The sequence below is a fragment of the Pinus tabuliformis genome, chromosome 6 (assembly GCF_031772625.1).
Source record: "Pinus tabuliformis cultivar Carrire ecotype Pingquan chromosome 6, CPIR1, whole genome shotgun sequence".
Classification (NCBI taxonomy): Eukaryota; Viridiplantae; Streptophyta; class Pinopsida; order Pinales; family Pinaceae; genus Pinus; species Pinus tabuliformis.
In genome coordinates this window covers 1,569,491,493-1,569,563,581 of record NC_142292.1, presented here as the reverse complement: position 1 = coordinate 1,569,563,581, position 72,089 = coordinate 1,569,491,493, and the positions used below count along the sequence as shown (strand labels likewise).

The following is a 72,089-nucleotide window of genomic DNA, read 5'->3' as shown; positions in this document are numbered from 1 at the left end:
ACTTAAGAAGGATAAGAAGTCATTAGAAAACAAGGTACAACAACTTATCGAGAAAGAAGAATCAAATGTAGTAATTCAAGTTGATGATAAAACAACAAATACCGATCGAGTGATTATGATAACTCAAGAAGACAAGTCAGTTAAAGAAACGACACACTTAGATGTTGCAGTTCAGACAATGGACATCCCAAGTGAATGTTCCATAAACAACATCTTCGCCAGAAGAAAATCTAAAAACTCCATATCGACATCCGAATCACAAGAGTAGACCAATCAACCATGCTACGTATCGGTACTATTCAGACCAGAAACAACAAATTGATGTTCCATATAATAGTGATGTAACCTCAATCTAGTCTTATGCTCACAGATTGTTACAAAATTCCAGTGATCAGAATACTATTCAGAAGATTAATTTGGGATAGTCTGATCCCTTCTCAGTGCGACAATTCTGTTTGTCACCAAGAAGATCATATCATCTTGTATCGACGAAGATGAATTTTCCAAGACAGAAAAATGTTCGAAGCCGAAAAAGAGATCAAGCCTTTTTTCATCGACAAGCTTTGAGGACAAAGCTTTTTGAGGAAGGAGGCAATGTAACGAATAAAATATATATAAATAATGTAAAATAATGTAAATGATAATAAGCATAAATAATTATTAGTTAATTAGTAATTAGGTTGAAGAGGCATGTCTAAATGAGACATGACTCTTCATGAAGAGACACTTGCCTGGTATATAAGCAAGCCTATCGTTCTCATTGTAAATCAGTCATCTTATTATCATTCTTATTCATATATTTAATATAATATTTGTATTATCATGGATATCTTGATATTCCAAGTCTTTTGGAGTAATTAATTTGTAGAAGGAACTTTGTTCGCTTCAAAGTCTCCCATGTCGACCAAAACATGACTCTTCTCAACAAATGTAGAATACCCAAGATTTCACTAGAATTCCATGAACCATAGTCCCACAAAAGTTGAGAGAACTGGGAACTCCCATACCACAGGTGAGAAAACCCCAATACCCACAAAGTCCCTCCCCCAAGGAGAGAACCATATTGCCAAATGAAGTGCGAGCTAGTCGTAAGTCCAGTGGTCTGCATCTCCTTGCACATGCTAGACTACCAAAACATAAGAGAAAATAGGGGGTAACACACATAGAGGGGTAACATGCATAGAGCACAATGTCTATAAACCCCAAGACACCCAATACAACCAGAAAGGGGACAAAATTCATAACTAAACTAGCTAAACTCCACAATTTAGAATGGAAGCCAGACCAAGTATATGTACTGAGTTACCTTATACATGAACAAAGAAACAAGAAATGTGCTTAATTGTATGTCTTCTACCCAAATATAATCCATTGGTCTCGTCCCTTCTGCACTTTATTGTTGTTGATGGTTCAAGAAGTCCCTTATATATGGGTCCTAAATTGCACACTCATGTGCCTTTCCTCTTCCAAATTGATTAAGAGCATGCCCCTGAGAAAAATATTGTCTCATTGAACCATCAACCACTAGGTTTACAGGGCCACAAGAATTCCTAGACTCATTATATAGGAACACACTTGCATAGTTCCAACCCACACCAATAAAAATGGACCGAGACAACCAATATATAGATAACATGATACATGACCCACATGTCGACCAAATTATGGAGCCAATTAATAAGAAACTAAGAACAAACACGAAATCAAGGCCAATCAAATTTATGCGAATACTTGGATTCAACAATAAATAAGGAACATGAGTGAAAACTCCCTCTTTCGTCCATAATTATAGTTGTACTCATCATCATGCTTCCACTTGAATTCATTATCATCCAAAACCAACCATCACTTGGAGATAAATTTAGAGAGTTTACACCTCAAGAGATTTGATCTCTTTGATCCCTAAAATCACTCACAATCCACATAAATTAGAATAAACAATTAACAAACTTAATCAAATATGAGGATTTTTTTTTCTCTTTCCCACCTATACCTTTTGGAATGTCTGGAAAGTCAAATTTGATTTAGGGTGGGTTGATGATCTTGCATCATGCAAGAAAGGATTTGAAAAAAAATAAAAGAGAAATGGTTTCAAGTTTAATGGTATGTATTTCGGTCCAGGTAGCTCAATTGGTTAATCTGAGAAATGTGATATCATTGAAACTTGAAAGACCCCGTTTCAAATCCCCCTTGCTGCGACCTGAGCTAGGGGGAGGAGGACATATCATAGCCCCCATAGGTTTACTGGTAGTTACATTTCAGGTGGGCTGCTAGGTTCCTCTAGGTTACAAAAAAAAATGGTATACATTTCGAATTTGGTATGTGACATTTTGAGGATTTTCATATTTTTGATGAGAGATTGTATTTTATTGCATTGAGAGGCTTTCTGCATCCTAGTATGTAAGAGATGTTGTAATGTCTGTCATTTCTTGTAAATATTTTGGCTTGGTCAAATTACATTAAAAAATAAATAAATAAAATAAAATTTAGGTAAAATTGTCAATTTATCATTGATGGTTTTTCGGCTCTAGAAAACACATGGTTTTTTCCAATGGTGTGTATATATATATTACCATCCTAGAGCCATATTAACTCTGAATCTACCAAAGGTTAAGAGATATCAAATCTCTTGAGGTGAATACTCTCTAAATTTATAATATTTTAAGTTTTATTATATTTATCTTAGCCAAGGTATATTATAATCAGCATAGATCTATTTTAACTCTGGATTTACTAAGCACCAAGAGGGATCAAATCTCTTAGTTTGCAAACATATTTTTGAGTGAAATTCTGAAAGATTTTCACCTCAAGATATTTGATTTATCTTGGCTCTTGATAGATTCAGAGTTAAGATAGATTTATAATGGTTTTGAGAAACACAATAATAAAATGTTTAAACTATAACAATATTTTTATTTTCACTCGTTATTATATATATATATCTATCTATATATATATATATATATATATATATATATATATATATATATATATATATATATATATATATATATATATATATATATATATATATATATATATATATATATATATTATTTTGAGAACCTTACATATCAATTCCATATAAAATATTGAAAGAATTACTAATCTCCTCATATCTTGAATTAGAAAGAACCTATTAATAAAATAAGAAATCTTTTCTTTTTCTCTCTCTTTAAATTATTACTTTATTTTTAGTTCATATAAAATTATGTTGTTTAATATGGACATTGAAATATTATATTTATTGTTAACACAAAGGACAAACAAATATATTGTTACCAGGGTGCTTAGAGAACAGAGGCCCTCCATGGCTCTTTCAAAATGATTATATTGTCTCTTAATTATTAGGGGGGTGGGGGGATCCTCCAAAGTCATTTCCCTCAAACGACGGGTGCATAAATACAAAACCCATATTATCCCACTTCAAGAGATAATCATTCTAGGGGCGAAGGCTAGAGAAGCCATTTGGTACTTGTGCTCGGGGTGTTTTTCCTAAACAGTGGAATTTCTTGGCCTGTCAAGAGGGTTACTCTCCATATGGAACCTGAAATTTGCATTGTTTCAAGCCTTCTTCTCATCGATTGGTATCATCCTAGAAGGGTTTATAAGAGGTTTCCCTCTTCTGATCAAGTTAGTAAATTGTTATGTCCCTATTGTGAAAAGAGAAACTTTTGGGATCAAGTCCAATCTAGTGGACTTCTATCAGACCTCTCTCTCCTCTTAACACAAGATTTAAACTTCACTACCTTAGCAGGGGAGTCTTGGGGGTCCCAAGCTCGCTCATATCCTTTCACAACTTATTTTTCAGAGATGCTGCAACATTATAGGCTTTGTGATGTTTCTCTTATTCCATTAGCTTGAATGATAACTCTCAAACAAAAGTGTTCAGTTGGGGAGCACATTGAAGACTTCCAAAGATTGAATATTAAGGTAACTGATATTCCATAGGGGCATCTGATTGATGTCTTCTTAGGGGAATTCGTCTTTGGGAACCTAAGTCATTGGAGAATGCATTCAGGGTGGAAAGAAAAGTTGAAAGAAAAATTATGGAAACAAGGAGGTCTACCACTCACAACTATAAACATGGAAGTATTGTTTCTCCTACCTTCCCACAACCTACAAGGTTAACACCACAATAAATGGAGGAGAAAAAAAGAAAAAGGGTTGTGTTACAGTTGTGATAACAAATATGCTAAAGGTAATGAGTGTGCTGAGAAGAAATTATTTCACATATATTGTGAAGAGGAGGATGAAACATAACAAGAAACATTGAAAGAAGAAGATATACACCAAAATTCAACCTTAGGGATGAAAAAGAAGAAATGAATCTGACCATATCTTGTATTGCATTGGTGAGAATTACCACTCCTCGAACTCTCAAGATAAAAGGATATATCAAGAAGAAAAAGGTAATAGCATTGATTGATTCAAGTAATACTCATAATTTTATTCATTGTAAGATGGCCAAGGAGTTGAATTTCTTTCTATATCTAGCACCAAAGTGTCAACTGATGGTTGCAAATGGAGGAGATATAAATTGCTTAGGGAAGTGCCATAATATCAATCTAACCATGTATGAATATGCATTTAATAGTCCAATGCTTGTCATTCAAATGTGTGGTGTGGATTTTGTATTAGGAGTCTAATGGTTACAAACTTTGGGGACGATAATTTTTAATTTTCAAGAACTTTTCTTGAAATTGTTATTGGAAGGAAAGGAAATTAAATTAATGAGTATCACAGGAAAAACTTGGAAGATAACAAGCTCTAATGGCATGATTTTTTTTTCAAAAGGGAACAATGATGGGTAATTGCACAATTATCGTTGCTATATGTCCAAACATCTAAGTTATCTATTTCTCCAGATCTCCAAAGACTCCTTGACAATCATTCCAAGGTATTTGAGACCCCCAAAGGTCTCCCATATATTCATGATCATGATCATGCTATTCACTTGATTCCAATAAGTGTTCCTCCAAACTATAGACCTTATAGATATCCTATGCTCAGAAGAGTGAAATTGAACACATGGTTGTAGAAATGCTAGAGGTAGGTATAATTCAACCTAACTAAAGTTATTTTGCTTCTCCAATAGTATTGGTGCACAAGAAGGATGAATCATGGTGTATGTGTCTAGATCATAGAGAGCTCAACAAGATCATTATTAAAGATAATTTTCCCATTCCTGTCATTGATGAATTCTTGGATGAACTACATGGAGTAGTTTACTTCATCGAGATGGATCTTTGTTCCAGATATCATAAATCAAAATGAATATAGAATATATTTTGAAAACAACATTCAAAACTCATGAAGGCCATTATTATTTTTTGGTGATGCCTTTTGGCATTACTAATGCACCTTCCACATTTCAAGGTTTGACAAATTCCACTTTCAAACTCTTTGGTAGAAAATTTGTGTTACTATTTTTTGATGATATACTAATCTATAGCAAGTCTTGGAAAGACCATGTTCAACATGTTGACAGGGTGCTCAAACTATTGGAGGATAAACAAATGTATGCAACACTCTCCAAATGTTTCTTTGGGGTACAAGAAGTGGAATATTTGGGTCATATTATATCCCATGATGGTGTTAAGGAACACTCTTGCAAAATTAAAGCCATCAAGGAATGGAAAATTCCCGCAAACTTAAGGTGTCTTCGAGGATTTCTCGGGTTGAGAGGGTATTAGTGCAAGTTTGTTAAGAGTTATGGGAAGATAACAACATGTATAACAACATTATTTAAGAAAGATGCATTTTTTTGGACTTCGGAAGCAAGACCTTTGAACATCTCAAAGGGGCAATTTTTCGAGCTCTGGTATTAGCTACATCAGACTTTACAAAAAACTTTATTGTGGAATGTGATGCCTCAGACGGGATTGGTGTTGTTTTAATGCAAGAAGGAAGACCCTTTTATTTTTAAATTCTTCCAATCAAGGGAAAGTATTTACAAAAACCTATTTATGAGAAGGAAATGTTGGATATCCTACATGAACTAAAGGAATGGTTCCCTCAGCTAATGGTAATACACTTCAAGGTAAAAACATATCATGTTAGTCTTAAATACTTCTTGGACAAAGATTATCTTTAGAAAAGCAGCAAAAGAGGGTCACAAAGATGTTGGGTTATGACTTTGAAAAAATCATCTACAAAAAAGTGAAGCAAAATGTTGTTGCAGATGCACTCTTAAGAAGGGATGAGGATGTGAAAACATTACTCTATGTCATTTCTATTATCCAACCTGATTGGATAACTAAAGTAAGGGAGGAATGGAAGAATGATGATGAGGTATGGACACTCATTCAGAAGTTACAACAATATCCTAGTGCATCTTATTCATTTTTTTGGAAAAATGATTCATTGTGGTACAAAGATCGCTTTTATCTACGTAAATTTGAGAGGACATTTTGGGGATAAGATATGGATATATAATTTGGTAATTAATTGGAGAGGAACATATCTTCTTCCAAGTAAATTTGAGAGGACATTTTGAGGATAAGATATGGATATATAATTTGGTAATTAATTGGAGAGGACCATATCTTCTCCCAAGTAAATTTGAGAGGACATTTTGGGGATAAGATATGGATATTTAATTTGGTAATTAATTGGGGAGGACCATATCTTCTTCCAAGTAAGTTTGAGAGGACATTTTGGGGATAAGATATTGATAGATAATTTGGTAATTAATTGGGAAGGACCATATCTTCTCCCAAGTAAATTTGAGAGGACATTTTGGGGATAAGATATGGATATATAATTTGGTAATTAATTAGAGATGACTATATCTTCTCCCAAGTAAATTTGAGAGGACATTTTGGGAATTGAATAATAACAATAATAAAATTTATATCAGTAATAAATTTACAGTTTCACCAATGTAGGTATGTACCAATATTTCTTGATAATTATAAGTCAATATTTTCAGGTAATTTAAACATTAATAAAATTTGCATGATAAGATTAAGGAGGACATTACATACATCCCTCCTTCAGAAAACTTCATCCCGAAGTTAGAGTGAAAAAGATACAAGGAGTTCAAAGGAGTTTGAAAATAAGGCATAACAAAATAGAGAGAGAGTTACAGTAGTAAAATTTGATAAGTCAGACAATGACATCACATCCCATCAAGAGTCTCCAACTAATCTATATCCGCATATCCTTCCTAAGCTACTTTTGTTCCCACCCTATCCATCCTCTGCTGCTATATACTATGGCATCAGATATACCAATATAACCAATGATAAAACCAATATGGCGGAAGCATTGACTACATCGACCTAACTTCCCCAGTAGGAAACTAAAACTCATTATCACACGTGTAGGGGGTGCGTGTCCATCACTACCCTCCCATGATTCCAGGTTCGAAGGTTACACGGTGGGAAATACCTCCACCCCTCCTTACAACTAGGGTCAACACCCTAATATGGACCACACTACAACGCTGGTTGGGTACTTATCATCGAATAATCCAGTCAGGTAGTCTTGTCACCTGCCATTTACATTTTACCCATGTCATAAGAGTGCATATCAAGTAGATACATAATGTAATAGAACAATGTACATCATACCTTTCCTCATTAGATGTCTCGACCTTCCCCAATGGAAGAGTAGATCTTGGCTATCATATAGTTCTTTCCAATTTGCAGGTTAGTTCTCATTCATGCATACATATAAGAACAAAATATATATAGATAAGTGATCTAAAACATCATGCTATTAAGTCTAGCATCCACGCGTCAATTTTGTAGTTTATATTGGAAATAAATCTTACATTAGATAAATCATAATTTCGTTAAGTTATTCATTAGATAAATCATATCCACTTAAGCCATACATGAAACAACAATAACGCTAATAAGTCATGCACTGGATAAATCATCACCAAGTAAGTCATACATTAGGTCATACATCAAAAATTTCCATCCTCAGTACCTAATCCATTTAATGATTTATATAAGTAGTTTCACATGTCCAACTAAATGCATCAATATTACATAGCATTCATAAATAAATAACATGGAACTGCAAAATAGAGCCTTAACATAGGTAGCTATCTAAGTCAAAATGGGCATCATAGATGCTCAAAAAGTGAGTGGTAGTCACGACGTATAGTCTCTGCATCCTCCCAGGTAGCAGATTCTGGGCTATACTTGTCCCAGTGGACCTTAACCTGGTCCGCCATGTGATGTCTGAGCTGTCAAACCCTACGATCCAATATGTGTAATGGTTCAACCACTATGGTTCCCATGTCCGAGACCCGCAATTCCCTCCAATCCAGTTTGTGAGATTCATCAAAGACATAATGTCGTAAAATAGATACATGAAAAACATCATGAGTTTTATGCAAATGGGGTGGCAGTACAAGACGATATGCAACTGGTCCAATCTTATCCTTGATCCTAAAAGGTCCTACAAACCGAGGTGACAACTTCGTCCCCTTCCCAAACCAAATAGTGCTTTTGTTGGGTCGGATACAAATAAAAACTTGGTCCCCTACTTCATAACTGTGATCAATCCTATGTGAAGCAGCATAACTCTTCTATCTATCTTGTGCTTCCTTTAACCTTTGTCGAATCTGTCTTACCTATTCCTCCATTTCTTAAATTAATTTTGGCCCAACTATTACTCGGTCCTCCAACTTTTCCTAACTCATTGGCGTCCTACATGGCCTTCCATATAGAGCTTGATAAGGAGGCATCCCGATTGAACTATGGTAACTGTTATTATAGGAAAACTCTACCAATGGTAAGTACCTTTCCCACTGAGTGATTATCCATGACGTACATTCGAAGCATGCCTTCCATAACCTGATTACTCTTTCGGTCTGCCCATCTATTTCTGGATGATATGTAGTGCTCAGGTTCAACTGAGTCCCTAGTGCTGACTGCAAACTTTTCCGAAACCTAGATGTAAATCAAGAGTCTCTATTAGAAATGATCTTTGTGGGTAACCCATGTAGTCGAATAACTTCACTTATAAAAACTCGTGCCACATCAGTAACATCGTAAGTGTCTCTTAATGGAATGAAATGGGAACTTTTGGTCAATTTATTTACTATAACCAATATAGCATTGTGCCTTTGTGACGTGAGTGGCAAACCCACAACAAAATCCATAGAAATTACCTCCTATTTAGACATAGGGATGTCATGTGGTTGTAGGAGTCCTGCTGGATGGCAATGATCATCCTTCGCTCGTTGACATTCAAGACATTTGGCGACAAACTGGACTATGTCGTGCTTCATGCCTACCCAAAAGAAGGGTTTCTTCGTGTCCGCATAGATCTTCTTCGCTCCAGGATGTGCACAATAGAGTGCTCTATGTGACTCTTTAATGATGGTACTTCTTATACCTCCTTCCTTAGGTATGTACATTCTCCCTTGAAATTTCAATAGTCCATCTGGTTCAAGGACATATCCCTCAAACTTTGGTTCTATCTGCTTCCCACTTTGGAGTGCTGATATAACCTTTAGATACCAACTATCTTCAAAGAGTTTCTCCAACACAAATTCCCTCAAATTTACCTTTAAGGCTACTAGGGAGAAGGTTCGTGGTCTCCTGCTTAGTGCATCGACCACCACATTCTCCTTTTCCTTAATGTGTGAGATCTAAAAATCATACTCACTCATGAATTCGCTCCACCACCTTTGTCTAACATTCAAATCCCTTTGAGAGAAGAGATGCTTTAGGCTTTGATGATTTTTTCTTAACTCAAATCTTCTCCCAACGAGGTAGTGTCTCCATAGTTTCAAAGCTAACATCACTGCTGCTAACTCTAAGTGATGGGTAGCACACAACTCTTCATGTTTCTTCAATTTTCTAGACGCGTAAGCTATTACTCTGCCTTCTTGCATCAATAATTCTCCCAATCCTTACTTTGAAGCATCGGTGTAGACAATGAAGTCTTTTCCCATGTTCGGTACTCGAAGGATCGGTGCACTAGTTAGTAACCTCTTTAGTTCTGTGAATGCAGTGTCACATTCATATGCCCATTCATACCTGACCCCCCTTTCATTATAATGTGGTGATGGATTTTGCAATCCTCGAAAACCCTTCCACAAACCTGCGATAATACCCTGCTAGCCCCATAAAACTACGCACCTCATGAGCATTTTTTGGTACTGGCCAATCCATTATGGCCTTTGCCTTTTCTGGGTCAACTGAAATCCCTTCTCTTGAAATGATGTGCCCAAGGTAATGAAATTTCTTCTGAAAGAAGGAACATTTTGACAATTTTCCATACAATTTATTTTCCCTTAAGCAAGTCAATACAACCCTTAGGTGCTTTTCATGCTCCTTTTCATTCTTGGAATACACAAGACTGTCTTCCAGAAATAATTGCACAAATTGGTCCAAATACTTCCTGAAAACACCATTCATGAGGCTCATGAATACTGCTAGTGCATTGGTCAAACCAAATGGAACAAATACAAACTCGTAGTGCCCAAACCGAGTTTGTAATGCAGTTCTTGAGATGTCCCCTTCCTTAATCCTCAATTGGTGGTATCCAAATCGTAGATCGATCTTTGAGAAAACCGCTGCTCCCTTCCTTTGATCAAATATGTCATCTATTCTAGGTATTAGGTACCTATTCTTTATTGTGGCTCTATTCAAGTCCCTATAATCTATGCATAGACTTAAGGAACCATCCTTCTTCTTGACAAAAATCACTGGTGCACCCCAAGGTGAAATACTAGGTTTGATAAATCCCAAGTCTAAGAGCTCTTTTAACTGCATCTGCAACTCACAAAGTTCTGGAGTTGTCATCCTATAGGGTGTCTTAGATATTAGTTCTGCACTAGGTTTTAGGTCGATTGTGAAATCAATCTCCCTTACAGGAGGTAATCAAGGCAATTCCTTAGGGAAAACATCCTTGAATTTTGAAAAAATTGGTGTTGATCTAGGGAGGGTCCTTTCTGGTCACTTACAACCTCGACCACATATAGCTTACAACCTTGTCAGAGACAACATTTTACCTTCATCATGGATATGAATCATAGCGACACTCCTCTCTTGATTCCACAAATCTCAGTTGGCCTACCTTCATCATCTAAACAAATCACCTTCTTCTTGAAACAGTCTACCAAATCTCGATGAGCTTCTAGCGAGTCCATTCCAATAATTACATCATACGTCCCCAAAGTTGTGACGTACACCTTCAACTTAGTTATACACACTCTGATGTTTACCTGACATTGGTCAACACTAGGTCCTACTGCTTGTTTTATCCAAGAAGCCATCTCAACTTGCTTAAAGTCATCGTGCTCATAGGTTTCCAACCCACATTTTTCTAATGCAACTGGTGAAATGAAACTATTTGTAGCACTTGAATAAAACAAAATTTTAAATTTTACTTTGTTTATCATACCTGAGGTTTCTACCATGACAAACTGGTGTTCAACTTGTTGGTTATCTACTGCTGCATATATTCGATGGTGGAAACTTGCTCCCCCCATTGGTGCTTTTCCTTCTCTACATTTGTTACCAGTTTGTAACTCAGGACAGTCATGCTGGTAATGAGGTCCCCTACATCCCCAACAAGTGATGCGTGGTAGACCTTGAACTGAATGTTGTGGAGTTATTTGGGAAGAGTTCCTTCCCTTGGGACTCCTGCCCCTACTTGTTGCTCCTCGTGCATGACCTTGATTTGCACGCGCCCTTGAACCTGCACCAGTAACCATTGAAATCCCCACTATCGGTGCTCTAGGTACAACCCTGTTTCCATATGGCGGTGGCCTCAAAATTCCTCCCTTGGGGAAAGTACGAGGGGCCTTCCCCATAAACCTTGGTTGGTGTGGAAAAATGGTTTTGTTTCCACCCTTTAAGTCTAAGTGTTCTTCAACATAATGAGCCTGTTCCACAACTTTTGTAACTGAGGATGGTTTCCACATTCACACCATTTCCCTAATCTTAGGGTTCAATCCATAAATGAAATGATTCACTTGGCGCTGGTCAGTATCTATGTAGGAGACATACTTGACCAATTCCATGAATCTAATTTCATATTCTTCTATTGTACAATTTCCCTGTACCAAGGCATAGAAGGATCCTACCTGTTGTTCTTCATAATATGCTGGTAGGTACTTTTTCCTGAATCTCTCCTCAAATAACTCCCAAGTAACTGTGTCAGGAGTGAGGTGTAGTTGACTCTCTAAGTTACCCCACCAATTCAGAGCACTATCTCTGAGTTGGAATATTGCTATTTTAGCTTTTGAATTGGAATTATAATCCCTTAGTGCGAAGCACCTTCTCATTCCTTCTAACTAGGCTTCTGCACGTTCGCTGGCACGACCTCTTGCAAACTCCAGGAGCTTAATCTTTTGGAGCTCCCTAGTAATATCCTCGATTGAAGGTCCTCTATCAGAGTCTCTTGATCGCTCGAGATTTCCTAACCCTGATGGAGGGTGCTCCACTTCCACTTCATTTGTATGGCACCCTTTTAAAGTCTCATTAATTGTTTCTAGGGAATGCAAGATGAGAGTCAACTCCAGTGAAGGTAATGGGTTATTTGTAGGAGGTCCTTGTGATGACCCTCCTTGACCTTGATTTCTTCGCGTCCTCACCATTTTGAATTGTTCAAATATCTGTATGATACGCAAGACTCATTAATCCATCTTAGGACTTGTCCCTCTTAGCTGACTCACATACATGTGTATAACGATAGTCATAAGTTTTTCTTTTACTATGCTCGTAAACAAGCATTATTAGTACTGAGAAGATTCCCAAGGATCTACCAAATCCTCTCATGTGTGAGTTCTACATAACTTTTGTAAGTCATGCTCTAACACAAAATTGTTTTCTTTAGTACCATAGCTATAATTTAATATTAAGCTAATTAATAACTTGGTTTAATATATTCAAATCATAAGTTAAATACTAATGTGAATAATACCCATTTTAGTCATGTCTTCCTTCTATGGCCATTAGTTGTTCCTTCCCACCCTTTATATTATGTTTTAAAATCATTTATGTCCATTTTATGAATCTTGGGATCTTCTATAGGACATATAAACAATTGGTCTCACCTCTTGAAGAGGCATTGTCCTTGAAGCAAGGTTCCTAAACAATTATCCACATATACATATACATATACATACATATATATATATATATATATATATATATATATATATATATATATATATATATATATTATATATATATATATATATATATATATATATTTTCAATAATTATATTAAAGAAGAAAAATAACATTGCTAAAATAAATGTGAATTCTAACGAGCTTCATAGACAAAATCTAAAATATTGTGGGATGAAAGAATGCCATTTTGTGATATTAATAGAATGGAGAATGAAAATTAGTATCACTTATATACTTGAAAAACACATAAATCTTAATTTCAAAATGTATTTAACATATAATTTTCATAACTTCTTAACTCATCGAAACTAATGGAATTGAGAGAAGCTTTTAGGTCAATATTTATGACTTAATTTCGATAGTTTTGTTTTTGTTTGTTTGTTTGTTTGTTTTTTTTTTTTTTTTTTTTTTTTTTTTTTTTGTTTCTGTTTTGTTTTTTTGTTTTTTTAAACGCAGGGTTTAAATTGATTTTATTTCTAAATCTAGATTGGTTCTTCAAGTCTTCCAACCTAATGTTTAGAAAGAGTATTTCATTTGCAAATCATTTCATTTCCCATGCTTGAATCACTTAAACATTTTGCATATCTCTTAGATCTATAATGGTTTAACTTCAAAAACTTTTGTCGATCTAAACAATAGATTGACTAAGCAGACTAAAGCAATGCTATAATTAACCAAACAATCTTGTGGTTTTAAGTTTATTTCATAGCTTCATTAGTTTAGCTTCATTATTGATTAGGGGTTTGACAAACTTGACATTGTATCTTGAAAATTCTATATAATTCATGATCTCGTGACCCACATGCATTAAATCGATATCCAGGAATGCTTAATGAATTTCCTCTTTCTGGTTTGTCAACTTTTGAGGGTTCAAGAACTGGTTTGACATATTTGGCACCTATTCTCTTTAACGTTCACTTGTTTTCATTTTCAAAAATTGGTGTTGAGAATTCATTTTCAGTACCTTGAGTATTGGTGCATTTCAGAAGCCTTCACCATATTGGAACAGGTTTCTAGAAGGTTGAGTTGAGTGTCTAAATTGTTGTATACTACCATTCATGCAACAGTTGGAAATGGCAACCCCTCTAGAATCTGTGCAGGAATAAAAGACATAATTGGAATGCCTAGAAATGCTAATCCTAGTTAGAAAAGGGGAAGAGAAGAAGATATGGGAACTGGAACAGGTGGTGATAAAAAGTGGCCCGGATGGCCTGGATAGAATTTTTTTCGATTGCTTGTTCCAAGTCAGAAGGTTGGTGGCCTAATAGGTCGCAAGGGTGAGTTTGTCAAGAAAATGCACGAGGAGACCAGATCTCGTATTAATATTCTCAATGGATTTTCAGGCACCCCTGAGCGCGTTGTCATGGAGTTTGCAAAGGAAGAATCTGATTCAAATATTTCTCCAGTAATGGATGGTATCCTTAAAGTTCATAAGTGAATTATTGAAGGTATATATGAAGTAGGTTGAACTCAACAAGCTAGGGGTGCACCAATAATAACTCACTTGCTACTAGCAGGCATACAGTGTGAAAGTTTAATTGGTAAGAAAGGTGCAACAATAAAGAGTTTTCATGAAAAATCAAGTGCTTTTGCTCGAGTAGTTGGTGCTGAGGATATCCCATATTGGAAGGGTGTTGCTAATCACCCGGAATGTATAACTCATCCTCGCATTTCTAATTATTGCAATCTACATTCAACCCATTTCCGCTCATTTTTAGACCATCCGAATGTTGGATGCAACAATGGCTCCATTACGATGGGCACATATTTAAGTTCATTTGATACACAAAAGTGACTGAAGGATATTCTAGCACAAGGTATTTGGGTGGAGCGTAATACCCATATTCATTTCTTGCAGTTCTGCACTGATTCGAGAGCGCTAATAGAAGGAAAGATGGTCCATGCCCACTTGGTGAGTACTGGAAGTGAGCTCGATGTTTTCCTCCAAAATAGATTTGTGCACAAGTATGCAAAGTGTGGGAGTTTGAAGGATGCACAACAAGTGTTTGACGATATGACCAAGCATGACCTGGTATCATGGACTGCGATAATTGCATCATACGCACAACAAGGGCATGGCAAGGAAGCCTATTTTTTTTTTTGTGACATGCAAAGTTCTGGCATCAAACCTAATGATTTCACTTTTGTCTTCGTTTTGAGTTCATGTTCCAGTTTCATTAATATGGCTGATATTAGGACAATTGAGGTTTTAGACATACCATTTATACCCAATGAGCACTTTTGGTAGACTTTCTAGTGGAAATTGTGGAGAAGGGAGGTGTATGTGCCTGGAAATTGCCGACTAGTACTCCAAGCAGTTCTTTGCATGGTTAAGAGGCCAAATTGAGGGTTGTTGTTGAGTTTAAAAGTTCAAAACTAGCTTCGTATCTTCACAATATTGCAAAGGCTGGTCTTCTCATTTTTGTTTATTTGTTCCTCTTGCAGTCCGTCTTTTACAACAAAACATTCAGTTCAATCTAAAATCTGTACGTAACGACAGAGCATTGGTTGGGCCAAAATTGATGAAAAACTCAATTGCATCTCAGTCAAAATCTGAGGGGGAGACTATATCTCAACCAAAATCTATGAAGGACCATAATGTGCTGGAGCCGAAACCTATGAAGGAAGAAACCTGTGAAGGGAGCAATAGTGGTTAGAGTGTTTCTATTCTAAGGCATTCATCATCCATCACATTGGCATCTAGAGAAGCAGGACATATTCAAGGAAAGTATGGGACAAATGAACATGTTCAGGGAAATCCAGGCTTCAGAATAACTCAGAGTGTTGGGCAGCTGCAGGACAGATTATTTAGGGGAACTTCACCGGAGTGCTTGCTTGGCATGCTGGAGAGAGATGCAATGGACATAGAGTCAAGATGGCATGATGAGAGAAGGCTTTGTGATGCCTTAACAAGGTCGTCCTTACATCGTCAAGTCGAAATACCAGCAATTGTTGGGCAAAACCAGTTTCTCTGCTCCTCTAGATCAATGAATGGCAATAGAGTGCAGAGGGATGGGAGACATCTGAGGATTGTGTAAGTTGTTAGAAAGCTGGTTGAAAGAGATAATGTTCCCATTGTTTAAGGACACACGAGGTCTGAAATTCAAGCTTAGAGGTTACTATGATGATTCTGGTGTCTTAAGCTATTTGGAAAGGTTGGAAAGGGGTAGAGGCTCTCCATTGGCAGCAACTGCAGCTATTCTGAGAATTGGAGCTGGGGCAGGGGATACCCTTGATAATGTAAAAGCTAATACCATTAAGACACTAAAGAAAGTGTTAGAGTCGGTCTAGTAGCCCTCCACCAGAGATCAAAGCTCTTTGCATTTCATGATTAGGTGTCCCATCAGTGTGATCATGTTGCATTCCGTTAGGCATGCCATAATCCCGGTGGAGGGAGTTTGTGTTTTTTATTCCCCTCTTGTTTGGCACTACTGGTTCAGGTTTTTTTAAGTTAATAAAATCTTCAAAGGGTCATTCATCTTGCTTTAAGTTTTGAGGTCTTAGGTCTAGGGTTGAGTCCATTTTTGTCTTGAGAAGTCATAAAGGATCAGCAGGCCAGAGGGATGTTCTTCATAAAGCATCATTTCAACAATTCTCACTATTGTACAGCTAAATTTTCACCTTGTTTTCAAAACTCTGTTTTTGAAAAACAAAGGTTATTTTCTCATTTTTTGTAAAAATTCTCAAAATTTCAAACTCTCCAAATGTCGAATTGCAGCCTTGGTCTCCTTTGCCAAAGCACTTTGGAAGCTGTCCCTGCAAAATTTTTCAGAAGAAATCATCATTTCAACCAATTTTTCAAAGAAAAGAAACCAAAAGTCAGAGTTAATTAATTCAGAAAAGTGTCAACACTCAAAACATTACAAAGTGGGTTTTGGGCAAGTAAAAATCGAAAGGAAGCCTATAAAAGCACATCACTCTTCATTAGCAACTCATTTGCCTCTCACAAGCTAAGTGAATCCTTGCAAAGGCGATTTTAGGAGTTCTTGAGCAAGTTGAGCAGTTTCAGAGGCGCGCTACGCATCAGGAAGGGCGCGCTACGCGTCAGGGAGCTTTTCTCAGTGTTATTTTGCACGTGCGCTACGCGTCAGAGGGGCGCTACGCGTTGGGCAAGGCACGCTACGCGTTGGGTTTTCTGCTCAACAAACTGCCAGCAAGCCATCAAATCGATTTTTCTCTCAAGCACATTGCAGGTAGGCCTCTCCTTCATGGTTAGATTTGGTTTTGCAAGATGAAAGAGAAAATTAATATGTTCAAATGCTATGAAAATGATAAATCAAAACCCTACATTGTTGTGGAAAATTTAAAGTCTCAATGGTACTAGGGTTTCAAATTTCTCTTGCTGTCCAAGGTTGCCCATTTGTAATCCCTTTTTCCCTCATTTTCATCACCTTTCTCCTTCAAATTTTCCCATGAAATTTCATAATTCTCCTCTCTAAAATTCCTAAAACATACTTAAATTCCCAAACCCTACTTCACTTTAAAATCCCATAATTTTGTGATTTCCCATGCTTGCCTTCCCTAAATTCCTTCTTTATGTTTATTGTCCCTAATTCCCTCATGTTCCCCTTTCCCTAACAATCCCCTTGTATTTATGTCCCCTTGGTGACAGCATTTGAAAAAGTCAAACAACAGTTAATTGGGTGTAAAGTTAGCAATACATTTCAGCCATCTTGCCTTCAAAACCATGTCAGAAACCGAATCAGATTATGAGCAGAGTTATGACAGTGATTCAACACCAGAGGTAGAAGTGCCAAGGAGGCATCACAAAGGTGGTAAGGGTGGTCGGCATGTCAGGGAAGAGCCCACCTCTTTGGCTCAATTGCAAGCCTGTCCACTTGCAATGTCATGTTTTCAGTATCAATCATGCTTTGGATATTGTGAGAGGATCTCACAAATTCAACACCATAGAGAACTGGTCCGCTTGTTTGTCCTACATTTGCACAATGGCCATGTGAACCTTGCAGAAGTGGATTTCACCTTATCACCTGAAATTGTTGCTCAAGCCACCATGATACCAAATGTTGGGGAAGAGTGGACCAAGCGCAAGCTGCTAGACAAATTTCATTAGCAACCATACATCAAACGCGGATGCATGAGACACCTAACTGTTTTTTTTCCTTTCAGATTCCTAAGGGATGAGTATGCACCCTTGATGAGGCTCATTATGCGCTATTTCACTTGTGAGGGCAGATTTTCACGTTTATATTCGTACCATATCCGTTTGTTGATGCATTTCACCCGGGTACGAATGATGAACATTCCATTTTTCATGTGTCGAAATATAGAGAAGATGGTGCCCATAGTGCAAAGGAAGAACCCCACACAACAACTCAAAAGTATATATCATTATGCACTGATCGAGATCATAGTGATGCATCAGTTGGCACAACAGGGTATTGCTTGGGAGGATTTCATTTCTCGCGACTTCTTCATGGTGCCACAGCCACCTCCCGAGATTGTCCATGATGAGGGAGGGCCTTCACATCAGTTTGACATTCCTGAGCCAGAGCATGTCAGCGCTCCTCCATATGTTACATATCAGAGAGGCCACAGGGTCTTATTTGCATCTGCACGGCGAGTATTATCTCCACATCAGGTGGAAGGGGTCTCGCCTTCTTCATCAGCACAGTGAGTGTTATCTCCACATCAGGTGGAAGGGGCCTCGCTTTCGACAGTAGCACAGGTACAAGAGAGAGGCAAGCAGCCCAAGATTGATGAGGGGCCATCAGGTGATCCAGACATAGATATTGTTGACCTTGATATCAGTTCTCCTAGCTTAGAGCCAAAGGAGATCATTCAGAAACTAAGGGCTGAAAATGACTTGTTGCAGCAAAAGTTGGAAATGGAAAATTGGACAATCACATACTTAGAGCAGCGCAACAAGCAATTAGAGGATGAACACACTCTTGATGAGTTGCGGAGGATCCGAGAAGACCAGAACTTGGCTCGCAAGAGACCCGGTGATTTGACACCTATTGAGCAAGGTTCTATGCTCATTCGGGTGAACACTCATTTATAGAGGTTGATAGCCAAGGAAAACAGGGACAAATACATGCTCCGCCACATGAAGAATCATTATTGGGCCCGCATGCATGTGTGCAAAGCAAAAATGAAGGTACTCAAAGCACGCTTGGACAAGGCACTAAAACGGAGGAAAAGGCCCGATCCGCTTCAGATTTTGGCTGAAGCCACCTTGAGGGAGCATGGTGCTGAATGATACACCGCCAGCTCAAAATTCAGGAAATTTGGAGCAATTTTGGTCAATTTTGAATTTTTTGTGCCAAAAACAGGTTTTTGCCCTCAACGCGTAGCGCGCCGCGCGCTACCCTTAAGTTGGGGAGGTCCATTTCACAAAAACTCAGCATTTTTGGATTTTTCATGACAAAATACACTTGCTCAGCCACTGCCATGGAAAATTTTAGGGGCTAATGTTCGCCCAGTGGGCTAATTTTCCATGATTTTTCCACAAAAAAGATTCGCCAATTTCCAATTTTATAAAAGACGATTCGCCCAAATTTTAGAATATAAAATTATTTTACCTTAAAAATCGCCAACATTATAGAGAGACTATATGTAAAATAATTATAAATTTGATTAATTTTGCAAATATATCAATAAACATTTATAATTTGCATATTAGGGATTAGTGAGATTCGCCAAAGTTTTAAACTTCAAGAAAATTTTCCATCCTTAAAATTTTCCTTGGCCACTGCCAAGAAGTTTCATGGAGATTTGAGCCCCCAAAAGGTCAAAAAACAAGCAAAAAATGACCTTCTGCCACTTTTTGGACACACAGGAAGCAGTCTTGGGAGATTGCAATTTTGGAGGGGTAAATGGCCGCCAAATTGAGAAATTCTACTTGGGATGGAGAGCAGACATCCAGACCTTTCCAACAAGCCCACTTGTGCCTCATTTGGATTCTGGGAAGTGCCTCAAAAGTGGCCTGAAAGGCGCACTACGCGTTGGGAAAATCTGCCAGTTTTGCATCTTCAGCTTAGGAAAACGCAGCATTGATTAGTTTTGACTTTTTGGTGGGATTTTTCATCCTCTTTGATGTAATTGATGTAATTTTATGTTGACATGAAATTTTTTTACCTATTCTAGAAGATTCATTCATAAAATGGCAAAAAATTAATGAATGAATTGGTTTCCTAGCTTATAGAGGCAAGTTGTTTTGATTGCCTAGATTGTAGTGCTCAGTTTAGAATTGGTTGAAACAGCTCCTAGGATGATGAGCTCGACCCCTAGAGGCAAGGAAATGTGTTAGCTTGCCTATATTATGTACTTTCTTAGTCATTTTCAGGGTTGGACTCTTGATGGATAAGCTTAGACTGTATTACTCTTTGTATCTCTGCAATTTTGGCAAAGGAAAGACCAGGGTTTTGCAGCACTATTTCGGATTCCTGTGGTGATTTTTGTTGATGGTGTGTTTCTCTCATGTACTTGTAAGTTTGGTATGTGTATCATTTTCCTACTCTTCTCTTCTGCAAATTAAGTAAATGAAGTGTTAAGGTAGAATTCATGGTTTCTATGCTCTGCCTTTAAGTTTGCTTAATATCTATGTTTTCATCTGTTTAAGGAGAACTCTCGATGGTTTCTTGCTCTCCTTGACTCCTCACCAGTCATATCTATCCATTCAATTATTTCAAAGGCATCAAGACAATCTTCTACCTTGCCCCAAAAAGACCTCTGCAAAAACTGTGTCTCATCCCCGCACCCAAAATTGCCGTGCTCAGTTTTCCAACAAAACCCTAAAAATCTAAAATCAAACTTTTCCTATCAGTTTACTAGCCTAAAATCAGTGTTCTTTATTGGTCATCTCAGCCCTTTGAAGACCTTTTGCCGAGATAGACCCGGAGAGAGCCCTCTCCAGTCCCCGTAGGGCTAGCTACGAGGCTAAGTGGTTTGATGTTGCCTTGGATTTTGTCTTTTTCAGCCCGAGGCCAAATTCAAGCGCTAACATATTGGCGACCATACTGGGGAGAACAACTTGTTTGCGGATTGATGTGTTTGTTTCATAAGTCTTAGACGAAGCCTGAAGTTATGCCAGGTAGCCTTCGAAACGCTTTTGCTTTGCATAAGCGGAAGTAGATAAACGCTGCTTCAGTTCATCTCCGTGAGCTTGTGAATACAACACTTCATTTGCATTTTACCCCAGTACATTTGTAAACTCTGAAACTTTTGATGATAAGTTGAGAGTTTTCACAGGCTGATTGGCTATTTGTTCCTTGATATCCAAGCTGGCTTCAGATTCTAGTCATATATTCAAATCTCACTCATGTCTAGCTGTTTTTAAGTATCTTGAAGACATTAACTTTGACGAGAGTTTTGAGTTGTCCCTGTTCAAAACCAAATCAGAAAGTGCACTTGATTCTCTAGTTCTTAGCCCTGATTTTGCTGCTGCCCTTGAAATCGAGAGACACAATAAATTGGTTGAAAATTTCATCCTAAGACACCTTCAGACAGATATCCAAGTCACTAATCTTGCTGATTTCCTCGAAACTATATCTGTCAATATTGGATCTATTATCACGGCTTCAGTTCCGCATGAACAGACCAATCCTCCTTTTATTTCTATATCCCCTATAGTTACACATCCTGAATCCACAGTCAATTCTCCCTCTTCATCTCATATCGCTTCTCCTCTGCCTACACCTCCCTATACCCCTCATACTACAGCTACACCTACTCCACTCGCTACTCCTAGACCCAATTTACCTAAAGCAATGGCTGCCCGGTTTTCCCCACTTGCTCTTCCTCAAAATCTGCATGATATGCCAGTTGATTATCAGAGTAAAATTCCCATGTTTGATGGCACTCCTCAAGGTGTTTCCGCTCAGCAGCATATAGATAAAATGACAACATTCTTTGATCTATATGAGATAGATGAAGAAGATGTAACTATGCGTTTGTTTGTTCAAACATTCAAAGGAGAAGTAAGAAAATGGTTCAGAGGTTTGACAGCTAGAAGCATACCCACATTGGATGAACTTCAGAAGCAGTTTCTAGATCGATGGGAAATAAGAAAGGATCCACTTCAGATCAATGCCGAGTACAACAATCTCAAACGTAATCATGGTGAGTTTGTCCAAGATTACATTATCAGATTTAACACAGTTTACAATGCTATTCCAGATGATTTAAGACCATCTAGAAAATCAACACTTCTCAAATTCCCGGATGGCTTTGATCCGGAGATGGCTTATTAATTGCGAGATAGAGATCCGCCTACCTTGGAGGATATGCAGAAAATCATTGTGAGTGTTGAAGCGAATTTGAATGATAAAAGAGCAAGGATGAAAGTCGAAAAAGAGTGACAATCAAAGAAGAAGCTTCTACATCAGATCAACTCCTTCGCAAGGTAGGAAAACTACTTGAAAATGCTCATCTCAACAAGCCGGAACCGCAGATTCGCAATCCTAATTTCAGAGGTCCGCAACAGCCACAATATAGAATTAAGCAGCGTGAAACAAGGGCACAAGAGTTAGCAGCTCAGCAGCAAATAAAATCTCCTCTTCAGCAGAATTTTGTTAGTCAAGAATCCGAGGATGAAGGTGGTACTATCGGGGAGGAAAATCATTTTTTCACTCCTGATGATCTGCCTACCTATATTACAGAAGAAGAAGAATTTGTGAGAAACTCCATCATCCATCAGGATGAGAATTATATTTTATCAAATGATGCAGCACTTGAGGAGGAATCAGAGGAGTACCAAAGAGGATATCTCAATGCTTTATCCGCTCAGCAGAGACAATTAAGAAATCGAGCTGTTCCTATAAATCCCATTAAGAAGAGGAAAGATACTTCAGCAAAAAATGATTCAGCTTCCCCACAGAAAAAAGGAAAAGAGATAATTGATCCCCCAGCAAGTCAATCATCTTCAGCAGATAAAGTAAATCAGCCACCAAGCACAATGAAGGATAAAGTTGAAAGAAGAGAAGTTCCGGCCAAAGAAGGTGAAAAGGTTTCAGCATTTAGTTTGGAGAATGAAATTTCAAAGCTAAAAGTGTCTATTCCATTGACAGAAATCATTAAAAACACCAGCTACCGAGGTCAAATTTCCAAAATTCTGAATATTGATCCAATGCTCAACACGGTAAATGTAGAAGATGATCAGCCGGAATTAATTTTTGGACCTGCTTTGAATGGTGAGTCTCCTGAAAATGATGTTCCTCCCTTCTATATCAGTTTGAGGTTGCACGAGTATGTTTTACATAATGCTATGTTTGACTTGGGTGCTTCGCACAATTTGATGCCGAAAGCAATCATGGAAAGGCTGGGATTGGACATCACAAGAAGATATCATGATTTGTATTCATTTGATTCCAGCCGGGTAAAGTGTATCGGATTGATCAAGGACTTGGTGGTAAGCCTAGATCAAATTCCAGCTAAGAATGTCTTGATGGATGTGGTTGTGGCGGATATTCCTCTGCGTTTTGGTATGTTGCTTTCAAGATCTTGGGGAGCTAAGTTGAAAGGTACACTTCAGCTAGATTTTTCTTATGCTACAATTCCAGTCTTCGGTCAAATGAGAAAGTTATATCGGGAGCAAAAGATGAAATACATGATAACTAGCAAAGAAAAGCCAATAAATCATCCTGTAAATTATGTACATACAGATTTGGAGTCGTTTGTTTTGTTTGCTGATAATTTTAATGAGATAGATAGTCAGTTAGTTCAGGCAGAGGATATACCAGAGATTACTGAAAATTTTAGAGAAGTTCTGCAAAAGGAAAGAGAAGAAAAGCCAGCTGCCATGAAGCAAACAGTTGAAGCTAAGGGGCAGCAAACAGAAAAAACAGAGGCAACACAATTTCAGCAGTTGGAAGAAGATGAAGATGGTCTTTGGACCATGGATTTTGATGGCGCTGTGGGCAGCGATGGTGCTGGTATTGGTGTGTGGATTCGAAGTCCCTTTTCTGCCCGAGACAAAGTCCCAAGCAAGGTGAGAGTGTGTTCTTATAAACTAGCATTCGATTGTTCAAATAATGAGGCAGAATATGAGGCTCTCATTGCTGGCCTTAAAATTCTTCGCAAGCTGAAAGCAAAAATGATTGCAGTTTATGGTGACTATGAATTGGTGATAAAGCAAGTTAAAGGTGAGTTTCAGGCCAAGCATCCTCGCATGAGGGCATATCGAAATGTTGTCCTAGATATTTTGAAATTATTTTCTGAACATACTTTGACATGTGTGCCCCGCATACAAAATGGTGTTGCTGATGCATTGGCCAAGGCAGCAAGTAACTTAAAAATTCCAATGAATTCCAGCAATAAATTTGAGATTTATGTGAAACACTGCCCCACAGTTCCGGATAATCAACAATGTTGGCAAGTCTTCCAGGATGATGAAGAAATCAAATATTTTCTACAGATTGAAGGTGAGTTTAAAGACATTTCCATAGATACAGAACCAGATGAAGTAAATCAAATGGATGTGCTGCAACTTAAGGACAATTTTATTCCTAAAGGATTGATTCCTTTGGAAGATTTGTTTGATCAAGATGATGTGGCCCGCAAACCGACATTGAGACCAACTGAAGAAGGTGTTGAAGAGGTAAACATTGGAGCAGCTGAGAATCCCAAGATGGTAAAGCTATCAAAATCATTGTCACCAAAGGTAAAGAAGGAGTATGACAGATTGTTATCTTCGTTTTCTAATGTCTTTGCATGGGATTATTCAGATCTGAAGACATATGACACTAATATCATTCAGCATACTATTCCTATAAAGCCAAATTAGAAACCTTCCCGTCAAAAGTTGAGGAAAATCAATCCTAAATTGCTGCCATTGATAGAAAAAGAAGTGAATAGGTTGTACAAGTCTGGAATCATAGTACCTATCAGATTTTCCGATTGGATATCTAATTTGGTACCCGTAAGAAAGAAGACCGGTGAGATCCGTTTATGCATTGACTTCAGAAATTTGAATAAGGTGTCTTTAAAAGACAATTATCCATTGCCCAAGATGGATCATATATTGCAGCGAGTAGTTGGAGCATCAAGGATGTCGCTACTCGATGGCTATTCCGGGTACAATCAGATTTTGGTAAATGAGGATGATCGTGACAAAACTGCATTCACTACTCCATGGGGAACATTTCATTATGCAAAGATGCCGTTTGGTTTGAAAAATGCAGGTGCCACTTTTTAGCGTGCAATGGACATGGCCTTTGCCAACGAGAAATATGTATTTTTAGTTGTTTACCTTGATGATTTGACTGTGTTTTCAAAATCTGATGAAGAACATTTATATCACTTGAAAATTGAATCCAAAGAAGAGTCTTTTCGCCATGAGTGAAAGCAAGCTCTTGGGCCACATTATTTCCAAAGACGGCATCCGTATAGATCCTGCACGTGTTGAAGCTATTCAACAACTTGAGCAGCCTCAGAACAAAAAAGAAATACATTCCTTTAATGGTAAGCTGAATTTTCTGCGTCGCTTCATTTCGAATCTTGTTGAGCATCTTAGAGAAATCACAAACATGCTGAAAAAGGACAACCAGCTAAAGTGGACCGAAGAGGCGGTAAAATCTTTCAATTTGGTAAAGTTGGTTCTATCTTCAGCCCCTACTCTAATCAGTCTGGATTACACACAAGATTTTATTTTATTTTCATTTGCTTCTGAGCACACATTGGCAGCTGTACTAATGCAAAAAAGAGATGGAGTTGAGAAGCCTATTGCTTTTTTCAGCCGTATTATAAGAGACAGAGCATTAAAGTATAACATCATTGAAAAACAAGCACTTGAGCTTGTGAAGGCCTTGAAGGATTTCCGTGTGTATATATTGCATTCTCACATTATAACATATGTTCCTAACACAGCAGTAAAGGATGTTTTAGTACAGGCATAGCCGGAAGGAAGGCGGGGTAGATGGATCGCTGCATTATTAGAGTATGATGTGGAAATTAAAACCACTAAGCTGATTAAAGGTCAAGGTCTTGCCAAATTGATGGCTGAAACTAATCTCCACGTCCTAGATATCAATTTGATAGCTGCCATGTCCGATGAAGACAAGGAGAATTCAGCACAACAGGTATATGACATCTTTATTTCTTCTCCTTGGTATGCTGATATTATATATGTACTTCAAAATTTGTCTTCACCTCCCAGGATGCCTCGAAATAAAAGTAGGACATTGAAGTTGAAAGCAGCCAAGTTTTGCATCCTCAAATCTGCACTATATTGGAAAGACCCCGGTGGCATATTGCTGAATTGTTTGGTTGAGGAGGAAGCCAAAACAGTGGTGGAAGATTTTCATAAAGGTGACTGCGGGGGCCATTTGTTTTGGAAAACTACAGCGAATAAGATCCTAAGGGCAGGTTTTTATTGGCCTTCATTGTTTTCAGATGTATATAAAGCTGTCAAGAATTGTCACGAGTGCCAAATTTTTCAAGGGAAACAGAAATTACAGCCATTGCCTCTCAAACCAATTGAAGTCAGTGCACCATTTCAGCAGTGGGGTTTGGATTTTATTGGCGAGATTCATCCGGCATCATCACGACAGCATAGATGGATATTGACAGCTACAGATTACTTCACAAAATGGATTGAAGCCATTCCCACCCGGCAGGCCACGGATGCGGTAATTGTTTCTTTCCTTGAAAATAATATACTGTCACGATTTGGCTGTCCAAGTAAGTTAATTACAGATAATGCAGCAGCATTTAAATCAAAGAGAATGGTTGACTTTTGCTATAAATACAATATCAGCTTGGGGCATTCTACCGCCTACCATCCGCAAGGAAATGGGTTGGCAGAATCTTCAAATAAGTCCTTGGTAAATATCATTAAAAAGTTGCTGGAAATCAATAAGAAGAACTGGCATAAAAAGTTAGTGAATGCACTGTGGGCTGATAGGGTAAGTTAGAAAAAGTCAATTGGCATGTCTCCTTTTGAGCTGGTGTACAGGACAGATGCAGTGTTTCCTACTTCGCTCTCTATTCCCGTGGTCAAATTGCTTCAAGAAGCTGATAGTGAGGAAGATCCCATGCAGAGGCGGATTAATCAAATGATTCATTTACAGCAGACACGGGAGGAAGTTCTTCACAATACTCTCAAGTTGCAAGAGCACATAAAGAAGATTTATGACAGGAAAGCAAAACCCGATGACTTCCAAATAGATGATGTGGTTTTAAAGTGGGATGCTCAGAATGAAGACAAAGGGAAGCACGACAAATTTGACAATTTATGGAAGGGTCCCTATAAGATCGCAGCATATTGTGGCCAAAATGCTTTTCTTCTCAAGGAAATGAACAGAGATGATTATCCCGGAGGGTCGATCAATGGTTGGCTGCTAAAAAGGTACCATGTCTGAGCATTTTCTGTTCTTGTCACCATCATTGTACATACCATTTTACTCTTATTTTCTCGCATGTGTGTACTAATCTTTCATCCTCAGTCTGGGGCCCGCAGTGAAGGCTATAATTCTGAAGATGAAGATTGGTTGGTTTGAGGTTTGTCAAAGTGTTTTTATCAGTCCATTTTCTGTCCACAATTGAGTTAGTTTGGGTCAAAGTTGTGTCCAATTTTCAGTCAAATCTGCAGTCACTAAAGCTGTCAGAGTTTGTGTCAAATGAGTAAATAATGACTCCATCGCCCAATGGTTGAAAGCACTGGTCTGCTCTCCCAGAGGTCTGAGGTTCTTGGCATCTCCAAGGAGCTACCATCCCCATTGGAGCCAATGTTAGAGTCGGTCTAGTAGCCCTCCACCAGAGATCAAAGCTCTTTGCATTTCATGATTAGGTGTCCCATCAGTGTGATCATGTTGCATTCCGTTAGGCATGCCATAATCCCAGTGGAGGGAGTTTGTGTTTTTTATTCCCCTCTTGTTTGGCACTGCTGGTTCAGGTTTGTTTAAGTTAATAAAATCTTCAAAGGGTCATTCATCTTGCTTTAAGTTTTGAGGTCTTAGGTCTAGGGTTGAGTCCATTTTTGTCTTGAGAAGTCATAAAGGATCAGCAGGCCAGAGGGATGTTCTTCATAAAGCATCATTTCAACAATTCTCACTATTGTACAGCTAAATTTTCACCTTGTTTTCAAAACTCTGTTTTTGAAAAACAAAGGTCATTTTCTCATTTTTTGTAAAAATTCTCAAAATTTCAAACTCTCCAAATGTCGAAGTGCAGCCTTGGTCTCCTTTTCCAAAGCACTTTGGAAGCTATCCCTGCAAAAATTTTCAGAAGAAATCATCATTTCAACCAATTTTTCAAAGAAAAGAAACCAAAAGTCAGAGTTAATTAATTCAAAAAAGTGTCAACACTCAAAACATTACAAAGTGGGTTTTGGGCAAGTAAAAATCAAAAGGAAGCCTATAAAAGCACATCACTCTTCATTAGCAACTCATTTGCCTCTCGCAAGCTAAGTGAATCCTTGTAAAGGCGATTTTAGGAGTTCTTGAACAAGTTGAGCAGTTTCAGAGGCGCGCTACGCGTCAGGAAGGACGCGCTACGCGTCAGGGGCGCACTACGCGTCAGGGAGCTTTTCTCAGTGTTATTTTGCAGCGCGCTACGCGTCAGAGGGGCGCTACGCGTTGGCCAAGGCGCGCTACGTGTTGGGTTTTCTGCTCAACAAACTGCCAGCAAGCCATCAAATCGATTTTTCTCTCAAGCACATTGCAGGTAGGCCTCTCCTTCATGGTTAGATTTGGTTTTGCAAGATGAAAGAGAAAATTAATATGTTCAAATGCTATGAAAATGATAAATCAAAACCCTACATTGTTGTGGAAAATTTAAAGTCTCAATGGTACTAGGGTTTCAAATTTCTCTTGCTGTCCAAGGTTGCCCATTTGTAATCCCTTTTCCCTCATTTTCATCACCTTTCTCCTTCAAATTTTCCCATGAAATTTCATAATTCTCCTCTCTAAAATTCCTAAAACATAAATTCCCAAACCCTACTTCACTTTAAAATCCCATAATTTTGTGATTTCCCATGCTTGCCTTTCCTAAATTCCTTCTTTATGTTTATTGTCCCTAATTCCCTCATGTTCCCCTTTCCCTAACAATCCCCTTGTATTTATGTCCCCTTGGTGACAACATTTGAAAAGTCAAACAACAGTTAATTGGGTGTAAAGTCAGCAATACATTTCAGCCATCTTGCCTTCAAAACCATGTCAGAAACCGAATCAGATTATGAGAAGAGTTATGACAGTGATTCAACACCAGAGGTAGAAGTGCCAAGGAGGCATCACAAAGGTGGTAAGGGTGGTCGGCATGTCAGGGAAGAGCCCACCTCTTTGGCTCAATTGCAATCCTGTCCACTTGCAATGTCATGTTTTCAGTATCAATCATGCTTTGGATATTGTGAGAGGATCTCACAAATTCAACACCATAGAGAACTGGTCCGCTTGTTTGTCCTACATTTGCACAATGGCCATGTGAACCTTGCAGGAGTGGATTTCACCTTATCACCTGAAATTGTTGCTCAAGCCACCGGGATACCAAATGTTGGGGAAGAGTGGACCAAGCGCAAGCTGCTAGACAAATTTCATTATCCACCATACATCAAACCCAGATGCATGAGACACCTAACTGCTATTTTTCCTTTCAGATTCCTAAGGGATGAGTATGCACCCTTGATGAGGCTCATTATGCGCTATTTCACTTGTGAGGGCAGATTTTCACGTTTATATTCGTACCATATCCGTTTGTTGATGCATTTCACCCGGGTACAAATGATGAACATTCCATTTTTCATGTGTCGAAATATAGAGAAGATGGTGCCCGTAGTGTAAAGGAAGAACCCCGCATAGCAACTCAAAAGTATATATCATTATGCACTGATCGAGATCATAGTGATGCATCAGTTGGCACAACAGGGTATTGCTTGGGAGGATTTCATTTCTCGTGACTTCTTCATGGTGCCACATCCACCTCCCGAGATTGTCCATGATGAGGGAGGGCCTTCACATCAGTTTGACATTCCTAAGCTAGAGCATGTCAGCGCTCCTCCATATGTTACATATCAGAGAGGCCACAGGGTCTTATTTGCATTTGCATGGCGAGTATTATCTCCACATCAGGTGGAAGGGGTCTCGCCTTCTTCATCAGCACAGTGAGTGTTATCTCCACATCAGGTGGAAGGGGCCTCGCTTTTGACAACAACACAGGTACAAGAGAGAGGCAAGCAGCCCAAGATTGATGACGGGCCATCAGGTGATCCAGACATAGATATTGTTGACCTTGATATCAGTTCTCCTAGTTTAGAGCCAAAGGAGATCATTCAGCAACTAAGGGCTGAAAATGACTTGTTGCAGCAAAAGTTGGAAATGGAAAATTGGACAATCACATACTTAGAGCAGCGCAACAAGCAATTAGAGGATGAACACACTCTTGATGAGTTGCGGAGGATCCGAGAAGACCGGAACTTGGCTCGCAAGAGACCCGGTGATTTGACACCTATTGAGCAAGGGTCTATGCTCATTCGGGTGAACACTCATTTAGAGAGGTTGATAGCCAAGGCAAACAGGGACAAAGACATGCTCCACCACATGAAGAATCATTATTGGGCCCGCATGCATGTGTGCAAAGCAAAAATGAAGGTACTCAAAGCATGCTTGGCCAAGGCACTAAAACGGAGGAAAAGGCCTGATCCGCTTCAGATTTTGGCTGAAGCCACCTTGAGGGAGCATGGTGCTCAATGATACAACTCCAGCTCAAAATTCAGGAAATTTGGAGCAATTTTGAATTTTTTGTGCCAAAAACAAGTTTTTGCCCTCAACACGTAGCGCGCCGCGCGCTACCCTTAAGTTGGGGAGGTCCGTTTCACGAAAACTCAGCATTTTTGGATTTTTCATGACAAAATACACTTGCTCAGCCACTTCCAAGAAGTTTCATGGAGATTTGAGCCCCCAAAAGGTCAAAAAACAAGCAAAAAATGACCTTCTGCCACTTTTTGGACATAGAGGAAGCAGTTTTGGGAGATTGCAATTTTGGAGGGGAAAATGGCCACCAAAGTGAGAAATTCCACTTGGGCTGGAGATTAGACATCCAGACCTTTCCAACAAGCCCACTGGTGCCTCATTTGGATGCCGGGAAGTGCCTCAAAAGTGGCCTGAAAGGCGCGCTACGCATTGAGAAATGGCGCGCTACGCGTTGGGAAAATTTGCCAGTTTTGCACCTTCAGCTCAGGAAAACGCAGCATTGACTAGTTTTGACTTTTTGGTGGGATTTTTCATCCTCTTTGATGTAATTGATGTAATTTTATGTTGACATGACACTTTTTTACCTATTCTAGAAGATTCATTCATAAAATGGCAAAAAATTAATGAATGAATTGGTTTCCTAGCTTATAGAGGCAAGTTGTTTTGATTGCCTAGATTGTAGTGCTCAGTTTAGAATTGGTTGAAACAGATCCTAGGATGATGAGCTTGACCCCTAGAGGCAAGGAAATGTGTTACCTTGCCTATATTATGTACTTTCTTAGTCATTTTCAGGGTTGGACTCTTGAGGGATAAGCTTAGACTGTATTACTCTTTGTATCTCTGCAATTTTGGCAAAGGAAAGACTAGGGTTTTGCAGCACTATTTGGGATTCCTGTGGTGATTTGTGTTGATGGTGTGTTTCTCTCATGTACTCTAAGTTTGTTATGTGTATCATTTTCCTACTCTTCTCTTCTGCAAATTAAGTAAATGAAGTGTTAAGGTAGAATTCATGGTTTCTATGCTCTGCCTTTAAGTTTGCTTAATATCTATGTTTTCATCTGTTTAAGGAGAACTCTCGATGGTTTCTTGCTCTCCTTGACTCCTCACCGGTCATATCTATCCATTCAGTTATTTCAAAGGCATCAAGACAATCTCCTACCTTGCCCCAAAAAGACCTCTGCAAAAACTTTGTCTCATCCCCGCACCCAAAATTGCTGTGCTCAGTTTTCCAACAAAACCCTAAAAATCTAAAATCAAACTTATCCTATCAGTTTACTAGCCTAAAATCAGTGTTCTTTATTGGTCATCTCAGCCCTTTGAAGACCTTTTGCCGAGATAGACTCGGAGAGAGCCCTCTCCTGTCCCCGTAGGGCTAGCTACGAGGCTAAGTGGTTTGATGTTGCCTTGGATTTTGTCTTTTTCAGCCTGAGGCCAAATTCAAGCGCTAACAGAAAGTATTCCCTTTGGGTAATGAATGAGGTGGGAAAGAAGCAAGTGCACACAATGCTCCCACCATCTCTTCACAAGCACAATCGACCAAAGACCTGCCTCATAAAGACTTTCCTAACAGTGACATTTACAAGCAACCTAGAATGAGTAATGAAGATATAATTAATTTATCGGATGCCTTTGAATTTGCAAAACCTACAACAGAGAGTTGGGGTGAAAATAGTAGACCAGTGGGAGAGGAATATTTATTTCTACTTTAAAAAAAAATCGGTTCCTTTGGTGTGAAGATTGTTTGTGCATGTGTTGTTGTTGAGGTACTCTCCATTACAAGACTTGGATATCTACCTGCCCAATACAGTTACACAAAGACTCTGAATGAAGTTCCATTTTCAACTACAATAGGTGACAATCTCAATCATGGAGCACCAAAACGGACACTTGATTGGCAGAGAATTTAGTATGTAAGTGGCAGATGTTAAAGTCGCAGGCCCTTGGGCTTGATCATGCTGTATCTCAACTCTCAGAGATTCTGGATGGCCATAGAGTGCTGATATATAAAGAACATGAAATTATTCAAAGCGAGGAAGCTGCACAATGCTACATATGTCTTATGGAGTATGGAGAAGGAGATTGGATCAGGGTGCTTCCTTGTCATCATGAATTTCACAGAATTTGTATTGATAAATGGTTGAAAGGGATACACAGGGTATGATAAAAGAAGTTCTAAATTACCGGTAAAATGGAGAAAAAAATCATTAAATTAGTCTTAAATGAAATTAGTTCCACGTAATTTTTATAATAAAAATGCTTACAAGAAATGATGAGGGTTATAAACTCTTTTAGCGGAGATTTGGGTCTAGTGGGTCGTGGGTCTAGATTTTGAATATTGGCTTTGATACCACGTGTGAGGCTCCATCCTAGGGTCCTCTAACTAAAAACTAAATTTCTCTAATTTTAAATACAATAAAATGGGAAATAACTTATTTCTATCTAAACATTTAATTGATGATAATATACCATTAAAATTTATTTCCCACAAATTAAATAAGTAAGAATTTCATTGCAACCATTTACATAAGTAATCAATAAACAGAGGAATACCTGTTCCAATAGCTTAGTTGAGATGCTCCTGAGCTCCTGACTCTGTTGGGATGCTCCTCTTGACTACCTGACTGGATTTGCCTCCCAACCAACTAGGAAGTATTTCCTAGCCCAGGGAACCTCCACAGGTTCCCTAGCCCTCCGAGCCCAAGTCCAACCAGATGTAGTGTGTCCAAGTTAAACAAATACTCTCCTTCTCTCCCTTCTCTTTTCTCCACGTTCCTCCCAAAAAAATTCCTCAAAAACCACAACCAAAACCAAAACCAAAACCAAAACCAAGACCAAGGATCCCCCTCTCCTCTCATCATCCTTCCCCTTTTATGCCTCTTTCTCCCATCCACCTCAACCACCTATCATTAATATCATAATTACCCCCTCATCCTTTCATTTGACTTTTCTTACCATATCTTCTCCCAAGTAAATTTGAGAGGACATTTTGGGCATAAGATATGGATATATAATTTGGTAATTAATTGGAGAGGACCATATCTTCTCCCAAGTAAATTTGAGAGGACATTTTGGGAATTGAATAATAAAAATAATAAAATTTATATCAGTAATATATTTACAGTTTCACCAATGTAGGTATGTACCAAGATTTCTTGATAATTATAAGTCAATATTTTCAGGTAATTTAAACACTAATAAAATTTGCATGATAATATTAAGTAGGGCATTATGGGATGAGGATGTGAAAACATTACTCTGTGTCATTTCTATTATCCAACCTGATTGGATAACTAAATCAAGGGAGGAATGGAAGAATGATGATGAGGTATGGACACTCATTCAAAATTACAACAATATCCTAGTGCATCTTATTCATTTATTTGGAAAAATGATTCACTGTGGTACAAAGATCGCTTATATCTATGTAATAACTCCCAACTTAAACAAAAGGTTCTTTTGGAATTCCACAACTCTCTTGTAGGAGGGCGCTCAGGATTTTTAAAAACTTACCACAAGGTCAAGAAGAATTTTCTTTTGGATTGCCTTAAATTCAATATTCAACAGTTTGTGGCAAATTGTGTATTTTGCCAACAAAATAAAGTTGAGATAGTAAAGAGCCTCGATGTTTTACAACCATAAGAAATTCCAAGTCAACGTTGGGAAGATGTCTCAATGGATTTTATCACAGGTTTATCCAAGGCCGAAGGAAAGAATGTCATCATGGTGGTAGTTGATAGAATTACCAAGTATGCACTATTCCATCATTTCAAAGCCATTACAATAGTTATTGCATTTGTGGAAATAGTTCAAAAGTTGCATGAAAACCTAAATATTATTGTAAGTGATAAAGATCCCATTTTCACAGGAAATTTTTGGATAGAATTATTTTCTTGTCTTGGTACTCAACTAGCTCATAGCTAATATTATCATCATTATTTGGATGGGAAAACTAAGATAATGAACAAAAGTTTGGAAGGATATCTTCGTTGCTTTGTATCTGATAAACAAAAACAATGGATAAAGTGGTTACCCCTAGTAGAATGTTGGTATAACACTTCCTTCCACACCACAATAGAAATGACCCCATTTATGGTGCTTTATGGATATCATCCACCATCTATCACATCATTTTTAAGATAAAATTCTAAGGTTCAAGTAGTGCAAGATCACATCGAGCATCAACAACAAGTTGTCGAACTCTTAAAGGATAACCTGACTCTAGCACATAATTGAATGAAACAAGAAGAAGATAAACATTGTAGTGAAAGAAGTTTTGATAAGGGTGATTCGTTAATTTTATGACTACAACCATACAATTTTTTTTTCCTCAAGCAAGCTAAGAAGGATAATAAACTATCACCAAATTACTATGTCCCTTACAAGATGTTGCAAAGTATTTGTACTATGGCATACAAATTGGAGCTACCTACACCCTCGCGAGTACAATCAGTTTTCCATGTTTCATGATTAAATAAGGTTATAGGTGACGAGCTCCTAGTTTGAAATATATTGTCAGAACTTGACAAGGAAGGAAATATCATACTAGATCCTGAAGAAATCACAAAAACAAGATTTTCGAAGCTACAAAACATATCAATTTCAAAGTATCTCATTAAGTGGAAGAACTTACTTGCGGAAGGCTCCACATGGGAGGATGAGTATTTTATTTAGAAGAATCTAGAACTACTAAAGCATTGAGGAAAACACTTTCTGGAAGGAGAGGGGCGTGTTAGGTCCCTATAATACTAGTGTAGCCCCCATATTGTTATTTTTGTGCCCCATAGAAGTCCAATATTGTTATTGTTGTTCCGTTACATTATTATTATTATTATGTAGGACCTAGTTATATTGTGACCCCTTAGACTCCTATATTTACCAAGGAGCTCTTGTCATTTGAATCATCCAAGAATTTTTCATTTATGTGATGTAAAAGGATGTTTCTCCCTCGAAGAGGCGAAGAGGCTTATTTTCAAGTCGTTGATCGATCTTTTGGTTTGTTTTTTTATTGGTGACATAACAGGGACTAAAAGGTTTTATTGTGGGATTCTCTCCTATGGTTTTCTTTCTAACCTATACACTATTTACTTATTTATCAAAATATATAACTAATACAAATAATATATATACATATACATATACATACATACATACATACATACATACATACATACATATATATATATATATATATATATATATATATATATATATATATGTAGGAATAGTTCCAACAAAACATTCACTATAACTTGAACACTATTCAATACTTGCAATAAACCCATATTGCTAAAATACTAGTTTTTTATGATAAATATATTTGTTTTCTTTCCTTGCTCAATACTTTTCTATCCTGTAAAATTTCATAGTTAGTTCAACCAAATCTTTTATAACGTATGTTCCTGCACCAATATATATTTTATGTACAACTTCTCCTGCAAAACCCACAGTCAATCCATATGAAATATTCCTTCTATACAATTTCTTCTATTGACAGTCACATCTACACACACATAGTTTTTAACCTACACTTATTCGAGTCATTTCTGAAAAAGGTTAAAGGCCTCTACATTCCACCCGAACTTTAACCAATTATCCACTAGTCCCCCCTAAGCTATTTGAAAACCATCAAGAAAATAAGTATCACACTAGGAGTTTATTTTGTAGCTTTATACCTCCTAAACCCTTAGTAGTGTCCTGTTAAATTATCTTGGTTCTACCAGTCTTTTTCTCCCACTAATATTTCTTTTTCAAGAACTATATTTACTTCCCACAAATCTTGATTCACAGATTTGACACCATGGAATTTATCTCGAGCCATATAATATATTATGGTCTGTCAATCTATCTTTATTCTCTTTTTCTCCCATAATAAAATAAGAGAAGGTGGATTTTTTTTGTTTTATTTCTTCCTTACTAGGCTCAACCAACTCCAACTGTTTTTCTTGACAATTAGGGGCTAATCTCTCATGTTAGCCTTTAACATTTTCCTCAGAGGATTAACAACTTAATATAATTTCCTTATTTCATCTTTGCCAAAGAATATTTATACTATACTATTCATCACATTTCATTTACTTTATTTAATCAAAATTTAAAAAGTCATATAGTAATTTCCTTAAGGGTATTACATCTCCCCCTCCTAAAAAAACATTGTCCTTGGTGTAATTTCATAGGTTCATGTTCATTTTAACAACACTGAGAAATAGTTTCTCATCTCATCTTTCAATCCTAAGATAGCCTCCTTAGGTCCAAAGTGCTTCCATTTCACTTTAACTTGGGTAATGACTCAAATCTGGAGTATAATCTCCCTTCAATCCAAAATTTGTTGTGGTTCATCCTATACCACATGCCAATAACTTACATGATATGGATCATGTACATACGTTTTTAACAAATATACATGAAAAAAACTATGAAATTTAACATGTGATGGTAATGCAAGTTGATAACCCACTAGCCCAACTCTAGCCACGATCTCAAAGGGTCCTCAAAACAATGGAGCTAGTTTAGAAACATTTCCTAGTTTTATGGAACTCTTCTTTGGTTTTATATTGATGTAGAAAAACTATCCCACACTAAACTATTTATGTGTTCTTTTGAGGTCAACATAACTCTTATTCCTATCTTGGGTAGCCTTTAAATTTTTCCTAATTGTTTTTTATCATTTCCTCCATTTCTTGCAATTGTTCTGGACCTAACATGAGTCTTTCTTCTAGTTTACACCAATCTAAGGGAATGTGAAATCCTTTTCCATGCAATACTTCAAAGGGACTCATTTTAAGTGAGGCATGATACCCATTATTTTAGGCAGATTCTACTAGATTTTGATAATCTTCCCACTTAGTGGGTTGGTTCATAATGTACATACGCAACATGCCTTCAACTACCTGATTAACTCTCTCTATTTGTCCATCCATTTGTGGATGATACACAGTATTGATGCTTAACTGTGTTCCTATTCCAACAAACAAAGATTTCCAAAAGTTCGATGTGAACTTTGCATCCCTATATAATATTACTGTCTTTGGTATTCCATGTAGTAGAAAGATTTCTCTCACAAAAACCTCTGCCACTTGTGCAAGTTTATAAGTGGAATGTATAGAAATAAAGTGAGCAACATTAGTTATTTTCTCCACTATTAGCATAATAGAATGGTGATGTTTTCTTGTTTTGGGTAAATCGGTCATAAATCTAGGGATATCACCTCCCATTTCCACTTTGGGATTGGTAGGGGATTCAACAATCCTGTTGGATGCTTTTCTTTTTGCCGTAGAAAAAGTCGTAATTTCTATTAAGTCAAAAGAAATTACATTCTGTAGATGCTGAGCATATGCATACTGAGGCTGGGTGCCTCTCAAAACTGTCTAAGAGAAACTTGTAGTGATTGTTCCAAAACTGAATCAGGTAAGCAAGAGACATCATTCCTCTCCCTAATCTGTTTATCTCCACGCAGGGAGTGTGCCACCTCCAGAGAGGTATATATACAAAAAATACAACAGAGAAAGATAAAACATAAACTGAGTTTGTTTTCCAGTGTTGTTTCATACTGTGCAGCTGTAGCTTGCTGCCCGAAAATTTTAAAGAAAACAAAATGTGTTTATCCGCCTAGGGACGGTGCAGTTCACATGTAACAGATTATATATAAAGCATAAAAAACAAAATTCTGTGTATGATGGGACCCCTTTTAATGATGAGCGCCCCTTTGTGCTTGTAGATCATCAAAGGGTCTGTGGTAGTGTTGAAAGAAGGTTCCATCCAGATCCTCCTGAATTAGCCAGTCCGCTTCTTGCCTCTGCGCTGCTTGCTTTGATAGGTAGTCCGCCCGAACGTTGTGCTCCCTGTATATATGATGACAGTCAAATTTTTCAAAAGCCCCTGTTAGTATGAGTGCTCTTCCAGAATATGTCTTAAAGAGAATGCATTGCAAATTGATTTTCTGGTAAGCCAATTGCAGACAAGTTGCGAATCCCCAAACAATTGTAGTTTTGTGCATCCTTTCTCATGAGCAAAGGAGATGAGGTGTTTTGCAGTAGTAAGCTCGGCATAATTGTTTGTGCCCCGCCCCAGAGGAATTTGAAGCAAGAAGTAGTGGGTTTCTCTGAGGTAGAGGAGGGCTCGCCCCCCACAGCCTTCCTCTTGGGCTGAGCCATCAAAGTAGGCCCAGGGGATGGATTTGTCTATGAGTTCAGGGGTTATGGTTCGAGGAGGGGCAGATGGAGGATCGTCAGGGATGAGAGCTAGGTCTGCAAAAATGTGGGCAATAATGATAGGCCAGTGAGGAAGCTTTTGGTCGAAAATGGCTCGATTCCTTGCTGTCCAGATGGACCAGCACATGAGGAGTGGGATGTTCTTATCTTTTCCAGAGTGCTGCTCCTGCCAGCTTTTCCAAGCATCGAGGATTGAGAGGCCATGACATTGCTGGAGGGAGGGGGAGCGAGAGGAAAGGAGGGACCATTGTTCTTGTACTACCGGGCAGGTAAGGAAGAGATGCTCAGTATCTTCTTCATTCCTTCTGCATAAATGGCACCAGAAGGGTCCATAGAAGGATCGTTTTTTTAAGTTTGCGCCAGTAGGAATTTTATTGTAAAGGATAGCCCACATTAGCAGTCGCGTTCTGGGGGCTGCTTTTAGATGCCAGATAGATCTCCACCATTGCTGTGTATTGTCAGGTTGATATGTTTGCATGAGGTGCACGTATCCATCCTTTGGAGTGTATAATCCACTTTTAGCTTGTGCCCAAACAATCTCGTCTTCCTCCTCTGATATTCTGATGTGCGCTTGTGTAAGAGCCTCAATATATGACTCCCATTCTTGTCTCCATTGTTCCGGAATGAGGAGGTCTGGCGCTGTCTTCCAAGCCTGATGTAGAAAACTGGAGTTTTCTTGGTCTGCAATATGAGCAACATGTGTGGCCCCCTAATCCTGTAGATGTGCTATGAGCTGCCCAGATAGCCTATGCATGTTGCCGTATCCAATCCAGGGATCTATACCAATACGGACATAATTTCCTTGATGGATCCTCCAAGTAAGTCCCTCCCGGATCAGGGGGAGGGAGTTGAGGACTGCTTTCCAGATGATAGAGTGTCTTCCATTACCTCTGTGTTCCCTGCGGATCCAGCTATAAATGCTTTCCGGTGCAATATATTTTTCCATAACTACTTGTCTCCAGAGACTATGAGATGTGAGAAGCTGCCATCCCAATTTTGCTGCCAGAGAATTTGCGAATAAATCTAGTCTCTTTATACCCTAGCCTCCCCATTTTTTAGGTCTTGCAATGGTGTCCCATTCACCCATGCAAAAAGGTTACCTTGTTTGTTTCCCTTCCAAAGGAATCTGCAGCAAATGTTTTGAAGCCTGGTTAAGATCCCTCTTGGTATCCATGCCAGAGACATCCAATACACCGTCGTGGCTTCCAGCACTGCTTTGATAAGAGTGAGTCTTCCGGCCCTTGTAAGGTATCTATTATACCATACATTAATTCTCTTCTCCACCTTTGTGATTAGCCAAATCCAGTCTGCTATCTTATATCCACCATGTTTCACTCGGAAGCCCAGATACTTCAGCCCTTCCTCCATAGGATGAATTTGAAAGGGGAAGCGATTTTTTGTGTAGATGATTTCTTGTGGAGTACAACCAAGAGCTGTAATAGTGGATTTTTGAACATTTATAACCATACCTGTGGCTTTCTGGAAGAGATCAAAGATGTGTTGTAATGTGGATGAGTCAGCCATACTTCCATTTAAGAAAATGAGTACATCATCCACAAACAAGAGATGAGTAAGAGAGCAGTTGTCCGCAATTTTGATTCCTTTTAAACGACCTCTCCTATGTTCAGAAGCAATCAGCCTACTTAGCCCTTCCATAATGAGTAGGAACAGGAGGGGCGATAGGGGGCAGCCCTGTCTGAGGCCTCTTTCAGCTGTGAAAAAAGGGGTGGGGGAGCCATTGAGGAGGACACTGAATGGGACATCAGATATACAGCTCATGAGACTTTTGATAAAAGGGAAAGGGAAACCCAGGTGAGTAAGAAGCATTCTGATGTATAGTAGATTAACCCTATCAAAGGCTTTTGAGAGGTCTACTTTGAGGATCATGCCCTTCAGCTTCTTGCTCTGCATTGAGTGGAGGAGCTCTTGTGCAGTGCCTATGGCTTCATGGATTTGGCGACGGTGGAGGAAAGCAAATTGTTCAGAGGATATATTGTCCGAGAGGATGGGCTTCAGCCTGTTCGCTAGGATTTTGGCTAAAATCTTGTAAAGACAGTTACAGAGCGAGATAGGCCTAAAGTCATTGAAAGATTCCGGCTTATCAGATTTAGGGATGAGGGCAATGAAAGTGGCCTTGATGCTCGAGGGAACAGATCCTGTAAGGCTACAATGAATGATAGCTTTGAGGATATCCTGGCCTATCAGCTCGAAGAAAGCTAAGTAGAACTCAATGGTCCAGCCATCAGGTCCCGGGCTTTTGTCTTTTTGGAAACCCTTTATGGTGGCTTCCAGTTCCTCCAAAGTAATATCTTTAGTGAGTTCCTCTGCAGCTTCTTCATCCACAAATCTAGGAAAGAGTTCTGCCACTCTCATGATTTCAAGTAGACTTGCTTGTTTCGGGCTTTGTATATATTCCTGAAGTGAGTTGAGGCAAGATAGGCAAGTTCTCCAGGTTTGTTGACCGGATGGCCTTGATCGTCTTGTAGCTCCCATATGGTATTGATCGCCTTCCTACCATTTGCGAAACGATGGAAGAACTTTGTGTTCTCATCCCCCTCCTTGAGCTAGATGGCTCTGCTCCTTATTCTCCAAGAGTCCTCCCTGTCTCTGAGAACCTGTGTTCTCCTGTTGATGAGGCCTTCATACTGAGATTTCTGGTCTGGGGTTATATATGTTCCATCTGTGTGAGATTCAAGTGCCTCGATAGCTTGTTCCACCAGAGATAATGTTTGATCATCCTGTATTCTCTTCATTTTTGCCCATTCTCTTGAAATCCCTTTGATCTCAGAGAGGTTCATGAAAAAGCCAGTGGCCGAGTCCACGTCCTCAGGGATCGGATGAGCTTTCCAGAAATCAGATATAAGTTTGATGTAAGTGGGGTCCCTGAGCCAAGTGGAATTAAATTTGAAGGGGGCTTTTTGGGTCTGTTGTCTAGTCCCCATCTCCAGGAATATGGGACGATGATCTGAGATCCCACCACTTCCCACCCACTGCCGAGATCTGGGGTGTAGGTTGCAGAGCCCTTCCTTGATGAGGAATCGATCCAGCCTTCTGGCTAGGCTTTGATCCCCTGCTCGGTTGTTCTTCCATGTGAATTGGACTTTTGCTGAGGGGAGATCAATCCAGTGGTGATCCTCTAGCAGTTGCCCAAAGTAGTCAGAGAGGGGATCAATTTGAGCCTGATGACCCCAAGATTCAGAGAAACCCAGAGAGAAATTTAAATCTCCACCCAATATAATATTATCCGATTGGAGAAGAGGGGAGTTGAAGAGCTTTTGCCAGTAAAGTTCTCTGTTCATACATGGACCATAGACATTGATGATTCTATAGTTTTCCTCCATTTCTTTTGAGAATATGTCTGCCCCCAAGAAACCTCCTCCACCCCAGATATTCTTTAGAAGAATGGAGTTATTCTTAAAGCCAATCGCAATACCTCCAGAACGGCCTGATACATCAATGGCTGGGAAAGTCCATCCAGGCAGCCATAGACCGAGAATGGAGGTTACAGAGTCTGCATTGCATAAGGTTTCTTGTAAAAAGATTATGTCCACCGGATTTGATAGTAAGAGGCGCTTCAGGGCCGATTTTTTTTCCGGGCTGGCCAACCCTCTGCAGTTGAAGGACATAATTTTCATGGAGGGGGGTGGGGGAGGGTGTCCTGCGCTCTAAGGGCCCTTTGAATAGTGTTCTGTTTTCCCAGGAGGACTTCATCCTCCGCTTGTTTTTGTGCTATTGACATAGAGGAAGGTCGACCACGACCCTGCTTGGGAGAGAGGATAAGGTTGTCCAGCGACAGCCCAATGGAGTCCGATACTTTCAGCTTGGTGGTTGAGTGAGTAGGGTATCTCGGAGAAGAGTTTACCGAAGGGGAGGGCGAAGGAAATGAGGGGGGGGGAAAGAGGGAAACGAGGAGGAGGTGGGCAAGCCAGATGGCTTTGGGATGGGGCAGGACACATATTGTGAACGGGGAGAGGGGTGAGGAGGGCAAACCGTCTTGACCAGGTCAAGTGCAGACGGGGATGAGGGAGGGGGGATCCTGATGGGAGGGGGAATGCCAGAGGCTGATAAACTCAAAGATGCAAGTAGAGATGCAGAGGCAGACAATATAGAGGACGTACCCGAAGAGAAGACCGCTCCCTTTGCAGCTCTTGAAAGAGTCAGTGGTGGTGATGGCGGCCGATTCGTATTTGATGCTGGCTTCTTGCTGCGAGGTGCTGGAGGAGCTTCCACCGTGTCGGATGTTATGATGTGGTCCTCTCTTGGTGCCACTGCTACAGGGGGGTTTGGGTGACCTTCCATAATGGGCGAATCCTGGCCTGTAGCTGCCTGCTGGGTCTTCTGGAGAAGGGGGCAGTCCTTGTATAGATGCCCCACCTGGTGGCATCTTCTGCATCGATAGGGGATGCCCTCACAATCAAGCTTCTGCTTCCTTGAGGTAGATTTCCACTGAATTGTGATATTTTCCGGCACTCCTCCTCTGGTGTCCATGTGCACTAGAATTCTTGCATAAGCCATCGCGCCCGTTGAAATGTAGGATTTGTCCGTTTCCATGAAGGTGCCTAACGCGTTCCCAATTCTCCTGAATATATCGTCGGACTAGTATTGAAGGGGCAAGCCCAGCAGTCTGACCCAGACCGGTCCAATGCCAAGCAGCTCCATCTCCGGATCGAAGAGGGGCGTCCACCGTTTGAGCAGAACCGAGGCTTTTTCAAAGTGCCAAAAGGTTGAAAGAACCCAGCTCGTGTGGTCCGCCCTAGCAAATCTGAGTGCAAACCATCCTCGCACGAACGTCTGTACCGATGGGATCTCCGCTAGGTATTGACCCCAGATCTCTATGGCCCATTGCTTGATTTTATCCGCCGAGGTGTGTCTGCCACGAATCCGACCCACGAGTACACAGTCCGCCAGATCCATGGTGTCCCCCCACTGGATATCCTCTTCCAGCCTCAGGAAGGCGTCCTCAGCTATGGATTTAAAACAGCGTTGTTTCTTAGAGGGACGGGCGGACATGCGGCCCTGGTTTGCAGGAGCTTATGAGCCCGCCCGGGGGGGATAGGAGGGGTGGGGAGCGGGTTAGACCCGGGGGCGGGGATGGCTTCAGGGAGGGGGGGAATAGCATGGTAACTGCCAGAGGGTGCAGGATGGGCCGGGGGAGGGTTAGGGTTTGAAGGGGAGGGTTTTCCACCGGGTGAGAAGGGATCTCCGAGGGGATTGCAGGGAAAGGGGGTGGGGGGGGGGAATCTCCGGCATATGGGGAGCGATGCCTATCGGGGAGGACTGTAGACAGTCCGAAAGGAAGCCAAGAGAAGCCGGGGAGGGTACGACAAAGGAGTTCCAGGAGGAGGGCTCGCCAGGGTAAAGGGAGGAGGGGATGGACGGGTCAATCGGAGTAGGGGAGAGATGCTCGAAACTAGCAGACATATTCCCACTGTACAGACCCCCAGATGATGAGAATGTGGAGCGCCAGATGGAGGATTCCGCCAGCGGGGAATCTGAATAATCCACCTCCTCTGAGTCCATGTCGACAGCTGCAAGAGCTCTCCTCGAAAAAATGGTAACCGCCTGCTAGTGCCTGCCTCGTGACCTGGTAACCGTCGGCACCAACCACGGGGAGACCGTTGTGTATATGCAGGTTCGCAGGTCGCTCTCTCTGGATGTTAACTGAAAGCGACCAACTCCGTGTGCTGTCGACTGCTTTGGATGCGCCGTCCCGATGCGAGGAGTGCCTCCAGGTAAAAACTAGGGTAAAAAAAAGAAACGGGGGAGAAAGGGTTAAAAAATATATGGAGCCGCGGGTCGAGAGGGAGAAAAGAGAAGACCGGCTCGGAAAATGGAGTACAGGGGGATGGTATGGGTGGAGAGGGGGCTTACAGGGCCGTGGGACGGCCTGTAAACCCCTGTCAGTAGGGTTTCAACCTATGGTGCAGAGCCGACCCCATCTCTCAATCTCCATCCCCTGTTGGATGCTAGTGTTATGCTTTCACCAATTTCCATTCTTGACACATTTTCAGGAATAATGCCACCTACCTTGTCATTTTAGGCCAATAAAACTCCTTTTTAAGTGCATAAATCATTTTTTGGTATCCTGGGTGTGCTACATAAGGTTTATTGTGGTATTAAGCGAGAAGTAATTGTTAAATTTCATGCTCATTTGGAATGTAAAGTTTGTTTTTTTATAACAACAATCCATATTTGTTATTTTATTATTATAATTGTCTTCCTTATGTAGTTTCACTTCTCAATTTCTCATAAATCATTTTATAATTCTGATCACTTATTGCTGCCCTTTTTACTTGTTAAAATAAATTGTTTTGATTTTACTCACTCCTATCTCACACAATGACATTGAATTCTTTCTTAAAGCATAAACCACCCTATTCTCTTTCCATTTATATGCTTTATGTCAAAATCATATTCTCTTAAGAACACCATCCACCTAGCTTTCCTGGCATTTATGTCGGGTTGGATGAAAAAATATTTCATACTAATGTGGTCTATCATTAATGTATATTTCTTACCCATTAGATAGTGGCTCCACATTTTAAGGGCATGTATAAAAATTTCTAACTCTAAGTCATAAATTTCATAGTCTTTCTCATGCTCCTTTAATTTGCAAGACTCATATGCTATCACATGTCCTCCTTACATTAATACTCCCCCTAGACCTTCCAAGCATGCATCGGTACACACAAAAAAATATTTATTTGGGTTTTCTATTTTTAATATGGGTGCCATTGTCAACGAATATTTTAGTCTTTCAAATTTTTCCTAGCATATTTGAGTCCATTCAAATTTTACTCACTTCTTCCGTAAGGAATTGTTGTCGCTAAAACACCCTCCAAAATTTTTCCTACATCCAAGTTTTGGAGCCTCCTTATAGTCATGCCATGTTTTGGTAATGTTGATCAAGTGTTCATGACTTCCTATGATAATTATAAGTGATGAACTACTTGATTTTACATGCCCAACTCACGAAGTCTTCACAAGGACACTTCTTTTAAGCAAGCCCAATAGTCAATGAGTCAAGCATTGCACAATCTTTCAGAGTAGTCATTGCATAGTTCCTGATGGTAGTGGTTGTGTAGTCCCTAAAGATGATGACTATGTAGTACCCAAATATAGTGCTTGCAGATTCCTTATGGACAGTTCTTGCACAGTTCCTAAAGACTGAGACTACACAATCCTTATGGAGAATGATAGTATGAGGTCATCTTCTGCATATAGTGATTGCACACTCTTAGTTGACAATGAGAGTGTTTCTTCAGGTCATTCCATTCACTCTTGGTTCCTAGCTTCCAAACATGCACTAAGAACCCATGTCAATCCTAACCTTCATTGCATGTCTGCTCCCTTTTAAAGAGTATAGTCGAGAGCTCATATTCACATTTATCTTTCACTTTTGAGATTTTTGTATTGATGGAGTATACAAAGCATTCTCTCAACCATGGTTGAAAATGCCTCATATTCTAAGTGAGTTTCTCAACCACCTCTTTCACTTTTGCAAGTGTAACTTTTGCTTTCTTTTACTCTTACATGTGTCATGTTCACTTGCTCTATCTTTTGCAAGTGTCACTTTTGCTTGCCTTCATTCTTGCATGTGTCGCTTTCACTTGTTTTCACACATCTTGACACTACAACAAAACCCTGTGATTAGCGTCCCTTTTTGCTTCCTTTTTTCATATAGAGCCCATTTTGGGTACTATTTGTGTCCATTTATCAAATATGGTGCAAAACTTGATGCAAAGATTGCACCAAGTTTTGCACCAAGTTTAGCACAAGGTATTGTAATAGGTTTTAAACCAGATTTTACACCAGGTTTTATGCCAGGTTTTATGCCAAGTTTTGTGCCATCCTTTGCACCATGTTTTGCATCAAGTTTGACACCTAATTTCGTTTCACCAACTTTTGCATCCTGTATCGCATCCACTTTTTGCACCTACACTTGCATCAACTTTTGCATCATCTCTTGCATCCTCTTTTGCATCATTTTCTAAATCATTTTTTGCATCCCCTTTGCACCAAGTTTTACATCAAGGTTTGTGTCTAGTTTTGCATCTACCTTTTTTGCATCCACTTTTACCTCTTGTTTTGCATCCATATTTACATCCTCTTTTTCATATGTTATTGCATCCACTATTGCATCCAATTTTCTTGTGCCGTAATTTGCACCTAGTTTGGCACCTCCCTTTACACCCATTTTTTCTTCTAAATTTGCATCCATGATTGCATCCTAATATACATCTAATTTTCATTGACTTTTACATGTATTTTTGCATCCCTTTTTGTATCCACTTTTGTGTCAAGATTTGCATCAGGTTTTGTGTCTCATATTGCATCTACTTTTGCATCAAATTTTGTTGCATCAACTTTTGCATCCTATTTTGCATCCATTGTTGCACCCATGTTTACCCCCACTTTTGCATCCCTTTTTGCATCTTCATTTGATTCTTTTTTTCATCTATCATTACATCCACTTTTGTTGTTTGTGCCATGTTTTTTTCTTACTGTTGTACCCATGTTTGCTTCCAATTTTTCATCCATATTTGCATCCTCTTTTGCATCAAATATTGCATCTATTTTTGCATCCACTTTTGTGTTGGGTTTTGCGTCTCATTTTGTATCTTATTTTGCATATACTTCCATTGCACCCATATTTTGCATCCAATTTTGTTTCTCCTATTGTACCCATGTTTACATCCACTTTTATGTCCCTTATTACATCTTGTCTTGCATCTAAGTTTGCATTGTTTTTTGTGTCTGTTATTACATCCACTTTCTCATCCAATTTTTTTGTGCCACAATTTGTGCCATATCTTGTGCCTATTGTTTCAACCCACATTTTATTCCACTTTTGCATCCACATTTTCATCTTATTTTGTGTCCAAGTTCGCATCAAATATTGTTTATGTTTTTTGCATCCCATTTTGCATATACTTTTACATCCACTTTTGATGCGTCCAATTTTGCATCTATTTTTGTGTCCACTATTGCACCCATGTTTGGTCCATGTTTACATCCCTTTTTGCATCCAAGTTTGTGTCCTTTTTTGCGTTCATTGTTGTATCCACATTTTTTTCACCACAATTCATGTTAAGTTTTATGCCTACTATTGCATCCATGTTTTCTTCCACATTTTCATCCATGTTTGCATCATATTTTGTGTCCAAGTTTGCATCAACTATTGTATCTACTTTTTCACCCAATTTTGTGTCAATTTTTTTGTCTTGTTTTGCATCTATTATGTCGTGTCCACTCTTCATCCAATTTTACATCTATTGTTGCCCCCATTTTTTTGTTCACTTTTTCATTCCTTTTCCAACACTCATCATATTTTTTACATTGATGATATTTCTTATGACATTGACAATTATGAACAACTGATGACAATGTCAATAATTATGACGATGATGATGATGACATGAATTGTGATTATTATGATAATGACAATGATGATAAATATGATGGGGGTTACAATTACAATGATGAGGACGATGCTGATGACCTTGGCAAATCTTCCCAATTTTTAAATGTTTTCATGGTCATAATCATAATCATTATCTTTGGCATCGTCTTCCAAGTCATCATCATCTGATCATCATTATCATTATTTTCATCTTGGTCATCATCAACAACAATAATGGCATGAATGATGATTATGATGTTCATGACGAAGATGACAACAATGATGATAGAAATTACATTAATTATGATGATGGGGATGATGAAAATTATAATGATGATGATAATGGTAGTGATGATGATGATCATCGATCATCTCTCAAAAATAAAGTTGTTATTTCTCTTGCATATATCATGTGTCCTAAAAACCCTTTTCGAGCACTCGTAACATTTTTTGGGTTGATGATATTTCTTACGAAACCTATAATTATGAAAAATTGATGATAATGTCCATAATGATGATGATGATGATGATGATGATGACGACATGAATGGTGATTATTATGATAATGAAATGATGACGATGATGGTGGTTATGGTGACGATAATGAATATGATGACACTCCCTCTAAACTAGGGAGGTACTCATAATGAGACAAAAAAGTACTTTCAAGTTGAAATATTCATATAAGAAGGGATTTGGATTGATAAGAATCAACAATGATTTACATCATCATAGCCAACATTTTCAAAATGGCAAGGCCTTGACTAACAAGTTCTACCTCTCCATTAGATCAGAGCACAATGTTGGGAGGCATAAATTTGGACACCACTGCTTCTCTAGGCACTTACCCCACCAGGATGTTCACCAGGTATGTCCTCAAATGATCATTTCGTAATCCACTATCATAATATTTGACAGTAGGAAATGTCAATCCTCATGAATATTCTTATCTTGGATTAATGTACTTGACTTATGGCAGTTAGTCCTAGTCAAAGTACAAATTCTCAAAGAATATTTGTCCCACATGTTTGTCCAATCCACCATTCTCCCTACTGGTGTCTTTACTAGGCTTACGAATGTTAGTCCTGGCCATAGTACATGACACATGGATAATATGGTGTCCACCCTCAATCCCTCTCAACCAGAGAGGAGACCTCCACAAGCATAAGTTATTCTCAAGAATACCCACCATTTTCATAGAGAATAACATCATTAATTTGTTTTCATCGCATGACACTTTTATGATTAATCATTCCTAGATCTGTGGCAAAATATTTCCCCTTTTTTCATTTGTGATGAAAGAAAATAAAAAAGTGAAAGCCAAAATCATTAAGGATACACTATAATGATTTATCTAAGTCTAAACTCTAAGGTTGAAGTGAAAATTCATATCAATGTCATATCTATGAGTTGTGCCAAACTTATGAAAACTTATTCCCCAAGTCCTATATATATAAAAAGTGAAAGAAATAAAAATGAGGCCCAATGAATGGTGACTCACATATTCACTCCCTCTTTCGAAAACATATGAATATATACACTCCTAGTCACACTTGATCACATGTTTGTGATGGTTAAATCATGAAGTCATCTTTTCCCCTTGCATTTTCACTTCATCATTTAAGCACATAATTGAGAATCTAGGGAATGTTTGTTGCCTAAAGGTTTCATGTCTACTCTTGGTTTACTTATGTCACACTATGGTCAATTTATGTGACGGAGTGAAATACTTAAGTTTGTGGAGTTATTAGAACAATGTATTAAGTTAGTCACCACATACACATGCATTACATCTCGTTGATCCACATGTGTGGGTTGGAGACTCATTGCTTGAGAACTTTAATGGAGACTACTTTAGGGCTTTGATGGTATAGCTTACAAAATCTTTGGGTAAACATTGTGATTCATCCTTTCTTTTCCTCTAGACACTTGATAATATTGAAGTCACTCCCAATAATCCATGGAGATGGGGAGTATAAATTACTTGTGTTGGAAATAGAATTGATAAATAGAGGTTTTCCATTTGTGATATTGGAGTCATAGACATTGGATACATGGTAGTAGTCCTCGATGTCAATTAACTAAAATTATATTGTCATAATACGAAAATAGGCAAACATATTCGTAACCTTGATGTCCTAATCATTCCAAATAATAACCATTCCACCCATGTATCTCTAAGCATCAATCACTACTACTTGAAAATTCCTCCCCCATTGGCTAATTATATGAGGTAGAACCTCACTTAATATTTTTGTTTCTTATATCAACATTATTGAGGGTGCTTTGCGTACGTACCATTTTTCTTTTAGGAGTGTTTGTTTTCCTTTACTATTGAGGCCCCTCATGTTCCATGAGACTATTTTCATGGAGAATTTACACAGAAAGGAAGTATAATGTGACTAAAAAAAAACATGTTTCAAGATTTAAGTGCTTGGACAATGCCACTTCATGACTCCTATATTTCCTTAACCTGGGACCGAATGGTGAACTTGATGGCCTTAAGGGAAATTGACCAATGAAAATCTCAAAAAGAGGTGACTTTTGACTTTATCACATACAAGTTAATATACTAAAAAAAATATCCATAACAATTTCATCAATCATTGAATCTTTAAAAAAATTATCCAAAACAATTTCTTCAAGCAATGAATCATTACATTATAAAATACAATCTATAAACCTTTTGGGAACTTTTTTGCTAAACCATGGTAAAAAAACAAGATATTTAATATTAATATTTAACAATAATATGGACAATAACACATTTTCATAAATTAAATAACAGGTTATCAAGCCTACGAAATGTCACTAACAGAAAACTAAAAAGCACACAACTAATGGGAGTGGCCACTCAAGGCCACCATAATACAATTAATTCATTAAGACCAAGATTAATGCGGACAAAGATCTACAAAGGAAAAAGGCAAACCTATTTCAACTTTATTGTTTTATTAGGTGCAAGTTGAACATCTGAAGATATAATGAAGAGTATAATTAATTTTATTGCATTAAGAAAACCCAAGCACATTCTATAACTTAGCAATGAAGAGATGTATAATACCCATCCTAGCGACACAACACATGGCATTAAGTTACTTTTTAATATATAATTTAAACTTTATCATAAAATCACAAATTTAGCATGAATGGAATGTTTAAAATCCATTTTTATAAACAAAACAAAACATTGTTATAAAAAAATACCAAACAATAAATATATTTTTTTAGAGAATAAAAAAATACTAAAAATAAATATATATTTAAAAAAAAAACTAAAACATAAGCAAATAATTTTATCTTTTAATTTAAAATAAATTTTAGAATTTTTTTAAACACTTCCCTCCATTCTAAGAAGCAAAAATAATAATAGAAATAAGGACGGACCAAAAATCTTCCTTTCCCTAGTAAGTGTTTCCCACCATTCATTCCACTCACTCGAGTTATTTCATAAAACATAGATAATTGTTATTTCACACCCTTTTGGCAAAGGCTATTGAGCTTCGCCTTTGATATATCTATTCCTTGATAGAGTCCTTGATATATTGATCAAGTTTTGATTCCTTGGAGATTAATTAGAGCAAATAAAACATGAGTACTCTTAATTCCAAGTTCAGTGCCTCTGATGGTGGACATGATGCAAGGGAGGAGTTGTTATCATGGTCATAACTCCAAGTTCATTGTCTCTGATGGTGGACGAGGCAAGGGAGGGGGTTGCGATCATGGTCATGGTCATGGAGTTTTCTCATTTACATTATATTTAGGGAGTTCAAAGAAATTTGAATGGAATCATTTTCATCACTAGGTATAATGGATTAAGTGTGATAATGATAAAATGAAGTAATTATTTGTGAGCATTTATTATTGAATGAAAATTACGATCTATTTTATCATAGAGAAAAGTACATGCATTAAAAAAAACTCAATATTTCATGTGACATTCATATTGTATGTGACTTATTTTTCATTAAAAATAATTTACTTTTTCATGCGACAATTTTTTTTGTTAAATTTTTTCTATTTCTAATCTAAATTACAATTGTAATTTGAAATAAAGCTTCCAGTAACTCTTAATTTACCAATCGGGCATGGACATGATAAGAAACATTCACAATATAATATGAAGAACAAATGGGTACCTACTTCGTATGCATTAGAAAATGCTTCTACTACTTAATGTGAATTACAAGTGTAGTCTTAGTTAGATCTCCAATATATCTTAAACCATATTTTCATTTTATTTTTTAGTATTATTAAATGTTATTATGCCCTACCTCATTTTATGGTTAGCATTGTAATAAAAATATGCATTGTGCTATAGAATTAGTACTAACATGTAATAATGATTTTTTTTCTAGAATGGTACAGGTAATGACCACGAAGATGATGATACAGACTATGATGATGAGGATGGCGATGGCATTGGTGATGATTATGTGGATGATATTACTAGGATGATCAAGATGATGATCATGGAAATGATCATGAGGATGATCTTGACTATGATTTTCTTGGTGCTAGCTAGCCATGCATTATTTTTTATATTTAATTTGGATGTCTTAATATGGTAATCATACATTTGAATTTTAGTTGATTCAAATAATGATGATGATACTATCGGTACTATCTTGTTACCTTATGGATATGTTGAAAATTGTTTACATTTTTTTTATGAAGAATTAGTGTATGATGAGATTCCTATTTTTTTTATGAATGTTGTGAATTTACCTTAGAATAATGATATCTATGAAACATTTTTATTTGGTAATCATACATTGACTTTTAGTTGATTTGATTAAATATGATGATGATATTATCATTTTTATCTTGTTATTTTATGTATATATTGAAAATTATCAACATTATTTTGATGGAGAATTATTATATTACTATCTTTTGATGGATGTTGTGAATTTACCTTAGAATAATGGTGTTCACAAAAGATTTTGATCTGATAATCACACATTTGAATCTTAGTTGATTTGATTAAAGATGATGAGGATATTATTAGTATTATCTTGTTACTTTATATATGTGTTGAAAACTATCAGTGCTTTTTGATGGAGAATCATTATGTATGATGCTATTACTATTTTTGGATGTAATGTTGTGAATTTACCTTGGAATAATGATATCTGTGATAAGTGTTGATTTAGTAGTCATATATGTATATTGAAAATTGTCAATGATTTTTTGATGGAGAATTGTTATATATGAGGATACTGCTATCTTTTTGATGAATGTTGTCTATTACCCTTAAATTTGTTTTGTTAGGATATTCCGACACATAGGAAATAGTTAAGTATAACTTGGTCTAGTATAGAGTTTGGTAAAGTGTGTTTCTTTACAATGTACTTTTGTAACTTACAATCTTACGGTCACGATATGTTTGTAACTTACAATCTTACGGTCACGATATGTTCTAGACATGAAGTGATCCAACGGTTCATTATCTCCTCGGTATTAACGAAACTTGATCCGTGGCTTAACACCTGATTGGTCCATGTTCTCTATTTAATGAGCATGGAGGGTCATTTGTAGGGTGACCGTTCATGAGAGAAGCTTATGTAAATTTTCATTCTTTTATTAATAAATTGTCTGAAGTGGCCATGTTGGCTCAGGCCATGGACTGTTTCCCTCTTTGAGGGTTTTAACCATGTCAAGAATACTGGAGTATTGATTTGTGATATGTTTGTGAGCAGTGTCCTTTGGTGTTATGTTTGAGGAACTTACCCTGTAAATTCCTGCATGGTATCAGAGCTATTTGAGGGACGCATCTGTTGGTGATCCAAATCCGAAGCCGATACAACTGCATCTGACCGTCGTTTCCTAGATCTACTATTTCTCATTGCTTTCGAGCTGGGACGACTGCTCTATGTGTTAGGAGCATCTGTTCCAGTAAGGAACCCATTTCGTTTTACACAAAAAGGTTTCCAGTAGCCCTAGCTACGTCATTTTTAAGATCTGGAGGTATACACTCTTTATTTGCAGTTTTAGTTATTCATCTCTCTGTTTATTTCGGTTTATTTAGCTCTCTGCTTTTTTATTACCAGATCTATACCTTTCATTTCTGTGTGTGCTCTTTGTCCCGTGACTCTATGAAATCTGGGCAAATTAGAAATAGAAAGGAAGAATTTTTCTCATGCATATGCTCTTTTCCACCGCGCCTTAGTGTGATCTCGGAAAATTAGAAATATTGAGGAAAATATTTAGTTTTCGACAAAAGCTAACTTCAAGCCATAAGGTTTGGTTTGTTTTGTATGTCCGTGTTGGGTTGTGTGGTTTTTTGTTTTGTAGGAAAAAAGAGTTTTTTGAAGTAAGCACGCACCCAAAAGCTTCAATGACTTAAAAAAAAACCCCTTCTTCTTTTCCAATAATTACTTACCTTTTAAACTAGCTCACTTGGTCCAAAGTTACTTTATGGGAATAGAGGTCTTGGGTTCAAGTCCTTCTTTTTGTTGAGTTACTTTTTCAAAAAGCACATATAACTTATGTTTTAAAGTTACTTTATGTAAAAGTGTTCTCACCCATTATAAAAAGTGAGTCACTTATAATTTTAAAGTCTCTTTATCTTTTATTTAAGTTACAATTTAGTGAGTAGCTCATAAAGTACCATTGTAAAAGTGACTTTCACTTATTTATAAAAGTGGGTCACATATTTTTTTTTAAAAAGTGAGCTAATTAGATTAAGTTTGGAAATGGGGGGGATTTTTTTTAAATATAACATTATCATTCACTTTCGCACATTCACGCACTTCGTTGGCATCTTCAACAACGTTTCTTCAAAAAGCCATAACTTCTTCATCCGGAAGCCGTTTTTTTTAATCGGCCTAATTTTTCGAGATATTTCCATTGGAACACTTAGTTTCAGCATCTTCAGCTTCAGTTTCTGTTAAAATGGAAAGTTCATGCCAAGTTATTCTTGACAACACCAACTACTTCCAATGGTGGTCCTACATTGTTGATTTACTTAGAAGTAAAGGTCTTTACAGAATAGCCTCAGGCCAAGAAACTAAACCTAAAGATGAAAATAAGGCAGCCAAATGGGAAAATAGGCAAGATCAAGCACGTGGGTTGATAGGGATGTCTATTTCTCCAGACCTTAGATTCCATATTGCAGAACTTGATACCCCTAATGAAGTAATGAAACAACTCACCAAAGTTTTTGGAATTAAAAATGAAATTAGAGCTATCAACTTGAAAATGAGTTGCTTACATTGGACCCAAATAATTTTTCTTCCATTGAACATTTTTTTTCCAAGTTCAAGAACCTTAGACTTCTCTTGGAAGGTGTTAAGGTTAAGAAAGAATATGGTAGCATTATTTATTCCATTCTTACTAAGTTGGAACCAGCCTACTTTGTGTTTGTTTCCACCTTCCATTCTACTAGAGAAGCATTTATTTATCAAGGACGAGACTACAAGTCCCCCTCTTTTGATGCCTTTTGTGATTCTTTAATAAGAGAACAAGAAAAACTCTTACATCTTAGTCTTCTTAATCTTGGAAACTCTTCTAAGAAAGCCTTAGCTGCCCAGTAGAAACCAAATTCAAAGAATCCTAAGAAGAAATATCCTAAAAAGAATGGTCCTAAACCAAACAAGGGTCCTAAGCAATTTTAGTCTAAAAATGAAAAATAATTTCAACAAAATGATAAGGCAAATAAAAACAAAGGGAAGAATACTGATAGACATTGCCACTTTTGTAATCGAGATGGCCACTTAGAATCCAAATGATTTAATAAGATGGAAGCCCTCGAAGTAGCAATGAAGAAGCATAACATCCATTTGGAGCACTCTTCAACTTCAACTTCATCTTCAGGAATAACACTTTCTGCATGTGGTTGTCAAGCATATCGGTCTGGTTATGCACTAAATGTGTCTTTTCTTCTCATTCTCATGAGTGGCTCATTGATTCTGGAGCTTCTTATCACATGGTAAAAAACAAAGCCATGTTTTCTTCTTGAAATGATTGTAACGCCAAAAATATATATGCTGGTGATGATAGATCTCTTAGTGTTGTAGGGACTGGAATTATTCATCTAGGCAATGGTTAATTTAATGATGTATTATGTGTTCCAACCTTATCATACAACCTTCTATTTGTATATCAGATAACTCATTTAGGTGAAGGTAAAATTGTTGAATTTTCACCTCACGATATTGTAATTAAGGACCTAAGAGATCCTAAACAAATTTTATCTACTGGCATTGCTGATGATTCTACAAGGTTGTATAAGTTTAACAACTTTGGGTCATCAACTCTTCCCTTGGTATTTGTTGCTGATAATGATGAACTGAGAAAACTTTGGCATGAGTGATTTGGTCACTTAAACTATTGCTCCCTTCAAAATCTATGTAAAGAAAATATGGTGATAGGTCTTCCTATGGTATCTTGTAGAGATGGTGTTTGTTCCGGATGTGTACTCGGAAAACATCATTGAGATAGTTTTGAAAAACATGCCTCTTGGCACGCCTCAACCACTTTACAGCTTGTGCATAACGATTTATGTGGTCCACTTCCAGTTGTTTCATTCTCCAGCTACAAGTATTTCTTAACTTTCTTTGATGATTTCTCTAGATGCACTTGGGTATACTTCTTAAAACTCAAGAGTGATGTATTTAACATGTTCTTGGACTTTAAGGCCTTTGTTGAGAAACAATCTGGACATCAAATTCTTAAGCTAAGATCTGATCATGGCAGAGAATATGTTAACAACAAATTCATCAACTTTTGCACTGAGCATGGAATTCAAATACAACATACTGTTCCATATACTCCACAACAAAATGGTGTAGCTGAAAGGAAGAATCACACCTTAAAGGAAATGGCTAATTGTATGCTTCAATATAAAGGACTTAGTCTTAATTTTTTGGCAGAAGCAATTAATTGTGCAAATTACATAGTAAATCACACTCCTACTAAAGTTTTAAAGAATATCACCCCAAAAGAAGAATGGAGCTCAATTAAATCAGATGTAAGCCACTTTCATGTTTTTGGAAGTGAAGCATGGGCCCATATTCCAGATGAGAAACTTAAAGCTTTAGAACCTACGAGTGAAAAATGTATTTTTGTTGGATATTCTAAAGATTAAGGAATTTAGACTTCTGTGATCCATAACATTGTCTAGAAATCTTCGACAAAATCACATAATCAACCTTTTGTCGACGCGTTTCGAACCAACCAGTGTGGTTCATCGTCAGGACAAGTTGAAGAACTAATCTGGCTTAGCTCGATTAAGCCAGATTGGTTCTTCAACTTGTCCTGACGATGAACCACACTGGTTGGTTCGAAACGCGTCGACAAAAGGTTGATTATGTGATTTTGCCGAAGATTTCTAGACAATATTCTAAAGATGTCAAAAGATATAGACTTATTCCACTTAAGTCCAAAAATGTTATCATTAGAAGAGATGTAAAGTTTGCTGAAAATATATCGGCCGACAAGCCTAGTTTGGCGGATGTGCCACCTCTCTTTACCCCTTCTTCTTCTGAAATATTTCTTCTACAGATGATGATAGTAAGGATGACAATCCTCCCCCACCTTCTCAGGATCCTCCTTCAGATCCTTAGCTTCCAAAATGGGTCTATGCTACTCGGGATGCAGCAGGTGCTCTTGCAGGTGATCTTACAGATCAACAACATACGCATTCTCAGTTCAATAGAGCCTCTTCTTTACTGGCTCAAGCTTCAAGGAATTGTGATCCTGACACCTTTGTAGAAGCTTCAGGCCATCCAGATTGGGACGCACTTATGAATGAAGAATATCATTCATTGTTAGCAAATGATACATGGGACCTTGTTCCTCTTCCAAAGGGACGGAGACTTGTTAGATGCAAATGGGTTTATAGAACCAAGTTTGGACAAGATGGAAAAGTTATTAAACATAAAGCTCGTCTTGTTGCTAAGGGTTTTTCACAAGTTGAAGGCATCGACTATACTGAAACCTTCTCCCCAGTTTCCAAAATGAACTCTATCCACCTTGTTCTTTCCCTTGCTGCCTCTTTCAAATGGGAAGTCCATCAGATGGATGTTAAATATGCCTTCTTGCATGGGGACTTACATGAAGAAATCTATATGGAACAACCTACTCGCCTTATACAAACAGACTCTAGCCTTGTATGTCAGCTTAAGACATCCCTTTATGGTCTCAAGAAAGCCCCTTGGGCTTGGTATGCCAAAATGGATAGCTTTCTTTTAGATACTGGCATTTCTAGGTGTCATTCTGATAATAGTGTCTACACCAAGAAATTGGGTAAGTCTCTTATCATTCTTATTCTTTATGTTGATGATCTTATCCTTACTGGTAGTGATCCCAACCTTATAAACCATGCGAAGTCCAACCTTAAAAAGAAATTTGAAACGACAAACTTAGGACACTTGCATTATTTTCTTGGTCTTCAAGTCTTACAATCCAAGGAAGGTATTTCCCTTTCCTAGTCCAAGTATGCCTGTGATCTTCTACGCCACTTTCACATGGAAGATTGTAAGCCAACCCCTTCTCCCTTTCAGTCTGGAGCCAAACTTTCAGTCACTTGTACTTCCCCTGAAGTTGATGCTACCTTACACCGTTAGCTTGTAGGAAGACTTTTGTATTTGACCGATACTTGTCCTGACCTTTCCTTTGTTATTTGCTTTATTGCTCGGTTTATGCAAAACCCACATGAAATTCATTGGAAATCAGCTAAAAGAATACTTCGTTATGTTCGAGGTATAGTTCAGTTTGGGATTCATTACAGTGCAGAAGCATCTCCTCTATTGGTTGGTTTCACTAATTCTGATTGGGCTGGTGACCCTGATGATCAGAAGTCTACTACAGGTTATATATTCAATCTTGGTTCTAGACCTATTACATGGGATTGAAAGAAACAAAGTGCCATTTCTCTTTCTTCAACAGAGGCAGAGTATCGTGGCGCCATAGAAGCTAGTAAGGAAGCCCTATGGCTTCGTCAGATCCTGTCAGAGTTTGGCTTTCAGCAGTAGCATCCGACTACACTTTGGTGTGATAATCAAAGTTCCATTCAACTATGCAAAGATCCAGTCCAACATCAGTGCAACAAACACATTGAACTACACATGCACTTCATCAAAAAGCTCATTCATGACCATGTTCTTGAAGTTCAATATTGTTCAACCAATGATCAAGTTGCAGACATCTTTACAAAGGCTCTCACAGAGGCAAAGTTTATTAAACTTCGATTTTTGGTTGGAGTTTAGGAAGTTGTCACTAAGGGGGGATAGGCTCTAATTCATCCTTCCTTCTCCTATTGTGTCATATTTGTACATCCTTCAATCCTAGCCCAAGTTGTTCTTAGGGGGGGATGTTATGATATTCCGACACATAGGAAATAGTTAAGTATAATTTTATGAAACCAGCTCACAAAAAGATAGAAAAAATAGATCAACGCCTTAGAATTCAACCTCTTCGAGGGGGAAACCTCCTTTACATTACATAAATGAACAATTCTTGGATGATTCAAATGACAAAACCTCCTTTCTATATATAGGAGTCTAAGGAGTACAATATAACCCAGCCAACCTAACAATAATAATATAAAGCCACAAAAATAACAATAGAGGGATTCTATGGGGCACAGTAATAACAATATGGGGACAATAGGGGCACAACAATATTAATAATGGATACAACTACAATAGTAATGGGGTAATCACTAGTATTATAGGGACCCAACATGCCCCTCTCCTTCAAAAAAGTGTTGTCCTCAACGCTTGAGTAGTTCTGGATGCTTCTGTATAAAATTCTCATCCTCCCATGTGGAATCTTCAGCGGATAAGTTCTTCCACTTGATAAGATACTCCGAAATTGATCGATTTCGTAGCTGTCGAGTTCTTGTTTCTGTGATTGCTTCCGGTTCCAATATAATTTTTCCTTCCTCGTCAAGTTCTGGAAATATTGTTTGAACTGGGAGCTTGTCACCTATAACCTTCTTTAAACATGAAACATGGAAAACTGGGTGCAATCGAGAAGCTGCAGGAAGCTCCAATTTGTATGCCATAGTACCAATCTTTTGCAACACCTTGTACGGACCATAATACTTTGGTGATAATTTATTATCCTTCTTAGCTTGCTTGAGGGACATTTGCTTATATGGTTGTAGCCGTAGGAATACCCAATCACCTACATCAAAACTTCTTTCGCTGCGATGTTGATCTGCCTGTTGTTTCATTCTATTCTGTGCCAACACGAGGTTATCCTTTAAGAGTTGGAGGACTTGTTGTTGATGTTCGATGTGATGTTCCACTGCTTGAACCTTAGAATTTTCTCTTAAATATGATGTGATGGATGGTGGCTGATATCCATAAAGTGCCATAAATGGGGTCATTTTTGTTGTTGTATGGAAGGAAGTGTTATACCACCATTCAGCCAGAGGCAACCATTTGACCCATTGTGTTTGTTTATCAGATACAAAGCAACGAAGATATCCTTCCAAACATTTGTTTACTATCTCAGTTTACCCATCAGATTGAGGATGATAAGATGAGCTATGAGCTAACTGAGTACCAAGACAAGAAAATAATTCTGTCCAAAAATTTCCAGTGAAAATGGGATCTCTGTCACTTACAATAATCTTTGGGTTTCCATGTAGCTTTTGAATTGTTTCCATAAATGCAGTAGAAACTGTACTGGCTTTAAATGGATGTGATAATGCACAAAAGTGTGCATACTTGGTAAGTCTGTCAACTACCACCATGATGACACTCTTTCCCTCAGACTTGGGTAAACCTGTGATAAAATCCATTGAAACCTCCTCCCAACGTTGGCTTGGAATGGATAAAGGTTGTAATAGACCCGGTGTCTTAATTGTTTCAACTTTATTTTGTTGGCAAACCAAACATTCCGCCACAAACTTTGAATATCTGATTTAAGGCCATTCCAAAAAAAATTCCTTCTTAACCCTGTGGTAAGTTTTTAAAAATCCTGAGTGCCCTCCTAAGGGAGAAGTGTGCAATTCCATAAGAATCTTTTGTTTTAGTTGGGAATTCTTACATAGGTATAAGCGATCTTTGTACCATAACGAATCATTTTTCCAGCTAAATGTATCAGTCGTACTGGAATCTTGTTGTAACTTTCGAATAAGTGCCCACACTTCTTCATCATTCTTCCATTCCTCCCTTGCTTCGTTTATCCAATCTGGTTGGATAATAGAAATGGCGCACAACAATGCTTCCACATCCTCATCCTTTCTTGAGAGTGCATCTGCCACCACATTTTGCTTCCCTTTTTTGTAGATGATTTCAAAGTCATAACCCAACATCTTTGTGACCCACTTTTGTTGCTCTTCAAAGGATAATCTTTGTTCTAAAAAGTATTTAAGGCTATCATGATCCATTTTTACCTTGAAGTGTCTTCCCATTAGGTAGGGTCACCATTTCTTAAGTGCATGGAGTATTGCCAACATTTCCTTCTCATAAATAGCTTTGTGTAAAAACTTTCCCTTGATTGGACGACTTTCAAAAGCAATGGGTCTTTCATCTTGCATTAAAACAACACCAATTCCATTTCCTGAAGCATCACATTCCACAATAAAGGTTTTTGTGAAGTCCGGTGTAGCTAAGACCGGTGCTTGGCACATTGCCTCTTTAAGATGTTCGAAGGCCTTTGTTGCTTTTGGAGTCCATGAAAATGCATCTTTCTTCAATAATGTTGTTAGAGGTGCTGCTATTCTCCCATAATTCTTAACAAACTTGCGATAATACCCTGTCAACCCGAGAAATCCTCGCAGATGCTTTATGGATGTGGGGATTTTCCATTCCTTAATGGCTTTAATTTTGCTAGGGTCTACCTTAACTCCTTCATGAGATACAATATGACCCAGATATTCCACCTCTTCTACTCCAAAGAAACATTTGGATCTTTTTGCATATAATTGTTTCTCCTCCAATAGTTGTAGCACCCTGTCAACATGTTCAACATGATCCTTCCAAGACTTGCTGTAGATTAGTATATCATCAAAAAATACTAACACAAATTTTCTAAGGAATGGTTTGAAAATGGAATTCATCAAACCTTGAAATGTTGAAGGTGCATTGGTAAGGCCAAAAGGCATGACCAAAATTCATAATGACCCTCATGAGTTCTAAATGCTATTTTCGGAATGTCTTCAGTCTTCATTCTGATTTGATGATATCCTGAACAAAGATCCAACTTGGTGAAGTAAATTGATCCATGCAATTCATCCAGTAATTCATCAATGACAGGAATGGGAAACTTATCTTTAATAGTGAGCTTGTTGAGCTCCCTATAATCCGGACACATGCGCCATGATCCATCCTTCTTGTGCACCAATACTACTGGAGTAGAGAAAGAACTTTGAATCGGTTGAATTATACCAGCCTCTAGCATTTCTGCAACCATACGTTCAATTTCACTCTTTTGGGCATAGGGATATCTGTACGGCCTGATGTTTGGAGGAACACTTCCTGGAATCAGATGAATAGCATGATCATGATCACGAATAGGTGGGAGACCTTTGGGAGTCTCAAATACCTTGGAATGATTGTCCAAGACTTTTTGGAGATCTGGAGAAATAGATGATTCCAATGTGGAAACATCTAGCGAACATAATTGTGCAATTACACCTCTTTGTTCCTTTTTTAGAAGCTTTGTCATACCATTAGAGCTGATTATCTTTCCTGGTTTCCCTGCAATACCCCTTAATTCAACTTCCTTTCCTTCCACATAAAATTTCATGAAAAGTTCTTGAAAATTAAAAGCTATTGTACCCAAGGATTGTAGCCATTGGACTCCTAGTACAACATCAGCACCTCCCATTGGAATGGAAAGCATTGGGCTAGTCAATACATATTCTCCCATGGATAGCTTGATATTATGGCACTTTCCAGAGAAATTTATTGTTCCTCCATTTGCAACCATCACTTGACACTCTGGTGCTGGATATAAGAAGCAATTCAATTCTTTTGCTACCTTACAATGAATAAAATTGTGGGTACTTCCTGAATCAATCAACACTATTACCTTTTTCTTCTTGATTTGTCCTTCTATCTTGATGGTTTGAGGAGTGGTAATTCCAACCAATGCATTACAAGATATGGTCGGATTCATTTCTTCTTTATCTAGGCTTTGTTCCTGGAGTATATCCTCTTCTTTTGACCTTTCTTGCTCTTTTTCTTCTTCCTCTTCACAATCTATGTAGAACTTCTCAACACACTTATGACCTTTAGTGTATTTGCTATCACAACTGTAACAAAGCCCTTTTGCTCTTTTTTCTTCCAATTGTTGTGGTGTCAACCTTATAGGTTGTGGAAGACTAGGGCCAACAACACTTCCATCTTTATAGTTGTGAGTGGTATGCTTCCTGGTTGCCATAATTTTGCTTTCCATTTTTCTTGCTAACCTGAATGCCTTCTCTAATGAATCAGGTTCCCAAAGGCGAACATCATGTTGGATATTATCCTTTAAAGTCCCTATGAACACATCAATCCTATGCTCCTCTGGAATATTTTTTACCCTTATGTTCAATTTTTGGAACTCCTCAATGTGCTCCATTATTGAACCCTTTTGTTTGAGACTTATCAATTGGCTAAAAAAAGTGTTGCTTTTTGTATCCTCATAATGTGCTGTCAATTCTTCTGTAAAAATTGCCCAAGTGATAATTTGTTTACGAGAGAAAAGCCATTGATACCATAAAAACTGATTTGGTTCCAAATATAAAGTTGCAATACGTACCTTTTGTGTGTTTTTGCACATTATTGAGATCGAAAAATTGCTCCATCTGTAATATCCATGTTGCGGGATCCTTGCCATCAAACTTCCTCATATCGATTTTTGGAATATGGTGGGTCTTAGATCCCACATTAGAGTCTATGAAATCATGATTAACATTTCTTTTGTTTGCATCATGAGTTTCCTTTACTACCTTTTCACCATTAGTAAGTATTTATTGTAGAAAATTTGTCAAATCTGTCTTCAAATCTGCCATGTCTGTCTTCAAATTTGTCTTCAAATCTGCCATGTCTGTCTTGAAATCTTTCTTCAAATCTATCTTCAAATAATCCATCTTAGCTTCTTGGCCATTCATCTTAGCTTCCATTCCCTTTATCTTAGATTCCACGCCATTTATCTTAGCTTCTGTTAGCTTTTGTGAGAGTGACATTTGTTGCACTTGGTCTTGTAATTTTGATATATCATGTAGTATTTCTTCCTCTTCTTCATGAGTCATGCTAGAGATTTCAGGTTGCTTATTAGGTGTTTTCATTTTCTTTCTTCGGGGCATCAGTTACCGATAATAATTCTCTACTATGCCCTTTGAATTCCTTCAAAATAATTTTTTCAAACCAAGCTTAAGAAAAAATTTAAAAAAATCTACACACCTTTTTTCACTTCGTAGGAGCTCGATATTGCCTCTGATGTATCTCTGTACTTTCCGATCATCCAATTCTGAAATTGCAACCTGTAATAGCCCTCTGTGTCCTCTTTCCAATGCCACCAGTTTGATCCAAATTGGATTCTCCAAGGAAGAGTTATGTGAAATCTCCCACAGTGACTTAATTATAGACTAGTTCAGTAGAGCGAACGTGTACGATGTGCCACAAGTCACTGTTTCTACCTTTGGCTCTGAAAAAATATACAAGAAACTACAGTCCATCCTTTTTTTGTACCTTCTTACGAAATTTCAATCCGATGCTCAGAGAGAAACTTATGACGATTTTCCCCAGGTCACCTGTTTGGAATGTAATTCAGGAGTCTACAAAAAGACCAACTTCCTCAGATCATATCTCCGCAAATATAGTGCGAAAAGCTCTGCAATTCGGAGCCGAGATTCAACGCGATGTCTTCTCAAATGGGGTTTTTTTTTAGCTTCTGAAACGTTGTGGAAAAAAAGTTATAGTGAAAATTCCACAATGCCCTGTTTGGAGCAGCGAAACCTAAAATCCAAAGCTCTGATACCAAATGTTATGAAACCAGCTCACAAAAAGATAGAAAAAATAGATCAACGCCTTAGAATTCAGCCTCTTCGAGGGGGCAACATCATTTACATTACATAAATGAACAATTCTTGGATGATTCAAATGACAAAACCTCCTTTCTATATATAGGAGTCTAAGGAGTACAATATAACCCAGCCGACCTAACAATAATAATATAAAGCCACAAAAATAACAATAGAGGGATTCTATGGGGCACAATAATAACAATATGGGGACAATAGGGGCACAACAATATTAATAATGGATACAACTACAATAGTAATGGGGTAATCACTAGTATTATAGGGACCCAACATATAACTTGGTCTAGTATAGAGTTAGGTAAAGTGTGTTTCTTTACTATGTACTTTTGTAACTTACAATCCGATGGTCATGATATGTTCTAGACATGAAGTGATCTGATGGTTCATTCTCTCCTCGGTATTATCGACACTTGATCCATGGCTTAACACTTGATTGGTCCATGATATCTATTTAAGGTGAATGGAGGGTCATTTGTAAGGTGACCGTTCATGAGAGAAGCTTATGTAAATTTTCATTCTTTTATTAATAAATTTCCTGAAGTGGCCACGTTGGCTCAAGCCGTGGACTGTTTCCCTCTTTGAGGGTTTTAACCACGTCAAAAATACTGGTGTATTGATTTGTGATATGTTTGTGAGCAATGCCCTTCGGTGTTATGTCTAAGGAACTTACCCTGTAAATTCCTACATGTTTACACATATTAAGTTATCAATTTGAATTGTGATATCTTCTTAAATGTGTTATACATGAAAATACCTCCTCATCATCTTGGAGGAGAATACTATGTTTTTGGTTGAAATACCCCTTTCTCCTAGAATATATAAGACTATAATACAGGTTATGTACCACGAGGACCATTTTATCCTAGTCTATAACAACTTGTCCCCTTCATCTAACTTTTGTTACCAGATTTCTCACTCAGTGACGAGGAAAAAAGCTCGAGTTAACTAGAATTTGACACTCTTGTTCACTTTCGGAAACTCGTATGGTGGAATGTGATCTCTTTATCCTCATCTTTAGCTTTTTCCTAAAAAAGAAAATCATACAAAAGCGGGAAAGAGCCATAAAGCATTGGGAATCTTTTTCCTAAGCACAAAAACATCTAAAAAGTGGAAAAAGCCATTTTTGTATGAGGAAAAATTATTCACCCAAAATATTTTTCCCAAATTGAACTAATGAGGAATTTGGGAAATCTTCATAGCCTTGACTTTTCTATATATTGGAGGCTTGGCCATTGAGAAAAGGATGGGAATTCTTGTATTGTCACACTGAGATATATCTTGAGAGGGAGAGTTTTGGAGCTAGGAGTTGGAGGAGGTGTTGTTGCAAATGCATCTGATGGTTGTAACTTTCCTCCAACTCCTTTATTAATGTAGATCAGTTGTTCTTCCTTCCATATGCTTCTATTCGTTATTTAATTATTCTATTTAACTAATGAATGTATGGGATTTTGGTTTATATTTATTTATTCAGTAATATTTATATGTTTATGATAGTTTCGATTATCAAGATATTATGTTGTGAAGGTTTCTTTGTTCTCTCTCTTATGTGTAGGACCAAGCTTTGGAGCTAGCTAGGAGCGCTTCCCAGCTACACTAAAAACTCCAACAAGACCTGCATGCGAGGACTCACAGGAATTCCTTCTCTTTTTCTTAATCTATACTCTACACATTGATCTACTAAGAATCCCGAGCCTTAGAACAACCTTTCTCTTAATCAGTCTGTCCTAGGTTTCCGGGATAAACTGAGAGGGTTTTATGTTCATCTAACCATGCATTAAATCCTACAGCAAAATGATATTTAGAAACTATAATATATTTCACTATGTAATTGAAATTAGTAAAATGAACCCATAAAGGGGGTCATAAATGGAAATAAAAGTAAAACTCTAAACAAGAAGCCAAAAGTGGATGTAACCATGGATGCAAAATTGGGAGTAGAATTGGATGTTAAACTAGCCATCAAAACAAGATGCAAACAATGACACAAAAAGGGTTTTAAAGTAGAATTAAAAAAGGGTGCAACACTAGACACAAAGAAGGGAACAAAATAGGGCATACAAAAGGATACCAAATTGGGTGCAAACAAGGATGCAAAAATGGACACCAAAATGAGGATGCAAAGAATGGTGTAAAATTAGGTTGTAAAATTTGGTGCAAAAATGATGTAAGAAAATACATGAAACAATATGTAAAATGGGTCTAAACAAGGGTGAAACCAAGGATGCCAAAAATGATGCATAACTAGATGAAAATTTAAACTAAAATCTAGGTGCAAAATGAGATGCAAATGTGGACACAAAATGTGGCAGAAAAAAGGATGCAAATTTGTATGCCAAAAAGGATGCAAAATTGGACACAAAAATAGAAAAAATGGTGCAAAAATGGGCATAAAAATGGCTCAAATTTGGATGCAAATTGAGATGCAACATTTGATGCAAAATGAGGTACAACAAATGATTCAAAACTTGGTGCAAAAACAAATGCAAAAGTAGACAGAAAAAATGGCTTAAAATTGAACATAACATTAGACACAAAATGGGATGAAAAGGTGGACGCAACACATGGTTCAACATAGGATACAAATTTAGATGCTCAAAAGGATGCAAAATTGGATGCAAGAAATGATGCTAAATTGGATGCAACAAATGATGCAAAATATGGTACAAAATAGGATGCAAAAAAGGGAGACAAATAAAACGCAAAAGTGGATGAAAAAAATGGTGCAAAATTGGATGCAAAAAATAGTGTAAAGAAAGATTGAAAAACTGGCACAAAAATAGATGTAAAAAGAAGTACAAAATTAGAAGCAAAAAATGGGATAAGACTAGATGAAAAAACTGGCACAAACTAGATGCAAAAAAGGCACTAAATCATATGCAAAAGATGGTGTAAAACGTGATGTAAATTATGACACAAAACTAGAAGCAAATAATGGCACAAAACATGAAGCAAAAAATGATTCAAAAATGGCACAAAACTAGAAGCAAAACCTGTTGTAAAACCAAATGCAAATCTTGGTGCAAAATATGATGCAAAAAATTATGCAAAATTTTGCATAAAAAAAGATGCAAAATCTGGCGCTTTAAAAATTGTGCAATAAAGCCAGATTTAGCACCAGGCTACTCATCCCAATTGAGAAAAAAATGCACTAAAATCTGGTGCTAAATCTGGTGCAAATTGCCTGTTTTGTTGTAGTGTGAAGAGAACTATGGCACAACTTCTAGAGGCAGCTCCAACACACACTCTTGCACTAGTGGATGATATTAATCATCAGAATATTTGTTGGACACATTCCTAACACACATTTTGATTAAAGTCGACACTTATGTCATAAAGATACATATTAAGTGTCGCACTTGGATATAAGTGTTTCTTTACTATCGGTTCACTGTATACATGTTGATTTTGGGTATTGAACATGTTGAGATCATGTGTTGTATTGTATTTATGTGTGATCATGTTTACGACTTGTATGATCTTACTCTCATTTTCTTGTGTCACTGATCCCACATTTAGTCAATTTTGGAGTTCTTCTAGTCCTCTCAACTTGCACAATTCATCATTGATCCCTTAGCCTCCTCCTCCAACTGTGCATTGCACATTTCCAAGCCATAGTGATGAAGTCTTATCTCCTAGAACTGCACATTACATAATCATAGAAGATAGCATCATTCACCTGTGCATTATGACTAGTACAAAATGAGAGATTAGTGACTACGCCACTAAAAAAGTTAATCACCACAATTATTTCATGTGAATTACTACTAAATTCGAGCAATTTTAAGTGAACCAACTAAAAAATACTAACTTAAACAACTAATATAGTCTAGGAATAAAATATACGACTAGATAATAAGTGACCTAACTAAAAATGACTAATGTAAATGAATAATTTAGTCCAAGACTAAAATATATGACTAGATAATAAGTGCCAAAATTAAACTTATGATTAATGTAAACGACTACTATAGTCCAAGAATAAAAATATGACCAGCTAACAAGTATAATAAGTACATGTATTAGACATTTATACTAGTCATTTTTAATTGTGTCACTCCATAAATGGAAAATTGCAATTTTGATACTGAAGTGTTACATTTAACTAAATTTTAACACTGCAGATGGATTCAAAGACTCCTTTAAGGCTGTCTCTAAATCCATCTGTAGTGTTAAAATTTAGAGACAAAGGGGTATCTGAATCCATCTACAATGTTAAAATTTAGAAACCCCTTTAAGGGGGTCTCTAAATTTGTCTACAAAGTTAAAATTTAGGTAGATTGATACAATTACCCCCTTAAAGGGGTCTATGAATCCATCTATAATGTTAAAAGTAAAACAATTTTATATAATATAGAGTATAAGTTTACAATATATAATAGTTGTATGCTTCCTTTGGAAGGAGGGACAAGAAAGAGAGTTTGAAACTGATATACAAGGGGCTCAAGGGTTAATAGGAATTTTTTTCTCACATCTTAGAGAGATGACACACTATTTTTTGTGGGGTTTTTGTGATATTGTTACATACCAAGGTTGATAATTGCACTAGATTCATAAAGAAAATGATTTTATTAATTTGAGTTCAAATTATGTTAATTCAAACTTCGCCAATTAATATAAATCTAGATTACTCTAAAGCCATATTATTCTATAAATAATTCTACAGATACATGCATTACAAAAATGTGCACAAATTCTAATAGTGCATTCACATTCTTAGAATGTGCACACACTACCATTAGAAAACCATACATACTAACAATTCTTGTGGCTCTTTATGTGGAATAACATGTCTTGACTCCCATGTCCAAGTTGAAATCTAAATATCCCTTAGAGAGTATCTATGTGGTTGTTTGAGGGTTACTTCATGTTCCTTCAACTCTAGAAGCTTATTTAGGGCCTAAGGCCCTCTTTTCTCCTCCCCTCGAGATAGTACATTCCCCAAGACCCATTCTTATCATGTAAACCATACCAATGGTGACAAAGATCCCCCATAGAGGCCAAATATCCCCTAGAGATGTCTTGTGTGGTAATTCAAATACTTTTTCAAGAATATTGATCATGGGAAGATTCAAATATGAACCAAGCACCTTATGATCCTTCCTTGACCATGCTTAAGGCCCCAAGTTCCATACATGGTGCAAAAAAACTCCTAATGGTATTGAGGCCAAACTTAGAGGCCACAAGACCCAACTGTGGCACACAAAACCTTCAAATAACACCCATAACACACCTGAAGGCTATATATATATTAGATAGGATATGTGTGGTGGTTTGAGGCCTTATTCACACCCATTGAACTAGAGAAGTTTTTTTTAGGGATTAAGGATATTTTTTTCCTCCCCTATCCATCGTAGAGTTTGTAAAACCCATTCTTATTATGAAAACATACTAATTGTGCCCATATTCCCATTCTATTATCTTGTTCATAGATATTAAACATGAGAAATACCTTTTTTAGGCCTAAGGCCCTTTTTAATTCCTTGGTGAGATATAAGCCCTATATCCCTTATATGATGTGGAAAACCTCATAATGGAAACCCTATCCTAAATGGAGGCCTAAAACCAATCAAAGAGGATATTTTCCATGCAACATAATCCAAAGAAGTTTCATTTTGGGCTTGAGGCCATTGTTTTCATCCCTTTCCCATGGTACAAGCCTAAGAACCATTCTTACTATGTAAAACATACTAATGACACTAAATATCCCACATAGAGGCCTAAGATCCCCTATAGGGGTCATGTGTGGTTCTTTGAGAACTAATTCACAAATATTAATCATCAAATATTTAAATAAGGCCTAAGCCCCTTATGTTCCTATTTTTACGAAGCCTACACTTCTAAGCATCATATGTGATTTGAAATCCTCCTAATTTCATCAAGGTCTAATGATGAGGCTCCAAGACCCAATCATGGTGTGAAAAACCTTTGAATGGTAGACACATCCCTCCTCGAGTCCAAACAATATCTATTAGAGAATATAACCAATGCGGTGGTTTGAATCCTTTTTAATGGACACTGATTATCTAGGACTTATGTCGTTTTTTTTAAATCTCCTTCCTTGGCCATAGTAAAGGCCATGAGACCCATTTCTATTATGAAAAACATACTAAATGCCTATATTCCCAGCTAGAGGTCTTGTTCATGGAAATTGAGCATGGGAAGGATTAATTTAGGGGCTAATGCCCTTGTTTTCCTCTCCTAACCATAACATATATACTAAATCCCATAAGTGGTGAGAAATACCTCATATGGTGCCCAAATCATGACTTAAGACTAAAGATCCATTAAAAATCTATGTGGTTTTTAAGTCTAGCTCATAACCCTTGAGACTAAAAAGCTTCTTGTAAGGCCTAAAGCCCTTGTTTACCTCCCCTTTCCATGGTACATTCCATGACTCCTATACACGGTGTGAAAAAAATCCTACTAGAGTTGATATCCCATACATTCCTAATATATATAGGACTAAGGCATTTTTTTCCTCCCCTCATATTAATTCTTATGATGGAAATAATAGAATAGTGCTCATATTTCTAGTCTACTAACCTTTTCATGTCCATTGGTAAATACATTGAGAGTTATTCCAAGCGTGTAAAATGCAGTAATGTTGTGCAAATATTAGTAAATATAAAGGCCCCAATAAAAATTCCTCCATTGGTCATAACCTCTCATAATGTTAAATCTGGTCAATTGGCCTCATTGTGATAGGTTTAAGCTTAATTAAAAAATGATAATTG

The 72,089-nt window shown here is 37.7% G+C and overlaps 1 protein-coding gene across 1 annotated transcript; it reads right to left on the bottom strand.

Annotated features, from left to right (window-relative positions):
- Positions 1–41,526: 41,526 nt before the first annotated feature.
- Positions 41,527–42,588, bottom strand: LOC149264772 (uncharacterized). The gene has a single exon (XM_089400773.1). It carries the CDS (start codon positions 42,586–42,588, stop codon positions 41,527–41,529), a length of 1,062 nt encoding a protein of 353 aa, XP_089256899.1.
- Between the last annotated feature and the right edge of the window lie 29,501 nt (positions 42,589–72,089).

Excerpts from the sequence above, each read along its gene's own strand:
- LOC149264772 (XM_089400773.1), bottom strand. The coding sequence starts at position 42,588 with ATGTCCTTCAACTGCAGAGGGTTGGCCAGCCCGGAAAAAAAATCGGCC.